The sequence below is a fragment of the Vigna unguiculata genome, chromosome 11 (assembly GCF_037176805.1).
Source record: "Vigna unguiculata cultivar grain cowpea cultivar isolate G323 ecotype 2 chromosome 11, ASM3717680v1, whole genome shotgun sequence".
NCBI lineage: Eukaryota > Viridiplantae > Streptophyta > Magnoliopsida > Fabales > Fabaceae > Vigna > Vigna unguiculata.
In genome coordinates this window covers 38012446-38084534 of record NC_140802.1, presented here as the reverse complement: position 1 = coordinate 38084534, position 72089 = coordinate 38012446, and the positions used below count along the sequence as shown (strand labels likewise).

At 29.8% G+C, this 72089-nt stretch overlaps 6 protein-coding genes across 7 annotated transcripts; 2 read left to right on the top strand and 4 right to left on the bottom strand.

Moving 5' to 3' along the window:
* The first annotated feature begins 19071 nt into the window (after nucleotides 1-19071).
* Nucleotides 19072-20304, top strand: LOC146881887 (uncharacterized). Its single transcript, XM_085669386.1, has 2 exons — nucleotides 19072-19443; nucleotides 19492-20304. The coding sequence occupies exons 1-2, from the start codon at nucleotides 19072-19074 to the stop codon at nucleotides 20302-20304; spliced, it is 1185 nt and encodes a 394-aa protein (XP_085525512.1).
* An 8754-nt stretch (nucleotides 20305-29058) lies between these two features.
* Nucleotides 29059-30147, bottom strand: LOC114169186 (uncharacterized). The gene has a single exon (XM_028054225.2). It carries the CDS (start codon nucleotides 29986-29988, stop codon nucleotides 29320-29322), a length of 669 nt encoding a protein of 222 aa, XP_027910026.1. The 5' UTR covers nucleotides 29989-30147; the 3' UTR covers nucleotides 29059-29319.
* A 14043-nt stretch (nucleotides 30148-44190) lies between these two features.
* LOC114170372 (uncharacterized) lies at nucleotides 44191-45084 on the top strand. The gene is made up of 3 exons (XM_028055847.2): nucleotides 44191-44321; nucleotides 44451-44739; nucleotides 44866-45084. The coding sequence occupies exons 1-3, from the start codon at nucleotides 44191-44193 to the stop codon at nucleotides 45082-45084; spliced, it is 639 nt and encodes a 212-aa protein (XP_027911648.1).
* Nucleotides 45085-51037: 5953 nt separating this feature from the next.
* Nucleotides 51038-53919, bottom strand: ICL (isocitrate lyase). Its single transcript, XM_028052937.2, has 3 exons — nucleotides 53772-53919; nucleotides 51682-53284; nucleotides 51038-51428 (listed from the first exon to the last, which is right to left on the bottom strand). Exons 1-3 carry the CDS (start codon nucleotides 53799-53801, stop codon nucleotides 51334-51336), a joined length of 1728 nt encoding a protein of 575 aa, XP_027908738.2. The 5' UTR covers nucleotides 53802-53919; the 3' UTR covers nucleotides 51038-51333.
* Nucleotides 53920-60769: 6850 nt separating this feature from the next.
* On the bottom strand, nucleotides 60770-62032 carry LOC114170444 (transcription factor CPC-like). Its single transcript, XM_085668403.1, has 3 exons — nucleotides 61859-62032; nucleotides 61233-61317; nucleotides 60770-61151 (listed from the first exon to the last, which is right to left on the bottom strand). Exons 1-3 carry the CDS (start codon nucleotides 61905-61907, stop codon nucleotides 61064-61066), a joined length of 222 nt encoding a protein of 73 aa, XP_085524529.1. The 5' UTR covers nucleotides 61908-62032; the 3' UTR covers nucleotides 60770-61063.
* A 4680-nt stretch (nucleotides 62033-66712) lies between these two features.
* On the bottom strand, nucleotides 66713-69401 carry LOC114168844 (protein translation factor SUI1 homolog). 2 transcript variants are annotated; one of them, XM_028053806.2, is made up of 5 exons: nucleotides 69244-69401; nucleotides 67909-68007; nucleotides 67553-67758; nucleotides 67388-67441; nucleotides 66713-67097 (listed from the first exon to the last, which is right to left on the bottom strand). In XM_028053806.2, the coding sequence occupies exons 2-5, from the start codon at nucleotides 67943-67945 to the stop codon at nucleotides 67053-67055; spliced, it is 342 nt and encodes a 113-aa protein (XP_027909607.1). In that variant the 5' UTR covers nucleotides 67946-68007; nucleotides 69244-69401; the 3' UTR covers nucleotides 66713-67052. The 2 variants fall into 2 exon arrangements, with proteins under 2 accessions (XP_027909607.1, XP_027909608.1); XM_028053807.2 differs by lacking the exon at nucleotides 69244-69401 and adding an exon at nucleotides 69101-69146.
* Nucleotides 69402-72089: the final 2688 nt, after the last annotated feature.

The following is a 72089-nucleotide window of genomic DNA, read 5'->3' as shown; positions in this document are numbered from 1 at the left end:
TTTCTTCTATGTTCATAAAATTAAAAAAATAATATAAAAGAGATTCATTAAATAAATTATTAAACTAATATTTTACCATCAAGTGAGACGATTCTTCTTTTCTTCCTTGAGAATGGAAGAGAATAAAGGAGAAATAAAAGCAAAAATAAAATATTTTTTTCTTTTCAAATACAAAAGAAAACGAGAACATATAAGAATGAAAGATGAGAACAATTTGTGAGAAACTCAAACTATAATAAAAATATCTTAATAAATCTTTTTATTCTTTACTATGTATGATTTTATATTTTATTATTTATTATCATTAATTATTATTTTTATAAAAGAAAAGAATATTTAATTTAATATTTATAATCAAAAAATCAAAAAACATAATATCTATGTAAAAAAAATTAAAATACCTATCATAAAAAAAAAATTCAAAATTTTTGGGGGGCCATGCCCTCCCCTGCCACCATTATGCTCCACCACTGCATTAGATGTGATCAATCTCCATAGTTTATCCTAGTAAAAAGAAATTCAACAATGATATCACACTTAATGGTTTGTGGTAAGACCCAATCGTAGTTAAGGTCAATGGAAGGCCAATGGAACTGTAGTATTGGTTTTTCTCTCTTTTTTGGGAGGTGGTTTGTTTGTGTAAGTCTTTATGTGTTATTCTACATTCATATGTGACAAATGTCTTTAGACTTGTCTTCTCCTTTTCTTCTTTTATCTTGTTTTGTCTTGACCTTTCTTAAGGTGTGTTTATGGGTCAAAGCATCTCAAGTGTCCTATTATTTTATTTAGAAAAAAATATGTTTTTAATCCCTGAAATTTTATCTAAAATTGAAAATAGTCTTTAGGCAAAACTTACCGTTTGGTCTCTATACTTTAAAAAATATTGGTTTTACTCCATATTTTTTCTAATAGTATCAAAGTTTATTTCATATGACAAACAATGTGTCACGTGTTTTTTTTATGAAACAAAACACTAACATTGGACTAACTCACGCTTTTTACAATTAATTTTAAAAAAATGTTATTATATATTAATTATAATGATTAATGTTCTGGTCAAGAAAAGTGCCAGATAATTCTTAACCAAAAACAAAAAGAAAGAAATATTTTTAACCACAACTTAAGACTTGCTTAGGTCAAAAAATCTCCCCCCAATGACCATGGGAGCAACCTTCTTATTTATATCATAATCAGTTACAAAAATATTAAATTCTAGATATACAAAATAAAAAATGAAATTATCTTCTGTTCCTAAAATATCTCTAAATATAATAACAACCTCATTAACTCCTAAAAACAACACCAAACACGAAACTTAATTCGGTTAATATTCTCCCTCGGTGCCTCCCCGACCCGATACCAAAATCCACTTGTCCTCTCGGTCCGCAACCGAATCACTCCTCTGGTCCAGTACATAGCTCTCCAAATTTGGCACGGTCTCGTCTTCAAAACGAGGATAGCAGAATTTGTCTTGTCAATAACTACTCCTCACCACTTTCCGTAAAATCATCATTACTCCCTATCTTCACGCCCCACAATTTCAACCTTTTAAATTAATTTAATCAATTTCTTATGTCACCCCAGTTTAACTAATCTGTATCAACTATCCCCTTCACACTACTACCTTCTTTGGTCTCGGTTATAAACCGAGTTCTCAATCCTGCACACATTAAAAGACTCCAAAGTAATTAATCACTCGTTCATAAACCGAGCTCTCAATCCTGCAAACATACAACTCCAAAGCAATTAATCACTCGTTCATAAACCGAACTCTCAATCCGGCAAACATTAAACTCTAAAGTAATTAATGAACCGAGCTCTCAATCCTGCAAACATATAAAACTCCAAAGTAATTAATCATTCGTTCATGAACCGAGCTCTCAGGCTCGGAATAGAACACATAAGTTCTTTTAACCTCGAGCACATAGGCTCGGAATATAACACATAGGTTCTTTTTAACCTCGAGCACATAGGCTCGAAATAGAACACATAGGTTCTTTTAACCTCGAGCACATAGGCTCGGAATAGAACACATAGGTTCTTTTTAACCTCGAGCACATAGGCTCGAAATAGAACACGTAGGTTCTTTTTAACCTCAAGCACATAGGCTCGGAATAGAACACGTAGGTTCTTTTAACCTCAAGCACATAGGCTCGGAATAGAACACATAGGTTCTTTTTAACCTCGAGCACATAGGCTCGGAATAGAACACATAGGTTCTTTTTAACCTCGAGCACATAGGCTCGGAATAGAACACATAGGTTCTTTTAACCTCGAGCACATAGGCTCGGAATAGAACACATAGGTTCTTTTTAACCTCGAGCACATAGGCTCGGAATAGAACACGTAGGTTCTTTTAACCTCAAGCACATAGGCTTGGAATAGAACACATAGGTTCTTTTTAACCTCGAGCACATAGGCTCGGAATAGAACACATAGGTTCTTTTTAACCTCAAGCACATAGGCTCGGAATAGAACACATAGGTTCTTTTAACCTCAAGCACATAGGCTCGGAATAAAACACATAGGTTCTTTACCTCAAGCACATAGGCTCGAAATAGAACACATAAGTTCTTTACCTTATTCCCAATGAAGCCAATCTTTATTGATTTAAACATGATGAATGAACTTTTAATATATCTACGAAATTCCCGTTACTAATTCACATAATCACATGTATATATATGACAATTGTAATATTTATATGTAAAACATTTTATAAATATCTTAATTTTAATTAAATAATTTTCACTTGTAAAAATCATACCAAATAAATAGTGAATTATAAGATATCATCAAAAAATTTAAGCCGATTAAAATAACATACTATTATAAAATGATTATGTTTGTTATTAAAATAAAGTAACACCAGAACACATTTATATCTAGTAACAATAAATATATTTTGAAGATAACTAGTAATATTTACTATAATACTCACATTTTAACATATGTATCGAAATCTTAGTTTATATATTTAAACAATCTTATTTTATAATTCTAGCACCATATAAAATAATTATATTGATATTTTAAAATAACTTTACGGCAGATTAAATCTTCCTAAATTGTTAAGAATATTTTCTTAAAACTTCTCTAAATATAAAATACTTCACACTAAAAGTTATTTATTTAATAATATTAAATAAAATATTAATGAGAAACATACATTTTAATATAAATAACACAACACATATTTTATTTAATATTTCAAAGGCAAACTTTAATGTAAAAGTCATTTAGTTTTATGCATTGAAAAGGACGACGAGTAATTAATTCATAAAACTTGTATTATTCATTAATTTCACTATTTTACTCTTTTTCTAATAAAATGGTTAAAAATAAAAGGAACAATCGATAATAATAATTCTTTTATATAAATATATTTTATTATCTTTTAGCAAATCAATTTATTATTCCTGTACACATAATTAAGATTACATTATCCGACAATATATTTAAGTTAAAACAACATAACAATGTATATTTTATAAATTACAAAAATAATATTTTTTTTAAATTAATCATTCTAGGTTTTTATTTTTAGTGCCTTAAAGAAATCATTTAATCAAATTTGTAAAACTATTAAATTTATACTTGTGACCCCTACATAATATAAGAAGAGTAGAATGATTTATGACTGTGATATGATTTATGACTGTGATCAGGAAATTGTTTAGATTTTCTGGTTTGTAATTTTTGTTCAATTTTTTTTTTTATATCAAAAAATAGCAACATACTTGGAACTTTGGGTTTTTTCGTACCTGTATCGAGAAAGAGCGTAAGCTTCAATCGCAATGATTAATTGTTAATCTGTAAGTAGAGATTGAGCATAGATCGATCATCTTCTCATGATTTGCATATGTCAAAAGTTTCTTGTGAGTATTGCAAAGGCGTAATCTGCTACTGCATGTTTTCATTGAGTTTTTTCAGTTGCTCTTGATGACGAAGGGCTTCCTCCAGCCGATGATGGGTATCCTCGGTCTCCTTCCGAAGTATCTCCCTTTCTTTGAGTGTTTCTTCCCTTAAGAGTCGTAGATCTTCTTCTGCCTTCTTGCGCGATTCATCTCTATTTTTTGTTGTAGCGTTTCTTATTGAAATTTGGTGGAGTTGGGATCGAGTTTTACCGGACCCCACGATGGGCGCCAATGTTCTGGTCAAGAAAAGTGCCAGATAATTCTTAACCAAAAACAAAAAGAAAGAAATATTTTTAACCATAGCTTAAGACTTGCTTAGGTCAAAAAATCTCCCCCCATGACCATGGGAGCAACCTTCTTATTTATATCATAATCAGTTACAAAAATATTAAATTCTAGATATTCAAAATAAAAAATGAAATTATCTTCTGCTCCTAAAATATCTCTAAATATAATAACAACCTCATTAACTCCTAAAAACAACACCAAATACGAAACTTAATTCGGTTAATATTCTCCCTTGGTGCCTCCCCGACTCGATACCAAAATCCACTTGTCCTCGGTCTGCAACCGAATCACTCCTCTGGTCCAGTACAATTAATAATAATAATAATATTATATATTATTAGTAATAATAATATTAATATTATTATTAATAGTAAAAATGATTGAATGTTTGTGTTAAAAATAAATTACCAATTTAAGGACTAAGAAAATTAATATAAATTCTTACATTTTCTATAAAATTAATGATGTTTCAATAATTTAAAAGAGAAATAAGTGTAATGAGGAAGAATAATATAAAGATAGAAACAGAAAAATATGTACTTACATGTCATCATACTTATCTAATTTAAAAAAAAAAAAATCAAATGTTATCCATATGTATATCCATACGTAAAAATTATCTTTCCAAATCCAAATATAAACAAGTTCATATAATACTATAAAAACAAGTTCATTTATCATTTACGTATAATATTTTCAAAAGAATGTGGAGAAGGAATGTATTGCAAGTGAATGATGACACGTCATGGCCGTTTTAGCATTCTCACGTGTTATAAATCAGATATGTTATGGAAATAATATTATGCATGGCTTTGGGTTAATACAATATATAAAAAATATTTGCAACATATTCATATAGAAAAATGATAAAAAGTTATTACAGCCACATTAATTATAAAAAATTAAATAGCAAAAATTCAATTGAAAAATATAAAAATTAGAGTACTCAAAAAATAATAATAAACACTAAATTGAAAATAATAAAATTTATAAAGGACATAAAACTTAATTAAAAAATATATACAAAATAATTATATTAATTTAATTTTTAAATATTAAATTACTTTAAATATTTTTTGAACTAAACAATATTACAAAATATATTATAAAATAATTCAAATATTTAAAGTAATTCAATTTATTTTAATTTACTCAAATTGTGATGGAATCAAGTTTTATTTATTTAAATTATTATAAAATTCAGTTTAGTTCTTTTAAAATAATTTTAAAATTTAGTTCAGAAAAAACCTATTCACGTATTGTTTTGGTTGGATGTAGCGGACAAAGTACAGAATATCCTATATGTTATGGAACCATAGCTAGTTGGAGTTGTTTAAGGATTTTTATCTTCCATCTTTTTATGATATTTTTTTCGTACTTATCTACTATTTATATATCTGTGTATAACCACTTGTAACTTTTGGTTATTTTATCATTTGAATGAGTTTTTTATCTATATATATTGTACTGTCAAGGAAAATGGTCGATATCTGCTCATTTGGATTTCGACTCGATAAATATTTATCATAAAATAATGAGTTTCAGTCACAGACCGAGGTGACGAGCATTTGGGTCGAGGTGGGCGAGGTGACGAGCATTTGGGTCGAGGTGGCCGAGGTGACGAGCATTTGGGCCGAGGTGGCCAAGGTTACGATCATTTAGGCCGATGTGGCCAAGGTGACAAGCATTTGGGTCGAGATGGCCGAGATGACAAGCATTTGGACCGAGGTGGCCGAGGTGACGAACAAATATCCCTGGATTTTAGGAATAACCACCCCCCATGCGAGATTTCAGGAGAGAATAGTGGAGAAGTGGGTAGGTTGGTTAGCTAAAGATCTAGCAGTAAGATAGTAGTTTTAAAACTGAAAGACCCTATATATACATGAGGGATTAAGGAAAGAGGAGAGTTTTTCAGACGAGTGAAAGAGAAGAAATTCTTACGGCAGAGTTGATTCTCAGTTCTGGTTCGGTTCCTAATTCCATACCAGAACATTGGCGCCCACCGTGGGGCTCAGTAAAACGAGGTCCCAACCAAAATAATGTGAAAAAATCACGATGATAAAGTACTCCACGAAAAAAGCATCTATGGCGGAGTTAGCAACATAGAAGAGACGACAAAGGTCTTTTGATTCTCAACGACGAGGGCTCGCGATGATCTCTGATGAGGTTTCAGCGGTGGCAATCTTGACGAAGCTGAATGGAGAGGTGAGCTCTAGGCCGACCTCGAAGCAAGAAGGGGTTCAACGACAGTCAGCTCTAGGTCTCTCCACAAGCACGATGCTGGACAGAGAGGTAGGCTCGGGACCGACCTCGTAGCAGGAAGTGGGCCGACGTCAGTCAGCCAAAAATATCCCCTCAAGCACGAAGCTTAATGAAGATGTATGCTCTTTGTCGATCTCAATTGTATCCTCTTTATAAACTTTTTATTTGTATTATTTTACGTAACATTAAGAGCTCATGAATTACCAATTTTACAAAGCACCAAAAGACACTCAAACTCGACTAAAAAGCAGGTCGACCTGTGCAAAACAAAAAATGTCTGACAACTCGGATTCGACCTCGTCACGTGCGAGAGAATACCTCAGTATGCTGAGGACTAAACTCGGATCCGACCTCGCTACGTGCGAGAGAATACAACATTATGCTGAGGAATAAACTTGAATCTGACCTCGCTACGTGCGAGAAAATACCTCAGTACGTGAGGACTAAACTCGAAGTTGACCTCGCTACGTGCGAGAGAATACCTCAGTATGCTGAGGACTAAACTCGAATCTGACCTCGCTACGTGTGAGAGAATACCTCAGTAGGATGAGAACTAAACTCGAATCTGACCTCGCTACGTGCGAGAGAATACCTCAGTATGTGAGGACTAAACTCGGAGCTGACCTCGCTACGTGCGAGAGAATACCTCAGTATGCTGAGGACTAAACTCGAATCCGACCTCGCTACGTGTGAGAGAATACCTCAGTACGATGAGGACTAAACTCGGTCCGACCTCGCTACATGCGAGAGAATACCTCAATACGTTGAGGACTAAACTTGAATCCGACCTCGCTACGTGCGAGAAAATACCTCTATACGCTAAGGAATAAACTCGAATCCGACCTCGCTACGTGCGAGAGAATACCTCAGTACGCTGAGGACTAAAACTCGCATCTGACCTCGCTACGTGCGAGAGAATACCCCAGTACGCTGAGGACTAAACTCGGATCCAACCTCGCTACGTGCGAGAGAATACCTTAGTACGCTGAGGACTCAACTCGGTTCTGACCTCGCTGCGTGTAAGAGAATACCTCAGTACACTGAGGACTAAACTCAGATCTGACCTCGCTACGTGCGAGAGAATACCTCAGTACGCTGAGGACTAAACTCGGATCCGACCTCGCTACAAGCGAGAGAATACCTTAGTACATTGAGGGCTAAACTTGAATCCGACCTCGCTACGAGCGAGAGAATACCACAGTACATTGAGAGCTTCAATCGACTAACCTCAACTTAATGAGTTTATCTTTTTTATGTCGAGGTCTTCCTCGGGCCGACCTTATATGTTGAGGTCTCCCTCAGGTCGACCTCAGCTTGATCATTTTACGTATCTTATGTCGAGGTCTCCCTCGGGCCGACCTCATATGTTGAGGTCTCCCTCGGGCCGACCTCAGCTGGATCGTTTTACTTATCTTTTGTCGAGGTCTCCCTCGGGCTGACCTCATATGTTGAGGTCTCCCTCAGGCCGACCTCAACTGGATCGTTTTACTTATCTTATGTCGAGGTCTCCCTCGGGCCGACCTCATACGTTGAGGTCTCCCTCAAGCCGACCTCAGCTTGATCATTTTACTTATCTTATGTCGAGGTCTCCCTCGGGCCGACCTCATATGTTGAGGTCTCCCTTAGGCCGACTTCAGCTTGATCGGTTTACTTATCTTATGTCGAGGACTCTGTCGGACTGACCTCAGCTTTATCATGTTATATATTTACTTGTCCTATACTAGAATATGTGGACGATTTATGACAACTATTCATCCCAGCAAGTTGAAGACTCAAGGTTGGAGGACTGTGTACCGTCCAGGGGAATGGTCGACCTCAACATGCTCATTTGGATTCCGACTCGATAAATATTTATCATAAAACAACGAGTTTCAGTCACAAGCCGAGGTGACGAGCATTTGTGTCGAGGTGGCCGAGGTGACGAGCATTTGGGCCGAGGTGGCCGAGGTGATGATCATTTAGGTCGAGGTGGCCAAGGTGACGATCATTTGGCCGATGTGGCCGAGGTGACGATCATTTGGGCCAATGTGGCCGAGGTAACGAGTAAATATCTCTGGATTTTAGGAATAACCACCCCCCATGCGAGATTTCAGGAGAGAATAGTGGAGAAGTGGGTAGGTTGGTTAGCTAAAGATCTGACAATAAGATAGCATCTTTAAAATTGAAATACCCTATATATACATGAGGGATTAAGGAAAGAGGAGAGTTTTTCGGACGAGTGAAAGAGAAGAAATTCTTATGGCAGAGTTGATTCTCAGTTCTGGTTCGGTTCCTAATTCCAAACCGAAATATATATATATATATATATATATATATATATATATATATATATATATATATATATTTGTTTGCTGATAAATTTTTTATTTGCTTCAAAGAAAATAAAAAAAGATATTATCATTCCAAAGAGCTAAAAAAATGAGAAACTTGTAGACTTTTCTTCCATAAATAAACTATCGGTAATTAATATTGGATAAGGAATCAACGTTTATGTTAAACAATTAGCGAATTTGGAGAACAATGTATATTTATTGTTTATTATCTGCGTGTGGCCGAAGATATTTCATAGGATATAATTAATCCAATGTTCAATGAAATCAGACATTAATTAAATAGAGTATAATAAAAGAATATATGTACACATAAAGCAAAATTTGTCAGTGGATTCTAACTATGATATTCGTTAACAAATTATTGAAATGCAAAGTTATATATTATATCATAAGAAAACGAGCAATGCAATGAAGTTAATTTACAGAGAAGTGTCTGATACTAAAGTTATTTAGCAGAGCTTTTTCTAATAATATAGTTTAATAAGTTTTATTGAATTTATATAATATTATCTTAACAATTTTACACACCAATTACAAAAAAAAATTAATTAACTTAGTTATAATTTGTGCTTATTACCATATACAAGTGGGCAGATTTTTACTAAAATTGTTTGGGAGCCAAAATAATATAATTAGAATTTATATATTTAACATTATTGTCTCTATAAAAAAACTACACTATCCAAATGATTGTCCATTATTTTTTCATATTCTTGCATTTATCAAATAATTCAATCATAACTAAATTTTTCAGCTATTTTTTTTCAATATAAATAATTATATTATTGGCTATTCATTTTCCATTTTACTATTGTGCACAGATCGATTCAAAAGTCATTACAAACATTTCATTTCATTGTTATACGATAAGTAACCATATCGTCATGTTTTGATCTTTACTCCTCTTTTATCAATTTTAAAAAAAATGAATTTATTCTTTTATTTTTCATCAATATACCTATTTTAAAAACAAGTTTAAGACTAAAAAGTAATTTATCATAATATAATTAAAAATTGAGAAACATAATTACAAAAAAATTATGATAATCAACTAACAATTAAAAACAGTCTATAAAAAATATCTTAATACATTACTTGCTATTCTATATTCATAAAAAAAATGAATATACAAAAGAGTCCTGACATAAAAATAGTGTTAAATATTAAACAAGTATTTCACTACTAAGTGAGATAAGAGAAAATTATCTTTTCTTAAAAGATATAAAATTTGAGGACAGAGATAATAAGTTTTTGTTTAATTTTTTTTTCTTTGATAATAAAAGAAATCAAGTAAGATTAAAAGATGAATACAACATGTGAAAAACTAAAAAGACAATGAAAATAAAAGATAAAAAATATCTTAATATTTTTTATATATTTAATTTTATATTTTATTATTTATTAATATTAAATGCGGCTTTGAAAGAAATTAAAAATACTAAATAAATTTTTATTAATTTTTTAATATATTACTATCTAATTTAAAAAGATACACATAATTTAAGAATTAAAAAATATACAGTTTAACAAAATTTAAACACAGATAATTAAAAGAAATAAAAATTAAAAACATTAAAAAAAAGGTGAAAAAGTTTGGAGAAACCATGGCCCAATGCTCCTTCAATGCTCCGCCACCGCCTTATTCAATGAAAGTGCATATTATGTTTAATATTCTAAAACAAAAATTTCAATAAAAAATTTAACAAATTCTAAAAATAAATTTTGATATGACATAATTAATTCACATAAAGTGAATTAATGACATAATTACTGCATTATTTTTCCATTTTCTTTCGCTGCATTATTTGAATTAAATTGTTGCACCATTATAACTCATTAATTAAGAAGCAACTAGACACGTTTATTTGTCTCCATTCAGTATCATTTACAACTTATTCTCTCTCCATGTCAATGATAAAAAAGTTACACAAGCTACAATATTATATTTATAAATAGATGTAATTATGATTTGAGTCTCGACAGAAGTAAGAACTTCTAGTATAGTATTTATTAAATTTTTGTGTTTTATTAATTTTTAATATAATACAACTTCTTACTCGAGACCTTTGATAGATTTTACTAATAATTATATCTTATATAGTCATCCTAATTAAATATCATCACATAATACTGACAGATTTTAATAATAAAATATGGTTACATAATATTAAAGACTTTAATGATGAGATCTCCCTAAGAAAATGTAGTTTATTTAACAAATGTTATTTTGAAATCAAAGATGTATTGTATTTAACTAATATTATTTTTAAAGTAAATAAAAATTATAAAATTAAAAATATAAAATTAAAAATATAAAATTAAAAGATAAAAAAATTTATAAATTTATAAAATATAAAATTACATAATTAGAAAATTATTAAATTATTAAATATAAAATTAAAAATATAATTTTGTAACTCTAATTTCATAACTTTTTTAATTATTTAATTTTACAATTCATATTTTCATATTCTACAATTTTGTAATTTTGTAATTTTAAAATTTATAATTTTTAATCGTAACTTTATTTTATTTTTGTAATTTTACAATTTCATTATTAAATAATTATACAATATTATAATTTTATAAATATATAATGGCTTAATTATATTAACCATAAAATTAAAAAAAAATATGAAAAAAAAATTGTTAAATTATATTTTTCATTTTTATTTAATAATTTAATAAGTTTATTATTATCTAATAATATAATTTTATAGTTTATAGTTTAATATATTTTTTATCTTTTAATTTTATATTTGTTAATTTTATAATTTTAATTTGCTTTAATAGTAATTTTAGTTAAATAAGTCAATCCTTGAAGAAGATTCTTGTCATTAAAATCTCTCAACATAGTATTAAGTTGAGATATGTAAGCAGAATGACAATATAAGATTTTAAATCATGTCATACACTTAATAGTCAAATCTAACAGTATGACTTAACTGAAAAGTTTTAAACTTTTGAGAACTCTGTCAACAAAAAAATTTAATAGGAACTTAATCAAAAATTTCCAAATTTATTAAAGTCTCAAAAACATGATTAAAACTTATAAATATTATATTTATATTTATCCTCACTAAGTTTAATTAAAGTAGAACATTATCTTGTTAATGTAAATCAAAGGGTTCTGCACCATTTTTTTAACCTTTCCATAAGTTATAGTATCACTTGAAGAATTTTTTTTTTCTACACTTTTGTCATAAAAACTAAACTTCGCTCCATAATAAAATATAATAACCATAATACATTTAATTCTTTATGATATATATATATATATATATATATATATATATATATATATATATATATATATATATTAATCAATTATTTCAAAGAATTAAGATGGTTGTTTTTTATGGATTCAATATAGAGACTTAATCTTATGAAATAAATATCTTCCTATTGTTACACTTTAATATTTATTAGGAATTTAATCCATTATGATTAAATTATTAACCCATTATATTTTCATTAAAAAAATATCTGATTTTTTAACTTTGAAGAGAAGTTATATTTTTATTTTCTGAAAGAACATATAAAACAGAAAACAGTGTAGTTGACCCAAAATTAGATGAGGAAATCAAAAGCCAGGGTATCAGAGATCGAATATTGCATATATAAAATAAGTGACTTATTTTGTTATTTAGGTTAATCAATAAGACATTATGTGTTTGCTGGGAACATTTTTAGTGTGAATTTGTTAATGGCCGGCAACTAACAACCTAAGCATAAACGGGGAACAATTTAGGAATATAATGCGAATATTATCCATCAACTTCTAATCACGAATCTTACGGGACGGCCAAAACGGGATTGGACCACACACTCTTCTTTCACTGCCTCCTTTTTTTTTTAACATCAATTTTCGTATCGCAATCTAATATATTTAGAGTTGTCAAAGTATATTGGAATCCCTGAATCAATCCGATATATTATAGATTTTGGATTGGGTTAAAACTATTTTACAAATTTCAATACAAGTTGATTTTTGATTCGGTTCACCTAGAACCTAGTTCACCCAGGTTGAATTCGTTGTGAGTTGGGTTAGCTCACTAATCCACAAAAAAAGATTTACAAAGTGTTCTTTGTTAAATTGGACTTTGTATTTGGATCAGGTTATGATGTTTTTTTTTAGCTAACACATAGATGATTTGTATTTAGATTGTATTAAAGTTTATTTAAATTTTAATTATAATTATAATTTAGTTTTGACTGAAAAAAAATAAAAAAATTGTATTTTTTTAATTAAGTGAGTCCATGAACCAACTCGTTTAATCTACCAATCCATGATAGGTTGGTAAGTTGAGCCCGATTCAAATTTTTTTGACTCGCTAATAAGTAAGCAAGACTAAATTAACTTACTAAGTGATCAACCAATAATTAGTCGAATGATTAGTCGAATCAGATCGAACCAGATTGTACGTTTTGATAGTTCTAAATATATTTGCATATTTTGACGCAAATCTCAAGTTACACCTATCAACTACTCACCCAATACATCTCGTAAACCTCGTTAAATATATATTATAAAGTTCATCAATTAAAAGAAAAGAAAAATAATAATATATTTAGATGCCTAAAATATAAAATGGATACAGCGTGAGAAAAAATAAGTCGGTTCAAATACATCATGCTTCCGGATTAATTCCTATACATAAAAATTACACCTCAATCCAATCAACAATGTATTTCATATCTCTAATTCAATAACAAATCCTAGAATGTAATGGTTCTTTTACAGGTACATAAAAATTCAACTATCACTTACATAAACAACGTTCCTCATTGATAAAAAAAAAAAAAAAAGTGTTGAACTAAGTATCGTAAATTGAAAACTTACCCAGTCATAATTTCAATTGATTTGTCTTAATTTATCAGAAGAATGAATGAGTTATCGGTTTAAACTTCTAGAGTGGATAAATAAACAAATTTTATAGAGATAAAAATTTATAATAAACTAAAAATAAAATTGCTATAATTAGTTTATAGATTTTTTTCATTCTTTATCCATTAAAAATTATATCTCAAAAAGAATAATCCAAATCTTACCATATCACTTAAAAAAGTATAAGATTTAAAGTTTTTTATTACTTTTATATTTATTATAATGATAAACTTAGTTAATAATTTGATTTCTATATTACTCATTCCTTATTATATTATTCTAAAAACTATAAACTTATTGTTTATAATAAATCATCAATTCTAAAATTATAATTTAATAACCTATTTATAAAAAAATATTTTAAAAACTGAATTCTTTTTATTGTTTTTATCTTTCGAGATAAAACATATCTATATAATATATACTAAAGGCTTAATAGCATTTGGTCCATACATTTATTTGTATTCAATGTAGTCTTTATATATTTTTCAATGCTATTAAGCCTATACTAAAATATTATTTTATAATGATTCAATGTTATAATATCAAAACTAAAATACATAAAATAAATTATATGCTCTAAGTAAAACGTTGTTAATAAAATTACCTAGTGTGCATTAAATAGTAAATATATCTTTAATCAAATTATATTTTTATAAAAATTGATTATCTTAATTTGAAATATTTTTGGATATCTTAATCATATGAATTAGTATTTTTTTTTCACTTTAATTTTGAAGAACAGAAAAAAATAAGTTATGAAAAAAATAAGATTAAGGAAAAAAAAAAGTGGAAAGTACCGGATGCAAAAAGAAAGAAACATAGGCGCAAGAAGAAAGGACAAGAAGTAAAGTTCGCTGAAGTCTATCAAATGTTCACGGTAGCCCAAAGCCCAAAGCCCAAATCAATATATCATAACTAAGAAGTAAGAGAAAAGTTAAAAAGAAAACAAAATTAGAAAAACATAAATATATATTGCAATTAGAGTGGAGTATGTAGTCTCATTGGTTTATCAAAATGAACATCCGTATAAACATGCAGTATAGAAAAAATCCATTGGTATATTTTTCAGCTTAAATAAACTTTTTACTAATAATAAATATCAATTTATATAATAATTAAAAAAAAGTTCGTATTAAAAAATTACTAAGAAATTCAGTTCGAATTCTGTGCTAACTGAATTATACTAGTAGCTCTGGAATTTATCCAGATACTCAACTTAATTAGAATTCAAAATTTACGAAAAAATTAAAATAGTCATAATAAATATTAGTGTGACTTTAATTCTTCATTTCTACTCCTATATGAATTTAATTTATAGACTCAATTGATTGAGAGTAAACAAGTTTTCAATTGAAGAGCTTCATACACTATATTAGCATTTTGTGAAATTTGATGTAGAAGTAAAAGTTATTGATGTAGAACATTTGACAAGAAAAAATATTAAAATTTGGGAAAATTTAAAGAAAATACAACGAAGAATTGGAGTGGACAAAAAAGAAGAAGAAAACTGAAAAAGAAAAAAAAAATAGAAACAAAATATTGATATTGACTTAGTTTAATAGTAAAAATCTGGATTAGTAAACCCGAAATTAACAATAGAATCGTGATTAAGTGGAGTGAAGAAAAGATAAATATGAGATTCATCTTGAATTCCAGAATCAAATAGAGATAACTTTTCTTGTTCCTTACCCATTATAAGAGACTCATTATGAGCATGAAGAACAAGTATGAAACGATCACCAGGTAGTTTTTGCTGAGTCTCAATTTCCTTCTTCAGATCTTCAATTGTTGCATCATTCTTCACTTCAATGTAGAAAAGTGTTCCTGTCAAATTCTCCACCACCACTTTCATGCTTTAACAATTTTTAGAACTTATAAAACAAACACAACGAAAATGATACAACTTGGGTAAAAAATTCGTTCAAGTTTATAATGTGTGGTTGTTTTCAGTTTCTTTTATAGTTAAAAAAACAGATCTAAAATTTTTATATCGTGATTACTATGTGGTGGTTTGTAACGTAATATTAGAATGTACAATTTCTGTTTACTTATCTTTTCTTTTTGAAAAATTTTAGAAAAAACTATGAGATTTTTTTTTCAAGTTTCGTATTTATCTTACATTAAAGCATTAAGCATTATACAATTTTGAAATTTTTTTAACATTTTCTTATAAAGTGGTATATATAATATATCGTATACCTACTGTATCAAGTTCAAAGTAATTGAGTCATACTATTAAACAAAAAGAAATCTAACTATAATATATATATATATATATATATATATATATATATATATATATTTATATTTATATAATAATCTTGAAGGTTATGAAGTAGAGATATTAAAATGGGTTGGAACCCACGAGTCAATCTGGCTTACCACGGGTTCGGATTGAGTTGGGTTGAAATATTTTTACAAATTTTAATATGGGTTGATTTTTGATTCGTTCACCTAGAACCCGGCTCACCCAGATTGAATTCGTTGTGAGTCGGGTTGGTGAGCCAACCCGGAGTCACTCAAGTGTTTTTTTGTTAAGTTAGACTTTGCAGTTGGGTTATGTTAGGTTGTTTTTTTTAGCCAACACATAGATAATTTGTATTTTTGTGATTTTGGTTTGTATTTGGATTGTATTAAAGTTTATTTAGATTTTAATTAGAATTATAATTTAGTTTTGACTAAAAATAAATAAATAAAATTGTATTTTTTTAATTAAGTGAACTTGTGAGCCAACCTGTTTAATGTAAGGTCCACTTTTCGTGCTGCCCTTCTTCTTAAGGCCGCCCCTCACCTTTGGGCCTTAGGGCTGGCCCAATAAGGGAAAAAATGACCTAAAGCTATCCAAAACCCTAATTCTGGCATTTTTGCGTAAAACAGATTTCCACACACCCTTGAGCTGCTGCTGCCGTCTCTGCTAGGGTTTGGTCCTCCATTCCGTTCAAGTTAGTTCAACCCCGTTGCTCCTGCACGTAAGTTTGTTCCATGACCTTAAACCTCCTCTAAGTTATTTTCGTGTTCTATGTTGGGGTTCACCGTAGTAAACCTAATCTCCCCTCTGTGCCACTATCTCCAGCTCTTCAATCTGCTCGTGGGGCTGCTGCAATGGTGGGCTTAGGTGTCAAAGTTTTTTTGCTAGCTCATTATAGGTAAGGGAAGCTAGGACCCTCGATTACTGGTGTTTTTCAGATGTTTTGTCGATTATTTCATGACTGTATTGGTTGGTGGTCGTTGTGCCCGATTGGGATTGATTTAAGCATGTTTTGGTTTGTGATTTTGGCTGTTGTACGCGAAAACAGTGGTGGGTGCTGGTTTTCTCGCCCAAGCGAGCTAGTCTCGCCTAAGCGAGACTATCAAAGGCTCGCCCAGAACTTTTCCTCTAGAATTGTCGCCTAGGCGACTTGTGTTCTTTTTGAGCGAGGGGTGCTCTCGCCTAGGCGAGAAGGGACCCGCCTGAGCGAGACCTCGCAGAGGCCTCTGGCCCCTTGTCGCGCCCTCGCCTAGGCGAGATGGGGTTCGCTTGAGCGAGAGGGTTCCCCTCGCTTGAGCGAGCTTTGTTAGCTTGAGCGACACAGAGGGCAGTTTTTGATGTTATGATTGAGTGGTTCACCGATGTTTGACTTGTTTATCTGCCCCAATTACTTTACTAGAAGGATTGCGTGATGATAGCATGATTAATATGTTACTTATGAAATGGAAATGGCATGATATTTGATTGGGTGTGAATTGGAAAGCATGACTGGTATGAATTGTGGATTACACATGATATTTATGTTATGGGAAATTATTGATTGGTGGGAGGAACATGTTTAAAGTATGAGTAGGGCATAATTCCATGACTCTTGTAATGAGGGATCTTGGTGGCGCCTCATCGGTTAGACGTAATTCCATGGACCCTCTTAAGGGAAGTCCCTAGTGGTGCCTCGACAAAAGGACGTAATTCCACGAGGGGTCGTGGTGGTGCCTCAAGGCCAGGGCGTAATTCCACGAAGGCCACGTGGTGGTGCCTCCTGAAGGGTATAATTCCGTGAAGGCCTCGCGGTGACGCCTCATTGCTAGGACATAATTCCACTGTCACGTGGTGGTGCCTCAGTTACGTATCCGGATAGTTAAATCTTAGGGTTCTATATGGATGGGTACTTCACATGTGAGTGTCTGCTATGTATGCTTGGATGTGAAAGGGTATGTTGAGTGCCTGATATGATGATTTATTCGCTAGCTTACCCTTTCGTTTGCTTGTGTGTTATGCGTGGTCTCTTCCTTTGCAATGATCATCAACCTTGTTGATGTGAGCAGATGTGAGAACCCTTGGCAGTGGTGAGGCTAATAGGGATGTTGCAGCTTGATGGATTGGATGGTATTGGGCCCACTGTGGGACCCATTGCTGGAGTACTTTTATTAGTTATGACTTTTCTCGTCTGAACAAGACCTAGTATGATTATTTGTCTTTCCAGCATTTTTCTGTTTGGGCCGTGTGGAGCCCTTTTTCTTGTAACCTGGGTATATTTGATGTATTGCATATCTTTATACCTTAAACCTCGTACTCTTTGAATATTCATGTATGTGATGTTTTATTAAATTGAGGTTATTCAGTTTTTGGGATGTTACATTTATGGTATCAGAGCAGTCGATCCTTAGGTCTGTGGACTTAGGTGTCCGCTTAGCTTTCTCTGTATCTTTTTGAGTATTCTTCGCTAATTCCTGTCTTATCAAGCCTAACCATATGATTTCCTGTGTGTTAGTGGACTATGGCACCATCTCGTAGGACTCTGCAATCTTCCCAGGGCGATGTGTCAGACATCGCAAGGGCGATTGAGGCAATGGTAGCTGCTATGACACAGCAAAGCACGGTAATGATGCAACAACATGAAGCATCTTCATGCAGCGATAGACGACAACGCTTGAACAACAATAATTGATGATGCAGCAGATGGAGGCTGCTAGGGCGATTGTTGAGGATGCTCACAGACAGCATATGGAGGCCCTCCGCCAGCTGGAGGAGAACAAGGTAGCTGCCCCTGCTTTTGGCTCGGAGCCACGACCTACAGTCAGGGAGTGGAGCCTGGAGGACTTTCTGAAACACCACCCGGTGAAGTTTGGAGGCAAGACCAGTCCGGACGCAGCAGACCAGTGGCTGAAGAACTTGGAGAGGATATTTGATGCCAAGATGTGCCCAGAGGAGAGTAGACTGACATTCGCGGTGTATATGCTCACAGGTGAGGCTGAGCACTGGTGGGTCTGTATGAAGTCCATGATGGAGGAGAGGCAAGAAGCAGTTACTTGGGAGGTCTTTAGGAGAAAATTTCTCTCTGAGTACTTCCCCGACAGCGTTAAGTATGCTAAAGAGGTGGAGTTTCTACAGCTAACATAGGGAAACAGATCTATGACTGAGTATGCGGAAAAGTTCAAGCATCTCTGTCGTTTCTACACCATGCCACTGGATGAAGAGTGGCGATGCAGGAAGTTCGAGAACGACCTTCGTAGAGACCTTCGTCTGATGGTGGTCCCGCTATCCATCAAAGACTTTGCCGCCTTGGTGGAGAAGGCAAGGGTCATAGAGAAGATGAAGGTAGAGGTGGAAACTCAGTGTCCATCCCCGCAGAGAGTGGTAGGACCATCTGGGTCCAGACATAGGCATGAACAGAGGAGTAAGCCCTATACTAGGCCCCATTTCCAGTCTCAGGGGTCTAGGGAGTCTTCCCCCCAGCAGAGCAGGATTCAGTGCTACCAGTGTGGGGGACCACACAAGAGGAATGTTTGTCCATAGCTTGCAGGCTTTAAGAAGTGCAACAACTGTGGTAAGGAAGGCCACTTTGGGAGGGATTGCCCCACCCTTGCTAGAGCAGTGACACGACCTCTAGTACAGGCTCCTATAAAGAACCAACAGAGGCACAAAGGCAACAGGCCTCAGGCGACCGACAAAGTGTACGTCATGACCGAAGCGGAGGCTGCAGGCTCAGGTAACCTTGTTATAGGCCATTGTTTGATAGCTGGGAAAGCTTGTTGTGTGCTATATGACTTTGGAGCGACACACTCATTTGTGTCAGATGCATGTGTGAAAAAATTGGGTCTGCCGGTGTTTGAACTACAGTGTGAACTTGTAGTGTCTACTCCGGCATCGGGTTTGGTCAGGACGTCGTCCTTGTGCGTTAGGTGTCTGGTGGAGGTAGAAGGACGGAGGTACAAAGTGAATCTGATTTTCCTACCTCTGCAAGAGTTAGAAGTGATCTTGGGGATGGATTGGCTCTTTGCCAATCGCATCCTTATCGACTGTCGAGAGAAGAGATTGTTATTCCCCGACTCAGAGGAGCCTAAGTTATTATCGTCCCAAGGGGTTTTGAAGGAACTGCGAGGTGGTGTGCAGTGCTTTGTGATCTTCACGCATCTAGAGGTGGAAGGAGGAAGGATAGAGTCCGCTATACCTGTGGTGCAGGAATTCGATGATGTATTCCCCGAGAAGGTGCCAGGGCTACCTCCCCACAAAGAGGTGGAGTTCTTTATCGATCTAATGCCAGGGACGGGTCCGGTGTCGATGGCTCCATACCGCATGGCTCCGGTAGAGTTGGTCAAACTTAAGAAACAGATTGAGGAGTTGATGGCGAAGCAGTTTATCTGACCCAACACTTCGCCTTGGGGAGCACCAGTTCTGTTGGTGAAAAAGAAGGATGGGAACTCGCACCTGTGTGTGGACTACAGGCAACTAAACAAGATGACAATCAAGAATAAGTATCCCCTCCCGAGAATCGACGACTTGATGGATCAATTGCATGGATCGTCGGTGTTCTCAAAGATAGATCTACGGTCAGGATACCACCAGATATTGGTGAAGGCTGACGATGTGCAGAAGACGGCCTTCAGGTCCCGGTATGGGCACTACGAGTACGTGGTTATGCCTTTCGGTGTGACTAATGCCCCGGCAGTGTTCATGGACTACATGAACATGATTTTCCGACCCTTCCTAGATAAGTTTGTCGTAAGTCTTCATAGACGACATCCTTATCTATTCCAGGACTCCAGTAGAGCATGCAGAACACCTGAGGTTGATGCTTGGTGTTTTGAGAGAGAAGCAGCTGTGTGTCAAGTTGTCCAAGTGCGAGTTCTGGATGGATGAGGTTCAGTTTTTGGGGCATGTGATATCCGCCCAGGGGATTGCAGTGGATCCAGCGAAGGTCGAGGTAGTGGTCAAGTGGGAAAGTCCTAAGTCGGCCATAGAGATCAGGAGTTTTGTGGGGTTAGCAGGCTACTATAGGAGATTCATTGAGGGATTCTCTAAGATAGTGACGCCCATGACCTTGCTTACTCGGAAGGACCAACCTTTTACTTGGACGGACAAGTGTGAGGAGAGCTTTAAGGAGCTAAAGAGAAGGTTGACGAGTGCTCCTATATTGGTAATTTCGGATGTGGGGAAATCGTTTGAAGTCTACTGTGACGCATCTCATCTTGGGCTCGGCTGCGTACTAATGCAAGAGAATAAGGTTATGGCGTATGCTTCGAGACAACTTAAGGTGCATGAGCACAACTATCCCACTCATGACTTGGATTTGGCGACTATAGTATTTGCCTTGAAGATCTAGAGGCACTATCTCTATGGTGCTCAGTTCCGTGTGTTCAGCGGTCATAAGAGCCTTAAGTATCTGTTTGACCAGAAAGAGCTCAACATGAGGCAAAGGATGTGGATGGAGTTCCTTAAAGACTATGATTTCGAACTATTGTATCACCCGGGGAAGGCAAACGTGGTAGTCGATGCCTTGAGTAGGAAGATTGTACATACGGCACATCTCATGATAAGGGAGGTGGAACTGCTAGAAAAGTTCAGGGATGAGACTACAGGTGGAGTTGGGGCCCGAGTCCATTAGGTGTAGTGCCCTTACTATATCTAGTAACTTTTTGGACTCAGTCAGAGAGGGCAATTGTTGGATGCCAGTCTAAACCGAGTCAGAGAATAACTTGGGTCGGATGAGGCTAGAGACTTTGCCTTGGGTAATGATGGTATACTGAGATTTCATGGTAGAATCTGTGTACCTAATGATGCAGATGTGAAGAAGTTGATCCTGGAGGAAGGACACAAAAGTCGTCTTCGCTTGCATCCTGGCATGACTAAGATGTATCAGGACCTCAAGGAGACTTTCTGGTGGCAAGGGATGAAGAAAGATGTGGCCCTATTTGTATCAGCCTGCCTGACCTGTCAGAAGGCGAAGGTGGAGCACCAGAGACCCGGTGGGATTCTACAGCCTTTAGAGATACCAGTGTGGAAATGAGACAACATCTCGATGGACTTTATGACCCATTTGCCACGGACTTTTAGAGGACATGACACCATCTGGGTGATAGTGGATCGGTTGACCAAGAGTGCCCACTTCTTGGCGATGAACTTGAGGATGTCCATGGCCAAGTTAGCCCAGTTGTACATTAAGGAGATCGTAAGGTTGCATGGAGTACCTTTGAGCATAGTTTCTGATAGAGACCCATGATTTACTTCCCGATTCTGGCAAACCTTACAGGAGGCTTTAGGGACTAAGTTGAATATGAGCTCGGCCTACCATCCCCAAACTGATGGCCAATCAGAGAGGACCATTCAGTCACTTGAGGACTTGTTACGGACGTGTATATTGGATCACCTGGGGACTTGGGATGAGGTGTTGCCCTTGATCGAGTTTACCTACAACAACAGCTTTCATGCGAGCATTGACATAGCGCCATACGAGGCTCTTTATGGCAGAAGGTGTAGGACTCCTCTCTGTTGGTACCAGGACGGAGAAGTGGTACTGGTTGGATCAGAATTGTTAGAGTAGACCATTGAGAAAGTGAGGATGGTGAGAAACAGAGTGCAAGCCTCTCAGAGTAGGCAGAAGGCCTATGCAGACCGTAGGAGGAGACCCTTGGAGTTCGCAGCTGGCGATCATGTGTTCTTGAGGGTGACTCGAACCACTGGTGTGGGAAGGGCTCTCCGCTTGAGGAAACTTTCTCCCAAATTCCTTGGCCCATATCAAAGCACGAGGAGGATTGGACCGGTGGCGTATGAGATAGCTTTGCCCCCTCAGTTGGCAAACCTTCATCCGGTGTTTCATGTGTCACAGCTGAGGAAATATGTGTTCGATCTGGCCCATGTATTGAAAGCTGAGGATATACAGATCAGAGAGGATCTTACGGTGGAAGTACCACTCATCGCTTTAGAGGATAGAAAGGTTGAGGAAAGCCGAGGAAAGGCCGTCAGTCTTGTTAAAGTCATTTGGGATCGAAGGATGGGTGACTCGACTTGGGAGTTAAAGGAGGACATGAGAAAATCGCATCCACATTTGTTTACCAGGTAAGTTTCATTTTCGAGGTCGAAAATTTTCTTGTTTGGGAGAATATAAGACCCATTTTTCGTGCTGCCCTTCTTCTTAAGGCTGTCCCTCACCTTTGGGCCTAAGGGTTGGCCTAATAAGAGAAAAACTGACCTAAAGCTATCCAAAACCCTAATTCTGGCATTTTTGCGTAAAACAAATTTCCACACACCCTTGAGCTGCTACTGTAGTCTCTGCTAGGGTTTGGTCCTCCATTCCGTTCAAGTTAGTTCAACCTCGTTGCTCCTGCACGTAAGTTTGTTCCATGACCTTAAACCTCCTCTAAGTTATTTTCGTGTTCTATGTTAGGGTTCACCGTAGTAAACCTAATCTCCCCTCTGTGCCACTATCTTCAGCTCTTCAATCTGCTCGTGGGGCTACTGCAGTGGTGGGCTTAGGTGTCAAAGTTATTTTGCTAGCTCATTATAGGTAAGGGAAGCTAGGACCCTCGATTACTGGTGTTTTTCAGATGTTTTGTCGATTATTTCATGACTGTATTGGTTGGTGGTCGTTGTGCCCGATTGGGATTGATTTAAGCATGTTTTGGTTTGTGATTTTGGCTGTTGTATGCGAAAACAGTGGTGGGTGCTGGTTTTCCCGCCCAAGCGAGCTAGTCTCGCCTAAGCGAGACTATCAGAGGCTCGTCCAGGACTTTTCCTCTCAAATTGTCGCCTAGGCGACTTGTGTTCTTTTTGAGCGAGGGGTGCTCTCGCCTAGGCGAGAAGGGACCCGCCTGAGCGAGACCTCGTAGAGCCCTCTGGCCCCTTGTCGCGCCCTCGCCTAGGCGAGATGGGGTTCGCCTGAGCGAGAGGGTTCCCCTCGCCTGAGCGAGCTCTGTTAGCTTAAGCGAGGCAGAGGGCAGTTTTTGATGTTATGATTAAGTGGTTCACCGATGTGTGACTTGTTTATCTGCCCCAATTACTTTACTAGAAGGATTGCGTGATGATAACATGATTAATATGTTACTTATGAAATGGAAATGGCATGATATTTGATTGGGTGTGAATTGGAAAGCATGACTGGTATGAATTGTGGATTACACATGATATTTATGTTATGGGAAATTATTGATTGGTGGGAGGAATATGTTTAAAGTATGAGTAGGGAATAATTCCATGACTCTTGTAATGAGGGATCTTGGTGGCGCCTCATCGATTGGACATAATTCCATGGACCCTCTTAAGGGAAGTCCCTGGTGGTGCCTCGACAAAAGGACATAATTCCACGGGGGGTCGTGGTGGTGCCTCAAGGCCAGAGCGTAATTCCACGAAGGCCACGTGGTGGTGCCTCCTGAAGGGTATAATTCCGTGAAGGCCTCGCGGTGACGCATCATTGGTAAGACATAATTCCATTGCCACATGGTGGTACCTCAGTTACGTATCCGGATAGTTAAATCTTAGGGTTCTATATGGATGGATACTTCACATGTGAGTGTCTGCTATGTGTGCTTGGATGTGAAATGGTATGTTGAGTGTCTGATATGATGATTTATTCGCTAGCTTACCCTTTCGTTTGCTTGTGTGTTATGTGTGGTCTCTTCCTTTGCAATGATCATCAACCTTGTTGATGTGAGCAGATGTGAGAACCCTTGGCAGTGGTGAGTGGTGAGGATATTAGGGATGCTGCAGCTTGATGGATTGGATGGTATTGGGCCCACTGTGGGACCCATTGCTGGAGTACTTTTATTAGTTATGACTTTTCTCGTCTGAACAAGACCTAGTATGATTATTTGTCTTTCCAACATCTTTCTGTTTGGGCCGTGTGGAGCCTTTTTTCTTGTAACCTGGGTATATTTGATGTATTGCATACCTTTATACCCTAAACCTCGTACTCTTTGAATATTCATGTATGTGATGTTTTATTAAATTGAGGTTATTCAGTTTTTGGATGTTACATTTAATCCACCAACTCGTGGTGGACCGGATCGAACTCGAAAGTAATATTTTTTCAATAAAAATTATAAAAAATTAAGATATTAACAATTTATATTTTCCATTAAAAATGTATTATTTATGCGATTAGGTGAACTACAGAGTTCTAAGATAGTTGAATGTGTCATCTCCAGGACCATTTGATTGCTTTAATACAATTTAATAAATATAGCATCGAATTAACAACTCATGTTGTAAGAATTAAATTGATTCTTCTAATACTTAATATTGTGCATCTTAATTAACAAATTTTTATATTAGTTTATTTCATTATTGAAAGAGTTTGTTATTTTACTTTAGAATGAAATATTCATTGAGCTTAGAACGAAGAAATCTAAGATAATTTAGGCCCCTTTATTTTCTATGACGTATACTATTATAAAATCAACCTAATTATAAATCAAATAGAAACTTAGAAAAAGGTTGAAATTAAAGAAAGATAGAATGTATCAAACAAAAAGAATTCAAATGACTTCACAAAGTTTGCAACAAAAAAATATATATATTAACTTGATAATTTAGTCCATTTTTTTCATCAAACGTGCTTGGAATTTTGCAAATTCCTATTAAAATAGAACTTAGATCCATGGTTAACTCAAACAACAAAGCTTTTGAATTCAATTACTTAAAAAAACAAAATGAAAAAATGAAAAATAATTATCTTATAAAAAGGTAATACATATACTACATATTCACATTCACTAATGTGTTTTTCAAATTCACTGAAAAATTCAATACCAATAAAATATAGGTCAAATCCATATAAAAAGACATCATCTCCTTTGCAAAATCTTAAAATACTCCATTTTCATATGTCAAATTCCTAATAAAACAACCAATTGATTAAGATTTTAAATATATGTAAACAAATCATAATAGTTTGGATAATTGGTATCAATTTTTTTTATGCAAAAAAAGTTTAAAAGGACAAAGAAATCTTGACAAAGAGAATAAGAAATTGGAAATTCTTTCTGCACCTCCAAGATTTATTCTCCACCTCTAATAATTTTTTAAAACTCAAAAATATTTTTTTAACCATTTGAGAAATACTACGCACATCACACCCCAAAATTACTTTCTGATATTGACTTTCCTTAAAAATATTTCATGTGAAATACTTCCAGATATCGATATCCAATGATAAATTTAGATTTTCAAATGTCAAAATATATATATATATATATATATATATATATATATTCATTTTTATTTTTTTTAAATTTCAAATTTATTTTTTAATTATATTTATTTTTTCTTTTATTAATTTTTTAATAAAATATATTAAAGTAAGTTTATTTTTTTAATTATACATAAAATTAAAAAATAATTTAAATTAATTTTTTATTTTATTTTTAAATATGTATTAAGAAATTTGAAAACATAAAAAATAAATAAGAAAAAATAAATTTAAAATTTAGAAAACATAAATTATAAATAAAATTAAACAAATTAATATATTTTTAATTTGAAGTTTAAGTATTTTTAATTTAATTTATATCTTAAGTATTTTTAATATATGTTTAAAAAATAAAATTAAACATTACTATAAATATAAAATTTTGTTTTTATATAATATATTAAAAAATAAATTAAACTAAAAATAATAAAATTTAAAAACTGTTAAACTTTAAATTAAAAAATATGAACGAGAATATATATATATATATATATATATATATATATATATATATATATTTTGGAAACAACGACAGACTTTAGAAGGTTCGAAGTACATGACCCTAGTTTTTATTTATTTTTAAATATTTAAAAAAATTGAATTGATTTCTATTTTGTTTTAAATATAATATTTAATATCTATATATATATATATATATATATATATATTTATTTATTGGAAACAACGACAGACTTTAGAAGGTCCGAAGATGCATGACCCAAGTTTTTATTTATTTTTAAATATTTAAAAAAGATTGAATTGATTTCTATTTTTTTTAAATATAATATTTAATATTAATAAATAAAATAAAAATTAAATATAATAAAAAATAATAAAGTTTATTAAGATATTTTGTTTATTTTTTCCCATTTTAAATTTCTCACGTATTATATTCATTTATTACTCTTACATCTCTTTTTTTATTTTTTGTTTTAATAAAAGAAATAGAAGATTGAATATAAATTCATTCTTTGCTCTTAGTTCTCATTCATTATCTTTTAAGATAAAAAAGGCAACTCTCTCTTATTGATAGGAAAATATTAATTTTATATTTAGTTTTTTTTTTATGAATATAAAAAGAAAAGTTGTGTACTATATGTTTTGTCATAACCATTTCTTAAATGTGACTTGATTATCATATTTCTTTTAGTAATTATGTCTCTTGATTTTTGATTAGATTTTGATAAATTATTTTTTAGTCTTAATTTTTTTTAAATAGGTATATTGATGAAAAATAGAATAATATATTCATTTTCTGTGAAGTGATAAAAGGAAATATATCTTTGAAGATAAAAATAATACAAGTTTACTTTTTTACTTATTTTTAAGCATGATACTAGGAATTTAATTGTTGAATTAGAGAACCATTACTTAAAATTCAAAGAATTAAAATGGAAAATTTCATATTAATTCATATTAATTTTTCAGAACTTATTAAAAAAAACGTGCTCAAAAATGGAAATATACAAGGAAAGAGATGAAATTAGAAAAATTAATTTAAAATGAGTTTCATATCAAATACAATTTCAAAATTATAATTTTTATAAGGAAAAATATACAAGAATTTTAATACTAAATTATATATACTTTTGTTATATTAATAATAATAATTAAACATATAAAATTTGAGATACTATTTTGGCTCCTTCAAACTTTTTGACCAAGATCAGCCATTGTTTGGAAGTCAATTTCCGATAATATATTTTGACATCAAAAAGTATTCTTCATCAAAAGTTTACATCCAGAATTAATTTTGAGGTTATGATTTGTGTAACTTTGCTTAAATAGTCAAAGAATCTTTTTGAGATTTGAAAAACAATTGGAGGTGCAGAGGAAATTTTTGAGATGCAGAAAAAAAAACCCCTTAGAAATAAAGAAAAATTTAAAATTGGGCCAGGCCCAAATTCTAACAAGCAAAATAACACTAGTTTTTCTTTAATTAAAAAAAGTTATTTTTAATTAAATAGAAAAAAAAATTAGTTTTTTCTTTATAAATAATTACAATTTTTTTCCTTTATTAAATAAACGATCTAAATGAATAAAAGAAAATGCAGAAATTATAGTAAAAATATTTTGAATTAATATCAGTATCGAAAGAGAAAACAGAAAAACAACTAAATAATATTAATTTAAATAATATATTTTATAGATGTAAATTAATAATAAAAAATATAAAATTGGGCCTTCACATGAATTTAAATAATATATTTAAAATATTAATTTATGTTGTATTTTTTGTGTCTAAAAAGATTGCAAAAAAGAGTTCAATCTAACATTTTCCAAAGAGAAAAAAATGTTACTACTTCCTTAACCATGAGTTTGGACAAGCCATTCTACCAAGAAAATTAAAATATATGACATTTGAATTATTTTTAACAGAATTTTTTAATTTTCCAAATACATTAATTGTTTAGATGAATACCTCTCTCATATTCGAATTTCCTTATTGAGACAAAATAATTGACTTTCTCACCTAATTTTCTTAAAACTCAAAAATTTAAAATTAAACTTTGCAAAAATAAATATTAGTGAACTCTTAAACATTTAATAATTGAGAGAAGAAAACATTAATACAGATATATTAAATAATTCCCTTACTAGTATTATATAATAGTTAATAATTAAAAATGCAAATATTTTTTTGTGTGTTTTCTTTTTCTGCAGAGGAAAGTTGTTTCACCAGAGATTGTGTGCATTGAATAAAGAAAGCATAATAAATAATAAAGATATGATCACTGTGTTGTCACTACTTGTGCTTATAGCTTTCTGCTCTATATTTTCTGTCACATTTAAAACGAGCATAATGAATAATAAAGATATCACCATCACCATCACTGTGATTGTCACTACTACTTCTGCTTCTGCTCTATTTTTCTCTGTCACATATATGAGCATCTCAAAAGAATCCCAGAATAATAATAATAAGAACACATCAATAACATAAATTAATTGGAATGCATTATTATTATTTATTATTTATATGAATGTGTTCACTCTATCAATCAACAATTTTCATGTGCTGCAAAGTGGAAGCACACCTAAAAATTACTATACATTCCTGAATTCCAAGAGTTTTTCACTTGATTGCAGCAGCTATATATATAATATATATATATAAAGCATCAGAATCAATCCATGTCGGTAACATAAACCAATCACAAACGATCTCAATGCAAAGTTCCTTTGGAAACTAAGAATCATAGCTTGAGTTTGGAGATGCAGGTGGAAGCGGTTTGAAAAGCAGAAATGTTCAAAGAGATGGTGCAAGAGAGATAAACCTTCGCCTTCAACCTTATAATCTTCGCCATCCTCACTTTCCCAGAAAGTTTTGCCTCTGATGTCATATTGAAGGCCCCACCTTCCACAGCTACCATAAAGTTTGGATCTTTTAGCAATTTTTCTGTCTGAATATTCGCAGTGGTGCTCACATTCGTGGTGCTTCTTGCAGGGAATAACCGTGATTCTAAGGGTATTTCTGCAATAATGGTGTCGCCGTATTTGAGATACCCACTGCCATTTCTGTTCTTGAAACTTGCATAGTTTGGGTTCTGAATTGTGATCACCAAGTTCAAAGGGGCACCGCTAGAATTTGGTGAGAGCACTTGAAAGTTTTCGAGGTCAACAGGGTTGACGAACACCGAAGGGTCCTTGGGCTTGAAGATGGTGAAGATCAAGATCAAGATCGCAGCAACGAGGATCACAAGTGAGGACACGCACAAACAGATTCTGAGACCTCTTTGTCTTTTTGAAAGGTGGATTTTGAGGTCCCTTGTAGTGGTGGCCATGGCTTCTGGGTAATAGGGTTTGAGAACTTGCTTTTGAGGTAAAAACAGTGTTTGTGAACGGAGAAGAAACTGTGATTTCATCGTGACTTTATAGAGCTGAAAATTTTGGGATTAAGTTGGCAAAAATCAAAATCAAGAATTGGATTTTGCCTAAAACTTAGGCGGTTGAATCCTGCGTAGAGAACAAAACCGCGTGTGAACAAATTAATGTCTCCAACGACTCAAAGCTACGCATGCATTGCGTTTTGCGATTAAGGTAATGGCACCATTTCTATAAATGTACGAGGATATATACGAGAAATTAATTAGCTAAATAACAATTTCTTCTGATTCTTATCAATTTAGTATTAATTAAAGGTAAACTAATATATGCTAAATAAATGGTGCATTTCAATTGATCTTATTTGTTAATGTGTTCATATTTTTTTAAACTTAAACCTTTATGAAAGGGCAATAGCATCCATCTTTTAGGTTATCGAAATGAGTGCTTCTTTAAAAATTATGCATTTGGCTCACTTACATTCACCAAAAATTACATTCTTTAATTTTAAGTGAAAATTAAAATTATTAATTTTTAAAAATTTAGACTAATTTAGTCTCCAAACTTTAGAAATATTTATATTTAGTTCTTTTAATCAAATTTTATTAAATTTATTTGACGTTTCAAACACAATTTCATAATAATATTTGAATTTTTTACATTATTTGACACATTTCCACTTCACTTTTAGATAAGAAATGCGTTTCAAACGTCTAATAAACTTCACAAGATTGGACTAAAATGACTAGATGACTAATAAACTTCACAAAATTGGATTAAAATGATTAAATTCACGCATTTCTAAAGATGAAGGACTAAATTGAACTAAAATTTTAAAGAATGATTAATTCTAATTTTCACTACAAGGTAAGGGATTAAAAACATATTTATTTATTTTTTACAGTTTTATTTAGATAGTATTCTATCCAATTTTAATTTAATTTTCAAGGATTAAGTAGTGTCATATTATTTCAGCCCATCATCTCTAATATTATTGATGATTATTCTGAGAAAATTCATACGAAAGATATTATTAAATACTATTAACAAATTAAATATTACATGGTAATAAATTAATATTATCAATAAATTATTACTATTAGTAAATCAATAATATTAATAATAAAGTATTATTGTCATTAATAAATCATTAATATTATTAACAAATTACTATTATTATTAATAAATTATTAATATCAGGAAATTCGCTGCAAATACTAACTTGGATCATTATTGGTAAAACAATAATCTACTTCTTTATATGCATCCAGCAATTATTGACATGCAAAAAAAAAAAAAAAAATCTGGTATGCACTTTATTAGCCAAAGCATTACGTTTTCTGATAATGAAAATCATATTCACTCTGCCGTAGTAAGTAAACTTAAAAGGAAAGATAAATCACTTTAAGTTTTGTTGTCCGTGATAATTTTGTTGAATTAAAATCATGATATTTATTGTGTGATAATTCCTAACTGGAATTTCATAAAACTTACATTTTCATTAATGTTTCTTTTAATTACTGATAAAAGTATATGTTTTTATGGTAAAAACTTTAAAATTTTAGATATAATTCTTTAATACCATATTAACATATTCAAATAAAAGAAATCTTATAAGATTCTGGTCTTAATTATATAACTCGTATACTATAATAAGATGGTGTAAAAAGATGGAAAAGTATATAAAACGTCATTTTAATTATTTTTTACGTAACATTCTAATTAATTTATTGAAGGACACGATTAGACCCCTTTGGCACGTAATGTCTCTTGGCTGAGTAAAGGGCTTATTGTAAGGCAAGGTCCTAATTTTCTATCATAAATTTAATATATTAATTAATATAACTAAATTATTGAATATGTATGGATGGAAAACCTAATCTTTCCCATCACCAAATTAATTTCTGAAAATGTAATAGTTTGTTAAAACTTTGGGTTTTGAAATCGACCAAATCATAATATAGTTCTTGGAATCGTACATTATGTCTCCTTGAATTTGTAAAAAGACAGTCATATTATTGGTCCATATGATACATAAAACAAAAATATGCTCCAAAAATGATAGTTATAAATCAATTTATTTTTTAAAATTGCGTATTCGTGTCTTTTAATTATCACTCCTCAATTTTCTTAAATTCGGAAATTTTGTCTTGAAACTAATTAAGTCGTGAGAATGTGGTAATTGTGTTAAATAAGAGAATTAGGTGTAATCAATCATTTATAATTAGAAACCGTTTTGTCTGGCTATTATAATTCCAATCACTAAACAGATTGCTAATTTATAATTTTAGAGATAATTTTTTTTACTTCAATTATTTTAGGACCAATTTATGATGCATTACGTTTTCAAAAATTCAATTGGTTGAAGATGTAGACATTGAAAAAAACAAGTTTTATTTATTTATTAATTTTTAGAATTAATTTGCCGGATTGTTAGAATGCATTATTGGTTTACTTTATCTAGTTAACTTTTGTAATCAAGAAGTTATTTAAGTACATATTTCAGGCATAGTTGATAATATAGTGACGATTAATTTCCAAAACAAAATTTCATATCTTTATATATAACATTGTTGTCTTTTACACTATTGAAGCATGTCTCACTTTTCCACATATGAAGACGTGATTATAGTTTTGAGATTTTCACATTACAAATGTAATTCTTTTTTCAAATTATATATATATATAAACATTTTTGTAAATTAAAGTTTAACGGATACGAGTTTTGATATACCACATGTATCCGTCCCGTTAACATGCAGATATCAAAAATACACATATTCACATGTATTTATTTTTAATATTTATTTTCTATCCAATACAAATTTTATATGTGAATACAGGTTTTTTTTTTATTTTGAAATTCCTTATCGTGATACTTGAAAATACTTTGAAATTCATGATATTTCTAATCGGATGGGACAACAGATGTCCAACTACATAAGTTAAATCACTTATATTAATTTTATACAAACAATTTAAAACAAAAAAAAATGTAAATGACCTTTCCCTCTCACATTAAAGCATTGCAATTAACATATCTCAAGCCATTTAAGAGGCCAAACCACGTGTTTCCAAAAAATGATTGCGACACTTCTAATTATTTAGGCTTTATTTATATTGTTAACATAGTTTTAATATTATTACGAAATTCTGCATTTCCTTTATGAAATTAGAGAGCTTTGACAAATAGTTGTGGTCATACTTCAAATGTTTCAATAAAATGAGAAAACGAAGACTTCTGTAAATCGTTATTTAAATCTAAATATTATAGAATAAGAAAATAAATCCCAAGTATCATGTATCTTTTCCGCCATTAATTATTTTTTTTGTTAAATATGTTTTGCTCCCTCAAGTTTCAGTGAATTTTGAAATTAGTCCCTTTTTGAAATTTTATACTAATTTAATCCTTTATTTTTAGAAATGCATAGATTTAATTTTTTTTAGTAAATTTTGTTAAATTTATTTGATATTTTAAACACATTTTATGATAATATTTGAGTTAACATTGAAACAAAAATATGTCAAACGGTGTAAATAATTTAAATACTTTTATGAAATGTGTTTGAAACGTCAGATAAACTTGACAAATTTTGGTTAAAATGATTAAATTCACGCATTTTGAAAGATAAAAGACTAAATTGGTCAAAAATTTTGAAAATTGACTAATTTCAAAATTCACTAAAACTTGAGGAATCAAAAACATATTTAACTATTTTCTTTTATCTCAGCAGTATACTATATTTCATTTGTTTGGACGGTTAAACTAAATTTTATTACGAGAGCATAATTATTTTAAAATAAATAAAAATTATTGCTGGAAAGTGTAAAAGTATTATCATTATAACGTAAATAGTGAAAAATAGGTTAATTGTTTCTTCAATATAATAAATATTGATATGTTTCAACTTTAATAATTAGAGAACTGCAGTGTGTTTCCTTCAAAATTAATTGTATAATAATATTAATAATAATTACATAATAATAATAATAATAATAATAATAGGAATAATATCAATAATAACAAACTAAGATAATAATAATATTTATGTCATAGATATTAATGTCAACGCTAATACTAAAACTAATGTTAACGAAAATAATCTATAATTATATATAAAAATATACATCAACACAACAAAACAAATAAAAATGAAAAGTAATTGAAATAAGAATCCGTAGTGAACAAAATTAAGATGTGTTAACTATAATAATAATAATAATAATAATAATAATAATAATAATAATAATACCACTATAATAACATAATAATAATAATAATACAACAACATATACAAATAGATACACATTTTTTTGTCGTCTTTTTTTTACAATTTTATCATCTTAATTATTATTTGTTAAATTTAAATAATTCTTTATAATAAAAATTATTTGTCATCCTTATCATTTTACTAATTTTAGTAACTATTTTTTTTAATTCAAATAATTACACATATATAGGGATAAAATGAACAACAAAACTAATAAAAGATGCAAATGATTGAGATATGATCCCTTAGTAAATAAAAGTAAAATGTGTGTCTAATTATAATAATGATAATAATAATACCACCGTAACAATATCGCGTAGTGATAAAAATATTAATAATAATAATAGTAATAACATACAACTACATATATAAAGAGAGATAAACATCTTTGGTGTATTTTTTTGTTTTTTCAATTTTATCCTTTGAATTGTTATATTTTAGATTTTTACAATTATTTAGAATAAAATAAATTAGTTTTATTATTTTACTAATTTCAATAACTATTTTTTTTAATTAAATAACTGTTCAAAAATAAAGATATACGAACAACAAAACAAATAAGTAGGAGAAAATAGAAACATGATGGTACATAAGAAGTAAAATTAAAATATGACCATAATAATAAAAAAATAATAATAATAATAATAATAATAATAATAATTAAAGTTCTTAATAATAATAATAATAATAATAATAATAATAATAATAATAATAGTAATAATAGTAATATAATAATAAAAATAACTATAGTTAATGATAATGATAATAATACTTATAGTTGACAATAATAATGATCATAATAATTATAGTTTATAACAATAATGATAATAATAATAATAATTATAATTATTATTATTATTATCAATTATCATTATTATTGTAGTTAGGGTTAAGGATGGGTTGAGTAAGGTATCGATAATACCTATCCACAAAAAAAAAATCACATGTTACCCAGTTGTTTATCTGTTGGGTACTCGTTTAAAAAATATTTGTGAATTTTTTTTAAAATCCGCGGGTACCCGTGAATACCTGCATACCCGCGAATATTTAAAAAATATATATATTTCATAAAATTTTTAAATAAAATTATAAAAAAATAAAATTAAATATAAATTAAATTTAATTTAAAATTTAATTAAATTTAAGCTAATAAAATATAAATTTAATTCTAATTTTAATTAAGTTTAAATTAATAATATACAAATTAAATTTTAATTTTAAATTTTTGTGAGTAATGAGTACCCGCGGTACAAATAATATGATACCCGCACCTGACTCGTTTATAAGCTGGTATTAAAATACCTGTTACCTTCTACCCACGGGTATTTATTACCCACAAATACTAACTACCCACAATGGATTTTATCCATGGATACCTGTGGGCGCCGCTATTTTTGTCATCCCTAGTTAAAAGTGATAATAATAATTATTATTATAGTTATAATTGATAATAATAAGGTATAATTACTGATTTGGTATCCTAAATTTTTGGTTTGGTTCAAATTGGTTCTCATATTTGTTTTGTTGGTTCAATTTAGTATCCCAATTATTTTAAAGGATTCAATTTGGTCCTCTCTATTAAGATAAAGTTAACACCGTGTCCAAGACACATGTCAAGGTGTGAAATTTTGTATTTTTAATTTTTTTTTTCTAAAAATTTATAATATGGCACGTGTCATGTTAATGTCGTGCCACATGGCTGTTTACAATCATGACACGTGACAATGTAAAACTTGTTTTCAATTTATTCTTCTATCTAAAATTTTTTTGTTCAATTTAGTACCCCTATTATTTAAAATGATCCAATTTTTTCCTTTTCGATTTGAAAGCAAATTAGTAAATAAACTTAATTACAACTTATATATACATGTTACAATATTTTTTTTTAATATATACATCAAATCACTTCAACTAAATACTCAAATTATTTTATTTTTTACATTTTTACCTTTATAAATTTTTACACTTGTAAAAAATAAAATAATTTAAATATTTAGGTGTAGTGATTTGATGTATAAATTCAAAACAATAATTTTAATCTGTATATATAAGTTATAATTAAACTTATTTACTAATTTGGTCTCAAATTTGAAAGGATAAAATTGGATCGTTTTAAAGAATTAGGGTACTTAATTGAACAAAATTTTTTAATAAAGGACTAGATTAAAAACAAGTTTTACCACTGTCACGTGTCATGACTGTAAACTGTCACGTGGCATGACAGTACCCTAACACTTGGCAGATTATAATTTAAAAAAAAAATTAAAAAAATTAAAAAATTTAACGGCTTGACACGTGTCCTGTATGAACACCGTGTTAGCTTCATCTTAGCAAAAAGGGCCAAATTGAACCAACTAAAAATATGAGTAACAAAATAAACTAAACCAAAAAATTAGGAGAACAAATAAGTAATTATACCTAATAATAATAATATAAAAATAAAATGATAGATATCATGAAAATTATGTTATATTATTGTAAATGTTATTATTAAAGTAATGGAATAGTAAATCTAAGTGATACGATAATAATTACAGTAGTAAATATAATAAATAAAATTGATATCACAGTATATATGATGTAGTTAATTGATGTTATGTTACGAAATAATTATAATAGTATTTTTATTATTTCAATTTTTTTTGAATAATAATATAATTGCTATTATATTTATTTAACCATTAAAATTACTAATAATAATATTAATATAAATTATAAATTATAAAAACTATAAAAGATTAAAAATGTTTTTTGCAAAATTATTTATATAATAACATTTTTTTATAATAAAAAAAACACTTCTAATAATAACTTCATTATGAATAGTAATAATAACGATACCAATAATAACAAACTAATGACATTAATATTGTTTATGCTATAAATATTAATGTCAATGTTAATACTAAAACTAATGTTAACAATAATAATCTATGGTTACATATAAATATATACATCAAGACAAAACAAATAAAAAAGACAAGTAATTGAAATAAGATCTAGTAAATAAAATTAATATGTGTGTCTAACTATAATAATAATAATAATAATACTATTATAATAATATTTTATAGTGATAAAAAATAATAATAATACAACAACTACATATATATATATATATATATATATATATATATATATATATATATAAAGAGATATACATTTTTTGTCCTCTTTTGTTTTTACAATTTTATCCTTTTAATTATTTTTTTAATTTAAATAATTGTTCATAATAAAAAAGTTATTTGTAAGTTTTATCACTTTACTAATTTTAGTATCAATTTTTTTTCATTCAAATAATTACATAGATATAAAGATAAAAGGAATAACAAAACAAATAAAAAGTGCAAGTAATTGAGATATGATTTCGTAGTAAACAAGTAAAATGTTTATCAACTATAATAATAATAATAATAATAATAATAATAATAATAATAATGATGATGATGATGATGATGATAATAATAATAATAATACCACTATAATAATATCGCAAAGTGATACAAAGAATAATATTATAACTGCATATATAAAGAGATAGATATCTTTGGTGTTCTTTTTTACTTTTTTCAATTTTTAGAATTAAAATAATTGTTCAAATATAAAAATAAATGAATAAAAAAACAAATAAAAAGGTCAAGTAGTTAAGTAAAAGTAAAATGTGCATCTAACCATAATAATAAAAACAACAACAATGATGATGATAATAATAATAATAATAATAATAATAATAATAATAATAATAATAATAATAATAATAATAATAATAATAATAATAATAATAATAATAATAATAATAATAATAATAATAATAATAATAATAACTATTATAATGATTATAATTCTTATTAATAATAATAGTTGATACTAATAATAATTATTAATAATATTATTATTATAAATATTATTTGTAGGGATAATGATAAAATTATAAGCAATATTAATATTATTAAAATAATAATAAATAACATTATTATTTATAATATTTTTATAACTATTATAATTTATAATAATTAATAATAATATTATTATAAATATTATTTGTAGTGACAGTACTTAAATTATTAATAATTATTATATTATTATTTTAATTATCATTTCATAATTATTATCATTTCAAAAATATTATATTATTAACAACTATAATTATTATTATTTTTATTATATTAATAATAATTATTATTATTATTATTATTATTATAAATATTATTGTTATTACTATTATCATTAATATTATAAACTATAATTATTTATTTTTATATTATTATTATTATTATCAAATATAACTATAATAATTTTATTATTATCAACATAATTATTATGATCATTAAGTATTAGCTATCATTACTCGTATAGTACCCAGTTTGGGGCTAGTGTGTCAAATAGGTAACCAGTTTAAAAAAAATGTCAATTGCAATGACATTTGATAGTAATACTGACACGTGACACTGACAATGTCACGTGTCACACACAGAGAATTGACAGGTGACGTTTTTTTTTTCAAATTTTTTTTTAAAAAATTTAAAAAATTTTAAAAAAATCAAAAAAACCACAGACTGACACGTGACATGTTGACTAACGACGTTAGTCAACTCTGTCTGAAAGGAAACACTTTTCCAAAAGTTGGGATGCAATTGACACATTTTTTAAACCGGATACCTATTTGACACACTAGCCCCAAATTGGGTACTATACGAGTAATTATCCTAAGTATTATTATCAATATTATTAACTACAATAATACTTATAAAATATTATAAATAATAATATTACTTATTATTATTATTATAACAATAACAATATAATAATTATTAATAATTTTACTACTATCGCTATAAATAACATTTATAATAATAACATTATTAATAATTACAAATAAAATATTACTTATGATTATTATTATAATAATAATATTGCTTATAACTTTACTACTATTACTACTAATAATATTCATAATAATAATAATATTATTAATAATTACAATTAAAAATACTTGTAAAAATATTTAAAATAATAATATTATTTATTATTATTATTATTATAATACTACTAATATTGCTTATAATTTTACAACTATTACTACTAATATAATTTATAATAAAAATATTAATAATAATTACAAATAATAACACTTACAAAAAAATTATAAATAATAATATTACTTGTAATTAATATTATAGTTGAAATCATAAATAAATAAAAAAATAAAATCAAATTGATTTTCGTAAAATTTGAAATCATAAAAATACTAATATTGCATATAATTTTACTACTATTACTACTAATAAAATTTATAATAATAATATTAATAATAACTACAGATAATAATACTTATAAAAATATTAAAAATAATAATATTACTTATTATTATTGTAATAATACTTGCTTATAATTTTACTACTATTACTACAAATAATATTTATAATTATAAAAAAATCACAACTAATAATATTACTTATTATATTGTAATAATACTAATATTACTTATAATTTTACTACTATTATTACTAATAGAATTTATAATAATAATATTATTAATAACTAAAAATAATAATACATATAAAAATATTAAAAATAATAATATTATTTATTATTATTATTATTGTAATAATACTAATATTGCTTATAATTTTACTACTATTACTACTACTAATATTTATAATTATAAAAATATTACAACTAATAATATTACTTATTATTATTGTAATAACACCAATCTTGCATATAATTTTACTACTATTACTACTACTAATATTTGTAATAATAATATTATTAATAATTAAAAATACTAACACTTATAAAAATATTACAAATAATAATATTACTTGAAATTAATATTAGTTGATCATAAATAAATGAAAAAATAAAATCAAATTGACTTTCGTAGGATTTGAGCTCGGTCCTTCTATACCAGAGTTTTAAAATGACGATAAAACTAATTTTTGTGCCACTTATCAATAAAAGAAAATGGATAATATAGTAATTTTGGTAGTATCTTCTTTTCTTAATATGTAATAGATAATAGCTTCTTTTCTTAATATATAATATACTTGGGGTGAAATTGTGGGTTTGGTCTAGTGGGCCGACCCACAGGTTAGCCAAAAATTCGTAGGCCGGGCTGAGATATTGAACTTACTTGTCCGCAAAGCTTGGCCCGCATAGTGCGCAGTCCGCGTAGATTATCCCATTGGCTCACATTAAAAAAAAAAACTTGCACTTGTGTATATCAGTTACTTACCTTTTGGACTTCTACATAACGTCGTTCCAAATTTTTGTATGATTGAAAAAGACAAGTATTATGTATTTTTGAATGTGCTAAAATTTGAAGAACACATCGTGTATGTCAAAGTACGAATATGAATATGATGAAAATATTGAATTATCAATTTATCATCTAACTCTTAAAAGTATTTGTTTAATTTTGTGAACATGTTAAAATTTATCAATTTGTTAAATATTGAAAGCTTTATCATATTTCTTTTTTACATAAAAGACAGGCTACCCCACTAGCCCGCACTTATGCCAGACTTTTCAACCCACATTGAAAATGCGGACCAAGTGCGAATCAGACCTAAACAAGCCAGGCTAATCCGCATTATCACCCTAGTAAAAACCATTTAAGAGCATTTTTTTTTTAAATTCTGCCCTACTGGAGTACAACAAATACATAAGATGAACAAAATTATAAAATTAGATTATATTTCATACAATATCAAATAAAAGAAATACTTGCTTAAAGTCATACATGGGGTGAGAAGGAGTTTTTTTTTTTATAATATTTTTATTTGATTAACTTTTGTATAATGTGATATTCAAGCATAATTTTCGAATTAAGTAATGACTATAGTTTTATTTTATCCATTTTATATAATTTGTTTTCTTAAAATATAGTTTAAGAACAATATAGTTATAAATTGACAACTAAGCAAGCATAATAATATTGAAACTTAAAGTTGAATTGAATTCTAACCGTGGGCTTTTAGTAAATTTAGTTATTTTACTAAAATATAATTCTCATCCAATACGTAAAATTGTAAAAGTAATTTTACAATCAAAATCTACAGTGTGAGTATATTCCAAAATACAAATTATATATATATATATATATATATATATATATATATATATATATATTTCTCACGTACATATATTAATCTTTTCAAAGACAATACAAAGACATAAGTATATAAATGTATAATAATAACTAAGGTTTCCTTCACTTTCATAACCATTGAAAGCATGTGTACTTAATTTCGATAGGTGTGAAAGGAGTTTGGCTCCACCAAATTTTTGTACGCGCGCGCGCGCACATATATATATATATATATATATATATATATATATATATATATATATAAATTAACATATACATAAAATATTTTTATTTTATTTTATTATATTCTTATATTTGATAAACATTTAGCTAGCCATTGTGAGCTAACCATTTAGCTAAACATATAATTAAAAAATATTTTCTTTTCTTTTTTATTATTTTGTATTTCCTTTTACTAATTTTTGTTTTGTTTACTTTCTTTCATCCAAGTCTACAATAATGAGGAATGAGATCCCCAATTTTGTGTAAGAAGAAATTAAATCCTTATTGAGGTATGAGAAAGGATGATATTCTAGAAGTCATTATCATATTTTTTATTAAATCATGTTAGGAAATTGTGTTGATTACAACTAAAATATGATGGTTGAATTTGTAGATATTATCACCATTGTTTTTAGTAGCCTACTCTTAGTTTGTTATTTATACGATAACATGTTTAATTTTACTTAGTATATAAACATGTCTTTATGCGTGTCAAGGAGTTGAACTTCAAATACACTAGAAATTTAACAAAGGAGTTAAACTTGAAATACAATAGAGATATATATTATTTAATTTTTATTTTTATTTTTTGCTTTTTAAGTGTTTTTTAATTATCTTTGTTAAACTTAAATAATATTTTTTCTTTCTTGAAAGTTCTCATGATTTTAAAAAGGGTTTAGGGTTGAGAAATATGTAACTCTATTATCCGAAAATAAGATAGTCGATTTAAATACATAAACATAAAACAAAATTAGTTAATAGAAATGAATTATGTCTCTAAATTAACAAATCAAGCATAACCAATGATTAAGGGTTTTAGATTATGTTAATCCATAACCAATCACATTCTACACGTCATAGTATTTTTGTGGATACACCACCATTCATTCCTTACTTGGGCATGTGAAACTACTAATTCTATATAGAAGATGAAGACATGTTTAATATTATTCTGAGATTCTTTTAAGTATGCATGGCACATGAAGTGTTTACGTAGTTCCCAGCATTATGTGGCCACCTCTAAGTTGCGTTTTCTCCATAATCAAGTAAGTGGTATCTGTCTGAATCACGTACAGGGTAGGCAAAAATTTAATATTGTTTCCTGCAGTGGGATATGGAAATAAAAGCTTCATTTTTAATAATAAAATAATAAAATTAAATTAATTACATAAAAGAGACGCTAATCCAATGGTTCGGGTTTATAAAACTCAGTTGTTAATCTTATGACTCACTAATATATCATCTTAGAAAAACTAAAACTAAAACTATTTACTTAAAATAAGCAAAATTATTAATGCATAGAAGAAACGATAATTGATGTTCCCTCATTAATATATGTATAGAAAGACATAATTAAGGCTGCATGGCTCAAATAAATGAATGGTTTTTCATTTATAGGCTATTGAGCTTTGGCATTCAACTCAAGGCTCCATTGTACTTGAAGGCTCTTGCCACCTTATATCATTTATGAATGACAACGAATCCGATAGGTACAGAAAACTTTACAAACATGCAAGAACCCGTTTTGACATTTTTAGAGTTATTTTTATTTTTAAGTGTTGATAATAGAATTTAAATTTAATAAATGTACATAAAGAGGTTGAGAATACCTTGACATAAGGAAGGATGAAGAAGTCTCACCTTACCTCAAAGACTCTATACAAATTTATTGATTTGTATTACAACAACAACATAATATTGAGGTTTACTATGATGCCTCTCATCAGGGATTGAGTTGTGTGTTGATGCAAGACCGGAAGGTGGTGGCTTATGCTTCGAGGCAACTTAAGGTTCATGAGAAGAATTATCTCACTCATGATCTAGAGTTGGTAGCGGTGGTGTTTGCCTTGAAAATCTGGAGGCACTATCTGTAGTATGGTGCACAATTTCGCGTGTTCAGTGATCACAATAGTCTCAAGTATCTGTTTGATTAGAAGAAGTTGAACATGAGACAAGGAAGATGAATAGAGTTCTTGAAGGATTATGACTTCAAACTTCTATATCACCCGGGAAAAGCAAATGTGGTAGCAGATGCTTTGAGTAGAAAGACAGTGCATGTGGCACACCTCATGATCAAGGAGTTGGAGTTGCTAGAAAGGTTCAAAGATATGAGGCTGCAAGTTGAGTTGGAACCAGAGTTCATTAGATGTAACACCCTAACTAGATCTAGTGACTTTTTGAGCTTAATCAAGGAAAGGTAGTCGGTGGATGCTAGTTTGCAAAAGGTGAAGGAGTTGTCTGGATCAAATCAAGTAAGGGAGTTTGTTTTGGGTGAAGATGGTGTTTTGAGGTTCAGAGGTAAAGTTTGTGTACCGGATGATACTAAGGTGAAAAGGTTGATCCTTGAGGAAGGGCATAAGAGTCGTCTTAACTTGCATCCTGACATGACTAAGATGTATCAAGACCTCAAGGAAACCTTCTGGTGGCAGGATATGAAGAAGGATGTTGCACAGTTTGTATCCACTTGTTTGACTTGTCAAAAAGTGATGGATGAACATCAGAGACCCGGTGGGACGCTACAGCCTTTGGATATACCAGTGTGGAAGTGGGATAACATAGCTATGGACTTTGTTACCCATTTGCCATGAACCTTGAGAGGTCATGATGCAATCTGGGTTGTAGTCGACCAGTTGACTAAGAGTGCTCACTTCTTAGCGATGAATCTGAGGATGTCTATGGCCAAGTTGGCTCAGTTGTATATTGAGGAGATAGTGAGATTGCATAGGATACCCGGTAACATTGTGTCTGACAGAGACTCGCGGTCCACTTCTAGGTTCTGGCAGACACTGTAGGATGCTTTGGGAAGCAAGTTGAGGATGAGTTCTGCCTATCATGCTCAAACAGATGGGCAGTCAAAAAGAGTGATCCAATCTCTAGAAGATTTGTTAAGAACTTGTGTCTTAGATCATCTTGGCAGTTGGAATGAAGTGCTACCGTTGGTAGAGTTTACCTACAACAATAGTTACCAGGCAAGTATTGGGATGACGCCTTATGAAGCTTTGTATGGGAGGAGATGTAGAACTCCCTTGTGTTGGTATCAAGATGGTGAATCAATGCTAGTTGGGCCGAAGTTGTTAAGACAGACCACAAAGAAGGTGCAATTCGTGAAAGATAGGTTGCAGGCATCTCAAAGTAGGCAGAAAGCATATGCAGATCGGAGGAGGAGGCCCTTGGAGTTCGTGACTGGGGATCATGTGTTCTTGAGGGTGACCCGAACCAGTGGTGTGTGAAGGGTCATCCGCTCAAGGAAGCTTTCTCCTAAGTTCCTTGGTCTGTACCAAATCTTGAAAAGAATTGGGCCTGTAACTTATGAGATTGCTTTACCTCCTCAGTTGGCTAATCTTCCTTCGGTGTTCCATGTCTCCCAGTTGAGGAAATATGTGTTTGACCCATCTCATGTGTTGGAAGCTGAGGATGTACATTTTAGGAAGGATCTCACAGTGGAGGTACAACTAGTGGGCTTAAAGGATCGTCGAGTTAAAGAGCTCAAGGGAAGGACCATCACTCTTGTCAAGGTCATTTGGGACCGGAGGACAGGTTACTCTACTTGAGAGCTAGAGGAGGATATGAGGAAGTCATATCCACATTTGTTTTCTAGTAAGTCTTAATTTTTGAGGTCAAAAATTTTTATTGTTGGAGAGATTCTCAGACCCATTTTCTTTTTATTTATGCTCTAATAAGGTTTGGGCCTTGCTTAGTTATTCTGTCTCATTTTCAAGAAACAACTCCCTTACTCCCTCTATTTTTCTCCAACAGAGCTCTGCTAGGGTTTGAGCAAGTTTTCCCTACGAACTAGTCACAAGTTCTCTCCAAGTAAGTAATCTCTCAGCCTCTATTCCTTTTCGTTTTTATCTCTAAGCTTTGGTTTCAACCTTAATCCCTTTCTTGGTCTCATTTTCGTTCCCCTATGCTCCTATTTTCCAGCTTCTTAAGTTGTTCTGGATACTGGTGCTCCTTCGCTAAGAGTCTCTCTCGTAGCTTTCAGTCTAAAAGGTAAGGGAAGCTATAACTCCTTTTTCTTTGAAATACAATGTACTTATTTTTGTTATGAAATGTGCTAAGTATGTTTGATTGATGTGGAGCTACTCTTTTTTTACACTACACACTTTTCGTAAAATGAAGGTTCCTACTTCGTTAACCGTTGGATCGAGCTGACATTTTAGCAGCTGATCCTTAACACATAGTTCTTGACTTTGATTTGTCGGATCTTGAATCAGAGCTCTATAGTAAGAGCAGTTTTTATTGCAAGGTCATTGTAGTTTGGTTGTTGACAACACTGCACACTTTTCATAAAATGAAGGTTCCTACTTCGTTAACCGTTGGATCGAGCTGAAAGTTTAACAGATGATCCATAACACATATTTATTGACTTTGACCGGTCGGATCTTAAATCATAGCTCTTTAGTGAGAGAAATTTTTATCGCAAGATCACTATAATTTGGTTGTTGACAACATTGACCTTTGTTGCTTGTTTGGTGCATAACTTTCTTTATAGTTATTCAATTAAGTTGATTCTTGTTCATTTGGTTCTTGATTCAATCATCTTTAATTTGAATATAAATACAAAATTTTTGGAGCTTTACATAAGCTGCAGTTTTATTTCTAAAATCCCAAATCGTTTGCATAATGTGTTGTTAAGTTGGATTGGATAAAAATTATAAGAATTAGTTATTTTCCAATAGAGAAATATGTTGTATGATTTTAATATGTGTCTTCAAATGCTTGTGTGAGAATATAGAAGATTCCATGGGGGAAATCCTATTTGATTTAATTAGTAGCGTGTTCATTGATGTAAGGAGTCAGTACTGGAGGTTTATCCTGATACTCTAATGCTCATTCAAGACTCATGTAGAGTGGAATGAGTCATCTGGTGAGAGGGGCATGAGGTCTTATCTTTAAGAACAACCTCAGGGTTCTTATGATGGTTAAATGGACTAACCTTGTGTGGTAAGGTGAAATTCATTGACAATGACTCTACAGGTAGTAGAGGCCACCAGTAGTGCAAAAACCACCAAGAATCATACATGTCTAGATCCGGATAATTGAGTCTAGAGTGTCATTTTGTGTGATAGGTTAGTTGATATTACTTAGCTTGGTGTTATTGATGCGTTGTTCTACAATTCTTTTGAGTGTTATATATATATATATATATATATATATATATATATATATATATATATATATATGTATATAAGTGTATTTCTTTTTCTTTTTGCAATTAGCTTATCCTTTCTCTCTGTGTTTGTGTTCTCTGTTTGACTTTTCCTTTTTGCAATGATCACCAAATATTTGGTGTGAGCATATGTGGGAGCTCGCGGTGATCGTAGTGATGATGAAGATGCTGCAATTTAGTTATGTTCGTTGGATTTTGCTCTATGATGGAGCCCCTTTTTAAGTATTGTTATCTTGTAGTTTCATGCTCTGTAAGCAAATTTTCAATTTAAACTAATCTGTGTTTAAATTATGTTTATGACATGTGTTTTGTGCTATAGTCTTCCTGTTCAGTATTTTTGGATGACTGTAAAAGATTAATTCTGATATGCTTCTGCCTTAGCTCTATTTTATTATGATTATGCGACTTTTTATTTATTAGATTTATCTATTAAATGGAATGTCACAACACCTCTACCTAATAAGAAGACCAATATACTTCGAGGTAATCTCGGTCTAACAAAAAATAATTGATGAGCATGTATTTAAATAAAATTATAAATAAATTTGTCTTTTTAAAATTTAGACTAATTAATTATCTTTTCATGATTATTTTTTATGGTTCAAAAGAAAGTCATGTATAAATTAAATTAGGTTGGTCATAATTTTGATTTGGATAAGTTTTTGTTTTAATAGTTGTATTTTTTTTTTCTCTGGGACTTTTGCTGCCTTTGTTGGCCTATATTAGTTAAAAAAGAGGATATTTGCATCGAGTAAGTTAATGTTTTGATTTGTTTGTATTTTGAAAGTTCATTGAAAGATTTTTATATAATCTTACAGCTAGAAGATAGTAATTAACTTTTCTTAGACACTAAATTATATTTAGATAAGGAAACTAATTGGAATTATTATTTGAAACTGTGAGATTGGTATAGCTATATGTATTTTTGTATTGCGTTGGTGAGAATATAATATTAGAGTTTTTCCAATACTGTAGAGCCAAAATTGAAAATAAATGGATATAGATATGTATAAGTTAAAATAGTAAGTTTAGACATGTAAAACTCATTGGATATACACACATTCAAAAGCTATGATAATTATTGTTTAGAAAAAAATTTGTTTTTAAAATATTACACCGATCGTTTGACAATATTTATTGTTTAAATTATTATTTGAAAGTAAGAAAGATGTATAAAAACAATTCTCTCTTCGTGGAACTTGTCAAGACCTTGTTGGTCTAATACTTGTCTATATCTAATAGACCATTTTTCAGTAAAATTTTATGTTAACAAATACTAATACAAGACCTGCATACGCACGGTCGTGTTTTTTGTTTTTGTTTTTATTTTTAAACTAGATTTTATTGTTGTTATATATGAATAATGCAAATTAATTTGAATATTTATTATTATTAATTTAATTATGTATAATGATTAATTTATTATTTTAGTATAGAATTGATTTAATTAATTATATAAATTTATTTTAGTGAAAATGATTAAAAAAAGAGTAGTAATAATAAGATTAAGTAATAAATATTTAAATATAATATTAACACAATTGTTAAACGGAGCATTTATTATATTAATAAAAATTTTAGTTATAATATTACATTTTATTCTTATATAATTAATATAATTATTGTTATATTAATAATAATAATAATAATAAATTATACTAATAATAGTATTAATCATAATAATATTAATAATAATAATAATAATATTAAAAAATAATAGATAGATATGGATTTGTTTGTTTTAAATTATGAAAATGACACTAATTGATTAGTATTTTGTAGTAAAATAATATTGTTACATATGATTAAAATTTGTAATTATACTTTTGAGTTATATATTATATTAAAATAATTTGTCTATGCACAATTGTGTGGTTGTTACTAAAGTAAAATCTAGATATATTGTATAATATAGTCCTATACAAAATAAATATAACATGAGATTGATGTTAAATTTTTTAAATAAAACATATGTTGATATAAATATATGTATATTATATTAAAATCAAATGCGTATATGCACAAGTAATTGTTAAGGTAAAATGTAAGTATATTATGTAATATGGTCTCTTATAAAATAAATAAATAAATAAATAAATATATATATATATATATATATAATATGAGATTGATGTTAAAATATTTAAATAGAAATACATGTTGATATAAACACATGTATATTATATTAAAATAAAATACATATCCACATATTATTGATAAAGAAAATGTAGACATACTGTATAATATAATATGATCTCCTATAAATTAAATATAATATAAAATTAATGTTAATTTTTTTAAACAGAAACACAGATAAATATAAACTGCATGTTATATTAAAATTCGGTTTTGAAGTCCAATTTAGTAACTTACTGGATTAAAAAATTCGAAATCCATATAAAGGACTCATAGGATTTCAAAATTCAATTAAGCAACCCACCAAATTTCCAAAATCCGGTTAAACACTTTCCAGATTTCAAAACCCAGTTAATATATTTATTTAAATAGTTTTCAAATTTAAAATTTAGTAAACATTTTAATTAGTTTAATTTTTTTAAAATATTTATTTAAATTAAAATTAAAAAATATATTTCATTTGTGTCTATTTTAATTTATAAAAACTTAAATAAATTTAACTAAATATTTTAATTAATATGATTTAATATTTTAATATAATTTAATGTATGTTAACAAATTTCAAAATACAGTGAACATATTTTTTTAAAATATTTTTAAATTAAAAACTTAATTAATATTTTAATTAATATAATTTTCTTTCAAACATTTGTTTAAATTAAGATAAAAATAAAATATATTTTAATTGTGTTAAATTTAATTCAATAAATATTTAAATAAGATTTATTAAATATTTTAATTTGTATAATTTAAAATTTTAATAAACTTAATAATCATTTTAATTAATATAGTTTTATTTTGATTATTTATTTGAATTAATATAAATTAAAATACATTTTATTTGTTTCAATTTTAATTTCATAAAAATTTAATTAATATAATTTTAAATTTTAATATATGTTAAAGGAATGTCTGGTTAACATAGTTTTTTTAAAATATATTTAAATTTAAAACTTAATAGTTTTTTTAATTAATATGTTAATTAAAAATAAATAAAAATGAAACAAGTAACTTCAAAAAACAAAACATTGAAAAAAAAACTAAAAGGAGGAACTATAAACAAAAATGAAAATACGTACATATATTGGATTTCAAAATTTAATAATTACTTAGATTTCGAAATCCAGGAAATATAATTAATTGGATTTCGAAATCTGATAAATTCTGTAATTGAATTTTGAAACCGATAAATTTTTTAATAAAATTTTGAAATTCAATGAATTTCTTAACTATATTCCGAAATTCGATAAATCTTTTACCTGGATTTCTAAATGTAGTACATTCAAAATAATCGCAATAATCACTTAGGCATATATTTAGCATCACAGTAAAATTTTGGATACAGAAGAAAAGTTGGAAAAGTTAGAGGTGTAGGAAGAAACCCACATATTTTTTTCATCTCTAATCTCATCCAATTGTCATTTCTTCTACCTTACTAGATCTTCATATATAATTAGGTTAAATATATTTTTTAAATATATTTAGGTGACTTAAGTTTTAGTAAATTTTGGAATTAGTTCTTTTTTAAAATTTTATATTAATTTAGTCCTTCATTTTTAGAAATGTGTAAATTTAGTTCTTCTTACCAAATTTTGTTAAATTTATTTGATATTTTAAACGTATTTTATGATAATATTTCAGTTAATATTAAAACGAAAATATGTAAAACAGTGTAAACAGTTCATATACTATTATGAGACGTGTTTGAAACGTCATATAAACTTAACAACTTTTTTTATTAAAATAACTAAATTCACACATTTTTAAAAAAAACTAATTTCAAATTTCACTGAGAGACAAAAATATATTTTACCTTATATAATTTCATCACTTAAAAACCGATGATAAAGGCTATATCATTTCTGTCATCTTTGGAAAAGTTAAACAAAGCTCTTAATTATTTCATTACACGTGCATTTCATTTTTTTTTTTAATCTTTTGTAACACTTGTAATTTTTTTTTTCACATTACTATTAATCTTAGCTGAAACTGAACATTTTTATTTACATCTTTTCTCTAAATCACATTGCTTTTATTTAGAATATTAAAATTCAAAACTTGATTTAAAAATCCGAAAACAAATTCCATTTAGACAAGATGTTGTGTTGATAATCTTTGATTGTAATAAATGGAGCATTCTTTTAATTAAAAGTATATCTTAAAATTTCATAAAAAATAATGGTAATGCAAACGTATTATCGATAGAAACAAATTTTCTTTGTGCTCCTTGTCCACAAATCCATTCCAAATACACACTAAATAAATCATGTTCAACCGCAAGAGTAAAACAAAATACAAAACCCAAACAAATTTTCCTTGTTCTCTCTGCTCACCCAAGAGTCCGAACAAGTAAGAAACAGAAAAAAGTTATTCATCGAAAAATAGCAAAATATTGATTCAATGTTAAGAACATGTGTTCCAGTCCAACAGAAGAATCAGTGAATTTGCCCCAAATTCACCCTCAAAGGATAGTTAAGCAGAAGTAGCACTTTCACATTCTGGCCTTAGCAACCACAATAGTGCCTCCACCAATATCAACAGCTCCTGGCCTAGTCCATGATTCCTTAAACTGTTCTTCAGTTACTCCTACACAAACATCAAAAAGGGAAACATTAAATGATTAAAAATCTTTCTAATGACAGTCAAAAAATCATCAGTTTGTGTTAGACATTTCAAAATATACAAGTGAGTACAAATTTCACCTTACAAACTGATTTTGTGGAGTTGAATTAAGTTTGAAGTCCGATTCTTTAAGGAATACTAACAACTAAGATTGCAGATATAAAAAAGAAGGAAAAAAACATGATGTATTGTAAGTGTGTGACAATGTATGACTTGCCTTTTCCCATTGCAGCAGTTGAAGCCACACCTCCTTGGACAGTCTTGAGGTATCTGTCATAGTAGTTAGCACCAGCCCATTTCTGATGAGCAAGTGTGTCAACTCCATTGTTCCTCTCCTCTCTCTGAATCTTCTCAACATAAGCCAGCATGCCCCTCTTGGCAAAGTCTCTTGCAAATGTTGAAGTGATGAGTGCATTAGAATGCAGACCCCCAACTGTGATGAACTGCCACACATACCCCAACTTTGCAATCTTGGGAATGAACTCTCTCATTTCCTCATCACTCATGCCAGAAGCATCCCAATTGAAAGATGGAGACAGATTATACCCAAGCATCATCTCAGGGTGCTTTGATCTAACCCCCTCAGAAAACTCTCTGCACTCCCCCACATCAGGCCTTGCAGTTTCCATCCATATCACATCAGCATGTGGAGCAAAAGCCCAACCTCTCACAACTGATGCTGTTACACACCCTTTGAACCTGTAAAACCCTTCTCTTGTCCTAGGTAAATCCCAATCCCAAAACAACTTCCTCACTCCTAACCTCTCTGCAATTTCCCTACCTTCCTCATTGGAAATGCACCTTTCATAGCTTGAAAGGTGCATCCACTCATTCAACTTCCTTCTCTTCTCTTCCTCTCCAATCTCCTGTTTCTCTATTGCTTCCATAACTGCTTCTGACAGAGTCTTCAACTCTGCCTTTGACAGCCACTCATCCTCCAAAGCCTGAAGCTCTGCCCCACTTCTCCCACCAGCCATGCCTTTTGCCATAAGACCTGCCAGGCTTCTTCCTCTGAGGCTTGGGTTGGTCACACCCAAGATAAATTGGTGGTCCCTTGTGTCAATGTTAGATTGAATCAAATTAGCAGCTTCTGCATCAGTTCTAGCCACCAGCACAGTTTCCACCCCCATCACATCAAACTGAAGCCTTGCTGCCACCAGCCTATTGATGTGTTCACTGATGGCAACCAGAACTTTCCCTGCCATGTGCCCACACTTTTTGGTCACGGAAGACTGGTCCTCAATGTGGATCCCTGCAGCACCTCTCTCCACAAAGAGCTTGCAGAGCTTCACAGTTGCAGTGGTGCCACCAAAACCTGTGTCACCATCTGCTATGATTGGTCTCATGTAATCAACATAAGGGGTCCTTGCCCTCTCTTCCCTGCTCATGTTCATTCTCTCCTCTTTTTGTTTCCTGTCATGGTACTGCTGAGCGAAGAAGAGGTGCTCCACCTTGTTGGGGACTGTGTCGTAAGGGTAATCGGCGAGGTCAGGGCCTGGCTCGTTGGTGGTGGTGTGAGTGGCTGAACACTGCCATCCTGAGACGTAGATTGTGTCCAAGTGCTTCGCCATCTGAGTGACCTGAACAGGGTCGAGTGCACCGAACGTCCTTGAGGCTGTGCCGTTGGCTTGGTGGTTCTTCAGAATGCGCCATAGCTTTTTGGCCATCTCGCCTGAGCCATAGCTTTGTCTCAGGTTGCCTCTCAGGGACACCACGTCTCTCGCTGAGTATGGCCTTTTGGTTAGCTTGAACCTCTCAGAGTTCCACCATGCTTGCACCTCTGCCACTTCTGCTTCGAACCTCGCTTCTTCTTCCACTATCTGTTCATGTATAATTTGCATCAGCATTTACTCAAGTCTGCTGAGATAGCGAAACATGTATTGTATAAATTTTTTCAATTCACAATAAGTTTTCATAAGAATTATGTTGAAGTTGGTTTTATGACTGTGTTAACCCGTAAACTTTTAAATCTAATTCAACTCTGATAAAGTTTATATCTATTTATATTTATTTTTTAAATTGTATTTATTTTTGATCAATGTCAAATTTTCGACACAAATCTAAAATTGGTTCAACTCATAGATTGGTACTGTAAAAATGAAAAAAAGTAAACTTTAAATCTGACTCAATTTTACAAAATCGACTTATAAGATGATGTTTGTATTCACTTCATTTATATTATGACTTCGAATATACTAAAATAAATGTTTTATTAGTTTGCATTAAACAAGATTTTGCACAGAAGTGAAGTTGAAGAAATGAGGAAAAACAAAACAGAGCAAAAGTGCAGGGAATTAACGAGCTTACGGATGAAGGCATAAAAAGTGATGAAGCCATGGTCAGAACTCTTTCTTTTCTTTTTTTGGTAAATGATATAACTTGAACAACTTTGAGAAGCTCGCGAAAAAGGTTCTCAATTTATACAGCAACAGGGTCACTATCTAGACGAAGTCCTTGAAAGAATGGTAACTTAGATGAGACTACGCAAAAGAGAAACAAACAAAAATCCAGAAATTTTATCTGATCATATCTAATGTCTTTTGTTATTCTCTTCCTTCGAAAATTCGAAAACGTAGCTCTTGAAAGCTGCATTTGCAAGCACTTATGGTGGTGCCACTTTGCTAACTCTCATATATGTCATCTTCCATTTAGTATGATGTCAATCACAACACTGATTTTGTTTCAAAGTGCATTCACATTATCTTGAAACACCAAAAATTTCATACAAAATGCCATTCATATCTTGTGGTAATTAGGAGTTATTCACGACTTTGATCTTACAAATTACTTTTTAATGAATAATCACTTGAAAGAGTGAGATTTGTGTTTTAATTATTAGTAAACGATTAATATATGATATATGAAAATCATTGAAAACAATTTTGACATTATGAACTCACCCTAATTATATAAGAGGTTCACATAAAAGCAACTATATATGTGAAGACAATAAAAGACATACGTTTCGTGCAACTTCAGCATTTATCATAGTCACAACCTGGTTTTGACTTCTACGCAATGTTGCTACAGTCACAATACCGTGATGAAAATCACACAAGAAAACATGACGACGCAGTTTTCTGAGGATGTCTTTATGTTTTTGTTTTCTCACGATTGTCCTTACACAATATTAACAGAAAAAGAATATCGTCCATAAAACCTTTGATTGAAAAAAACTAAATTAATTTCACTTTTAAGATTAAAAGGTTAAACTAATGTGAATTTTTTAACAAATTAAAGTGGTACATATTTGAAAGACTAAAATGACTTTTTTTTTTTCAAAAGAAGGGTATTAAAATAAAATATAGTTAAATATTATATAATATCTATAATATTTAACTACATTTTATTCTAATAAAGGAGAAGCGGAAGAATTGGGTAGAATCTCAAATAAATATTTAAAAATTTATAAATCATATATAGAATATGCGACTTTCAAGATAAAAGAAAAGTTTTTCAAAGCATCTGAAAATGTAAATACTTTGTTTCTCTATTTCTTTGGTGTTTCTATCAAAAAAAGTATGATATTCGAATGGAGGACAACACAACAGATACATCAATGTAAGTTAACTAAATTAATGAATGCACAACAATACATTTCATTCGAAACACAACGTCAATAATATTTATTTTATTGATACAATGCTATTTATATTTAATTAGACAACTTTCTTAATATTGCATTGAATATTAGCATAAAAAAAAACTAACATTTTGTCTTATCAGCATAACAAACGCATAAGTGTAAGCTAACTAAACTAAATTAAATGAAAGTACAACAATACATGTTCATTCAAAACATAATATCTACAAACAATACTCGTTTCATTAATACAATGTTCTTCATATTTAATTAGACAACTTCCTTGATATTGCACTCAATACTAACATAAAAAGGACTAACATTTGTCTTAATTATCATTAATAGTATGTTTGGTTTCTGGGTTATCAGGTCACATTTTACTTTGATCCAATTGATAACCTAAATTCTCACAGTTAAATTCCAAAACTTTAGGAGAAATCAGAACTTCTCTCAAACATACATAGTTAACAACATATTTTAACTATGAATTAAAATAAAATATAATACATAACAGTCATAAATTTCAAACAAAGTCTAAATAATCTATTTAAATAGTATTGAATGACAATTTACAAAAAAATATTTTTTTTTAAAATCAATTGATAAAAAATAACACATTTAAAATCAATGTGTTAATATTTCAATCATATTTTTTTAATTTAAATTAGAGTATATGAATATGAGTTTCTATGGGTATAAATACTATATATAATATTTGTACTCACCCATTTAACATGCGTGTATATAAAATATTCGTACCCATTATACGTGGATATCCATTTATAATATCTATTTTCTATCCATTACGGATTTTATCTACGAATACTTGCAGATACAAATATTTTTAACATCCCTAGCTGAAACGCATGTGTTTCGTAAAATAGGAATTATTATATCTAAAAATAATGGTGGTTGAGAAATGTGAATTTAATAAATGACTAAAATTTATTAGTTATTATAATAATTTTTATAACCAATATTTTCACTTTTAGTTTAATAAACATTTGAATTCGTATAATATTAAACTATTTAACAAGAGTAACGTGCATAGTCTTATGGAATAATTTTATTCTTTTGCAAGATTTTGTCCGGTGGAATTCTTCTCCTACCTTCACGGAAAGAGTTAGACTGTGTTTGGATAAGGTAATTTATAAGGGTAATTTATTTATTTTTTTTAAATTTAAAATTCTTTACACTAAAATGATTTGTTTAGACAAAGTAATTAGAAAGAAATTCAAATTTAAATAATTTTGGAAGGTATTTTGAAGAATAAAATAGAAGAATTTCAAATTCCATAAAAAATATAAGAAATTTGAAATTTTACTCTTTCTCACTCCACTATCACTCTACTCGTAAAGGTCGAGCCAAGTCGACTCGATTGATAGTTGATTTGAGTTAGTTTAGACTAGTGGTTAAGTTGAGTTGGTTGGCCTAATGGTCGAGTTTGTCGGGCTGAAGATCGAGTTGAGATGATCATGATCGGAGGTTGAGCTGAGTTTGTCTAACCTAGTGGTCGAGTCGAGTTGGCCTGAGACAAAGGTCAAGTTGAGTTGGCTTGGATCGAAGGTCGAGTCGACACGACTCAGGCTGATGGTCAACCTGAATCGACCTTGACCAATGGTCAAGCTGAGTCAGTGCGAGCCAAAGGTCGAGTCGAGTCAACCCCGGTGGAAGGTTGACCCAAGCTGGCCTTAGTCAAAGGTCCACTCAAGTTGGCTCCAACCAAAGTTCGAAAAAACTCAGTCCGAACCAAAGGTTGAGCCGAATCGTCCCAATCCAAAGGTTGAGATGAGTCAGCCCTGGCCGAAGGTCGAGCCGAGTCAACTCGAGTTGAAGGTCGAGCTGAGTCGGCCCGAGTGAAAGTCTAGTCGAGTTGGCCCAAGTCAAAGGTCGAGCTGAGTGGGTCCTGGCCGAAGGTCAAGATGAGTCGGCTCTGGCCGAAGATCTAGCCGTGTCGACTTAGCCAATGGTAGAGCCAAGTCGACCCAAACCAATGGCCGATCTAAGTTGGCCTGGGTCGAAAGTCGAACCGAATTAGTATGGGCCGAAAATTGAGTCGAGTTAGCCTATGTTGAATTTGATCTAAGTCGGTCTCGGTCGAAGGTCGAGTCAAGTAGGTTTTGGCCGAAGATCGAACTGTGTCGATGGTCGAACTGGATCGATGGTCGAACTGGATCGATGGTCGAACTGATTTATTCGAGACCGATGATCAATCTGAATCAGTTACAGCCAATAATCAAGTCAAATCGGTCTGGACCAAAGATTAAGCCGTGACAACCTAAACCAAAGTCTAACCTAGTGTTCTAGGACAGTTTGGATGGTAGAAAGCCGATCTTGGATGATAAGAATGAGAATTAGATTGAGGCTTGGGAGGCATAAAAAAAGCATAAAAACACAAAATGTTAGACTTTTGCTACAATTATATTAACACTATGGTGGGAGAATGAGAAAATATGCTAGCGTAAAATAAGAAAAACCTTATTTACTTTCAAAGAAACTCTAAATAGGTAAAATTATTGGGTCTAAAGTGCCTATAACAAACATAAAATAAAGACAATGTGTGGCTACTCATAACAATCCTGTTTATACAAAGTCTCCATCCATTTGAACTTTATGTGTTCACGCCTGAATCTGATGGAAGTGTTGGTCATACTGTATCAATTGAACACTTTAAAAATACTTATACAATTATATATATATATATATATATATATATATATATATATATATATATAATATTTCATCTTCAAACTTCTTAGACATTAAAATTTTCGAAATGGTTAGAGTTTGTGAAATGCCTTGTAAGAGGCTGTGATTTTGGATTTGTTGAATACAAAAGAGGCAAAAGAAGTATGGGATTGTCATAGTTGATATATATGCTTGGAACAAGCAACATAATAATATGATAATAATATGCTTAGTTGGTAGAAGAGAATGGAAACTATAATTGTGCAAATATAGCAATCAGAGTGGTCCTAGAGGACATTGATATTGATATCAGGGTTTTATCATTTTTTTTTTCTCAGGTTTCTTGTGAGTTTCAGTTACGACTTTTATTCCTTTCAAACATATCTAACTAGTAATAACCTGTTATCCAATCCCCTCACTGCATGAATCATAACATTTTCTATTCACTTGGATGAGGCCAATGATGATGCATTGCAATATTATTGACAAATAATTACATTCATTTTTCCTTTCCTTTTAAGGGGATGGAGATTGTGCATATGGCATTTCAAAATATAGAATGGGTTGGTGAAGATACCTAACAAGACTCACCCATAGCCGCATATATCTAAAATAATAAATTATTTGTTTAAAAAAATTTAAATGAATTAATAAACTTACTTTTGGCCAAATATATTTATAATGGTTTTTGTTTTTAAATTTTTAATTTTCAAGAATATCCACAAACATGTGTAAACAGTCATAAATAGTTTGTGGATATCTATACATGTATGAAGAAGGACAAAACAAAATTCCATCTAACAAGTGATGTGACAAGGGAATAATAGTCGTGTTTTACTATCCTGTCTATCATCAGCCTGATTTTGGGAGTATTAGAATATTAAAATTAACCAAAAATGATAATTGTATTTTTAGTCAATAATATTATGTAAAAATTAAATTAATTTTATTATTAGGATAAACAATTTCTTATTTGGCTTTCAAGTTCTATTTTTTTTTGTCGGTATTTGTCTACAGATTCACCACATGCGTAGCTGAGAAAAGATAAGTATTGATTTCTCAAATACGTACAGTTATGTGTTTGTTTATTAGATTTTGCTTCCTTAGAGGATTTCTAAATATCTTCATCATATTGTATTTGAAGGAGTAGAATTTATTAGGAAGTAAGACATTGCAGTTAAGAAAACTAATATTTATGTGAATTAGACCGTGAGAGTAGAGAAAAAAAAAACTATATAGGGTAATTAGAAATAGAATGTTTTTTTAGCATAATTTCTAAAAGAAAAAAATGATTTCACTTTTAAATGGTTTTGAAAAGATACTTTACATAGTAAAATTGTTTAAATGAGTTATACTCGTTTAGTCTATATTTGTTTCTAAAAATAAATTTTGAAAAATAAATTTGAGAAGAAAGAGAGATGAAAATAAACTAGTTTAGATTAAGAGAAAGATGATAGTAAATGAAAAAAAGATGAGAGAAAAGATTATGAAAGTTGATGAATGATGTGATCGATGAGTTTAATGGATTAAAAAATATTTTAATTGATAAGATTAGATTACCATTTTATCCTCAATCATAAAAGTAATTTAAAATAAAATATAATTAGTGTAAGTTATGTTAAAATAAAATGTGATATTTAAAATAAAATAAAAAAAGTTTAAATTGATAAAATTATATTGAAATAAAAGGGATTGGTAGAAATTAAATTGAAATAAATTAATTGTGAATGAGTGATTAGTTTAAAAAAATAATAATTATTATTATTATTTAATTTATACATTATTACTCTTGAAGATGAAATATAAATTATGTTAAAATGATTCTATTATGAGATATGATAAATTGAAATAAATTGTTGAGGTATGATGTAAAAAGTTAGAAGTTAAAGAGGAGTGATTCCCAGTAGACAGCAGACGATATGATTATTTAGTTAAGATATTTTATGTATATTCAGGTTTTACTAATAAATCAAAGTCATATAGATGAAGAAGTCATGCTTCCTTAGTGAATTGCGTGATTAGTCATTGGTACTCGATGACATATGTAGTAGATCATTGTATTATGTGAAAATGTTAGATGAAATTTATTAATTAATAATTTTTTTATTTTATAAATTGATATTTAAATTGATTATTATAGTAAATAATAATTTTTTGTCACCGTAACTAATTATTAATAGAAAATTTTCTTGTGACAACTTTTAAATTTTATAAATACTACATTTTTTAATTTAAAAATAAAATACATACTCTTTGCTTCTGAAAATCCAATTACCAAACACGTATTCTATATAGATTATAGAGTTACTCTTTCATATTAAAATAGTTGCACTTTAATTTATTTACGGATTAAGGATAATAATTATTGAAATGTTTGTTTAAAATAATTTCACTCCTTTATCCAGTACATTAAAAAAGCATTTATAAACATAATAATTATAATTAATTTCATTCTTTTAACAAATACATATATCAATTGCAAATGCAAACTTTCTTTATTAGTTTATTTAGACACCTTAAATAAAATAAAAACAATATTCATTGAAAATTGAAAACATCATATCATTTAAAATTTTGTAAAAATTAAAATTACAATCACTTGGAGGAATATATTACAATGTTCTATTTTAGATAATTCCTAAATGGGCAAAACCATGCCCATAACTAGAAGAGTTCATATGCAACTGCAGTCGAAATCTTTGTGGGACTGAAACCCATAAGTAAACAAGTTTTTGCCCCTGAATCGAAAGCTACAGTATTGTCTAAGTCTTTATATATATATATATATATATATATATATATATATATATATATATATATATATATATTGTCATTATGATAGTTAATTTTTGTTAAAAATTAGTGTGCTTAATGAGTTTCATAAGAAATTTTGTGAGAACTGCATGAAAGTAAGTAAGTGTAGAGTTCAAGTTGTTATGTGAAAGAAAGATACCAGTAACCAATCTGGTATGTGTACTGCAACTGTAGCATAATATCAATAGTACAGTTTTTTTTTATCCACCCCTTAAATAGCATGAGGAAAATAATTTTTTGTTTTCACCTTAAAGCATGAGAAATAAGAAAGATGAGATTGAGTATTTTTGGAAACTATTTTGGCATGAAAATATCTGAATCATAGATTGCCTAAAACAGATAGGAACATTACGTGAAGATAAAGTAACAACATTAAACATAAGGGCTTTTAGAATGGCATACCCCTTTTAGTTACAGCAAAATGCAAACACAATTAAGAACCAATAATATATAATTGGAACAACTTCCATTTCATATCCCACACAAAATTTTTCTTGCTTCATTCTCAGCCATTTCACTGGCTGCTCGAATATCTTGAAGTCCAATACTTCTCTATCTCTTCTGCAGTTCTTCCAGGAATTCTTCCAGCAATCAAAGACCACCTAGTTAAGGAAAAACTTAATGTCTCATAACCTTCATCAAAAGTGAAAGTGGTTCAACAAAACGAAAGCATTTATACTAACCTCTCCCCGACCAGATTATACACCATGGCAATAAGGATTTCCTCAGCCTCAGAAAATTCCACAGTCGAAGTTTGTAGGGATTTCACTGCATAGCACAAATCAACTCCTCAGATTTATAAAGAAAATCAGCATTAACGAGAAATAAGTCTAATTTACGTATAAAAAATTGACACCAGTTGTCTTAATCTAAAACTTTATAATGTTTATGGAACTTCATTCTTAAATGGTGCTTAACTTTTTATTTTTATCGAATGTAAAACTTAGACTCACGCATGACTTCTTAACACATATCATATAGCGTAAGATCATAGTTAAAGTTACCAGAGGTAATGCAATGTAAATGAAGAACTTTGTGTTTTCTAACATACCAAAATGTTATCACACATTAAGACTAAAAACTGGTAATTTCAGGTGGTAAAAAAAACGCAATGTAATGGCATACGAGGACTGGAGAATGATCCAAAACAAGCGTTGAGATAATACTGCAGAAGATTAGTTATCAGTACGTGTGTACCCTAAAATTTGTGAGTGCATGTTATAGTATATAGACACACAAGGAAACTAGTAATAATTATCTGAAAATAAACTTGTGTAGGTATGAGAAGAGTTGGATTTTTAAAGGGTACCTTTAGAATCAGGAGAAGAATTATTAGAGGAGCGATCTATGTCAGCCATTGCAACAGCAAGTTGAAAAGAGGTTTGAAAGCTTGGGTGTTGAATATTGAATATGTTTTGACAAAAAAGTGTGTGTATAGAATAAGGAAACGATTGAGTGGTATTAATATATAGGAGGGTGTAAATGAGAGTGAAAGGGTACATAGAAAAGAAGAAGAGGGAATGAAGCAAAAAAGAGAGTGGAAAGTGGTAGTTGAACACATGGTAGTTGGGTTGGACGTGTTAGTTGGCGTGGAATTTTGTAGATGACAAAGGTGTCGGTGTTAGATGCACACGAATATCTAAGAAAAGTAATCATAGTACCAAGATGTGTGTTACAGTATATCTTATGTTATGATCTGGTGCTACGTTCATTAAGGTAATACTCGTGCAGGAGTAGTTGTGTATTGTATTTTGGGTTCATAGATATATTTGACTATATTTGACTGCAACAAAATATTTTGGTACAAAAAATTGTTAATTATTATATTGATTAATTTAGAAATTAATTTATAAATAAAAAAGTATTAGTTATTAAAATAGTCATTATCATAAATAAAAATTATAATTAGTATTTACAAATTAATTATTAAAGTTTTGACTATTAAATTTTATAAATTAGTCGATCAATATTAACTACCAAGATTTTGACTATTAAAGAAATTAGTTTTTGAATTACAAAATAAAAAATATTGGTTATTAAAATAATCATTATAATGAATAAAAAATTATAATTAGTTACTAAGGTTTTGACTACCAAAAAAATTAATTTATAAATTGGTCACTCAACATTAGTTGTCAAAGTTTTAGCTATCAAAGAAATTAGTTTCTAAATTAGTCTCTAATTAATTAGTGATAAATTTAACGATCAATTATAATTTTTTATTCATAATAGTGACTATTTTGTAAATTTATGTCTAAATTTGTCACTATAGTAACTAACAATTTTTTATGACTAAAATTGATTATTATTTGAGAGTTTTTTTATAGTGTGTTACTTAAGTTAAACAAAAAGCAGTTTTTGTAACCATTATTTTTCCATGGTTAAGGAATCAAAAAGTGTTTTTTTTTTCAAAATAGGTTTTTAGTATTTAAAATTTGATGCAAAATTAAAATTTGTCTATGTCTAAAACTTTGATATATTTTGGTTTCCAAACATAAAAAATGAATGAATATAATCAATTAACCTAATTATATTAGATTTTTTTTGACGTATAAAACACATTTTCACATTGATATCGAAGTGGAGACATATTAAATGGTGTCAACAACTCAAATGTTCACATATAATGCATTTGTCACATAAAAAAAAATTAACATAATTGCATTAAAAGAATTATATTCATTATTTTTAAAGTTTTAAAATCAAAAGTTATCAAATTTCAAACATGAATAAATTTTAATTTGGCAACAAAATTTAGGAACTTTAAACACATTTTTTATATTTATCAGTTCTTAATGTACCTTAAGAACACTTGATAAAAAGAAACGAAAATGTATTTTGTTAATTCCTTTGAAATGTTGAAGCAAATTAGTAGTTGTTGGGAGGGTGGTAGCTGGTACACATTTTGCACTGATTCTGTCTGTTTCTTCAATAAGAGGGAAATGCCAAAATAAAGTAAACAAAGGACCTCGTAAAACACACTGATGCAAAAATTTTATGTCACCCCAAAACAAAAACAATATAATAATCAACCTTCTAGATTCTAAACATCGACTAATCAATCATCTAGAAACTCATATAACACCTGCACCAACATCGCTTTCGCCCCTTTGCTATACCCAAAGAAAAATTTCTTTGTTTCTTTTAGACGCAGAAAACTCAAATTGGAAAAAAAAAAAAGAAGAATGTTTTGCATGAAGATGGTTGAAAATAAAAACACCCTAATCAAAAAAGCAGATACCTTTTAAAAACTTTAAGTGTAAAAATAAAAAAAATAAAAAAAAAAAGTTGAGTTTTTGATGGTTGAAGTTGAAGATGGAAGCCATTATGTTGAAGGTTGAAAAAGGGAGAGAATTTGGTATGATTAGAAAGGACTTTGCGTTTACCAGAACATCTTGCACACGTTTTGTAAGAGAAACTTAATTTACTATATACAATGTTACGCAATTACAATCAAACAAAAACATGTTTTGTTTTGTAATGCAGTTTATAGATAGGGCTGAGTCATCTTGAAAAGGATAAGAACGTGGTGACAGTGTTAAACTGCTAAAGTTGTCACAACTTCTAATCAATGCTTCCAAATAAACCAATTTTTTTTTTTATTTTCTTACAATAAATATAATTTCTAAGATCGTATATTCCTATTATTCACTCTCCATCGTCTACAATAATATAATACTTAATTCAATAATATGCTACAAACTAACAAATTGTGTCATGGTTAAGAGATAATTTAATCTATTAAGTATTTGGCCAGATCTTTGAGTGAATCACTGTGTCTTCTAACTTCTTATAATGTTATTCTAACCTCTTAAATCAATTTTAGAATCCAATGTTTAAATTTCACAGAAGATGTTTTTCGATTTACAAAAGAAGGTAGAATCTTACAAATACTTGACAAAACTTTAAATAAACCAATTTTTTGTATAAAAAAAGTATACAGCCTTTAATATGATTAATATATTTCTGAAAATATTTTGAATATGATTTTTTATTTATTAATTGTTGAACCATTATTTATAAAATAGTATTTAAATTAATAAGCTGAAAGTTGTTATTTATGCGAGGTGAATTATCAAGTAATTAATGAAAGGTTATATTAATTATTCACTCCATACCCCTTGAAAACTGTTAAAGTATAATGTTTAATGCCATTAAAGTATTTCATATTATTTTAATAAAGAAATATGTTTTAATGCACTATTCATTATTTTTAGAAATATTAAAATCCAGATTCTGTTGCTGATGTTGTTATTATAATAATTATAATAATATATTCTTCGTTGAATATGATTGGCTAGTATAACTTCACTGTGGCCTGGTCATTAAAAATATCATTAACACTGATTATTTTATTTATTGGTTGATTAAATGATAATATATTAATCGAAGATAAGTAATTAACTTCTTTAGTTACATTATAAAAAATTAAATTAGTATTATTATTTGGCAATTAGTTTTGTCTAATTTATAATAAGTGTATAAAGTATTTAAGAATTAGGTAGAGATAAACAAATAAAAAAATATTCATATATGCCTCAATTTTTTTTTAAAAGATAGAAATTTAACGAATATAAAGGCAAATCAAATTAAGATTTAAGAAAATTATACGTTAAATTATTCATTTAGTTCCTCTGATAGAACAAACTTTATTTTTTTCTTCTATACAAAAATAAATAAATTATTTTGATTATTATATATATTATGTTTAATATCTATCAGTTTCAATGAATTTAAACTATAAGAAGTAAAAGAGGCTAAAACTGGAATGTATAGGAATTAATATATATATATATATATATATATATATATATATATATATTGAAATGAATTAATTTTATATATAAAAACTGGAAGATAAAATTTGTATAATTAAAGCCTAAAATATAACATTTTTGTATAGTGTAGTTCGTAGCATATAATTTGATTTAACTAGTTTTAAAATTTCATAAAACCTCTAAAATAATATATATGTCACTCAACTACACAAGCTTATTAAATAAAAATATTAGTATTCGTTATTAAATAAAAATATATCGATAATATATTACTAGAATTTTGATTTCAATGTTTAAGTAATGGTGGATTACTGAATAATGGATATTCAGTTCAAGTATACACGTAATTATTTTGAATATAGGATTTAGAATTTGATTATCCCAAAAACAATACATCATTAAAAATAATAATTTCAACATGTTGTAAATATTTTTACCTTAAAAGCTTACACATGATACTTGTGCTGTATATTAAAAAACAAAATGAAAGGCCATTGACGGCCATGGTGACATATACCTTCTGGAAGAGAGGAAATATTAAAATGATTGCCAAGGGCGTTCAAATCTATCTTACAATATTAGTATTTTTATTTTTATTTTTTTGATTTGGAAAGAAAAATATAAAAAAAAATAAGATAAAAAAACGAGGAAGCAGACGGAAAATGAATAAAATTTTCTTCTGCTTTTCTAATTGAAAAAAATTAGTAGAAAATGAAAACAAATTTCTCGGATATATATTATTAGTTCCCAGTTGTTACTGTTATAAAATAATAATCGTAATAATTAACAAATTAGATTATAAATCACTCAAAAAACTAATACTAGTTTAAAAAAAAATAAAGTATTCATATAAAGAAGTTTAGATGCTAACAAATTCAAAATGAAATTATATAAATACATTAAATACAGCTGTTTTTTTTATCCATTTATTCATCAAGAGAACCATGATATATAAAAACAAAAGAAAACTGTTATCATTTACTTAATTTTTTCTTTTTTTTTCAGCCTACATCAAACACGGTATGAAGCGAACTAAAGACAAATCAGATGCCAAAAAAGAAATCACTCCTGATAAATAAAAATAAATAAAAGCCCAAGTGTAAAAATTATTATTCTTAGTTTACAAAAATATATAGTACAAGTCATTATAATAACAAACTGTCAAAATAAAAAAATAAGTCTTCAAACTAAACAATTAATTTTTGCTTACATGAAAAGAAAAGAAAAATATTGGATAAAAGACATTTTGATTTAGTTTAAAAATATAAAAGAGGCTATGTTGTATAGATAAAGATTCAATTTTTATAATTACCTTCTACCGACTTTTCACTCTGCCCTCAGTTTCTTACAGTAGCAAGCAGGGTTAAGGTTGGTGTGTAACTCAGTTTCTATCAAGTTAACCCAATCAGTTAACAAAATTTGGCAGGTCAATGACCAAAAACAAAATGCAACCAAAAAGGTTGAGTCACTTGCAGAGGGAAGAATAATCACAAATTTATTCAGGACAATTGTCTCAGAAATAGACATTATCCTTACCATTTATCCCTCAGCAGTAACTTTCCAGAACAGAAGATTATATATGACTCTAGCTACAATATAACAGAATCTTGATGTCACTAATAATTGCTTCAATTCACATTTATAAGAAGCTGCTGCTGATATTCAATGTTGTCAGCAGACCATACGTATTTAGCAAGAACCCAAATTGCCACTGTTGCTTAGATCTTAGAAACCATGAAGCTTTATGTGTTCTTTCTTCACTATGCCAGCCTGTTTGTAACATCACACAGGAATTTAGATATCACAATCACAGTACTATTTTAGAAAATGCTTTTTTTTTGTAGTAAAGAACAAGAATTTGGATTCTCGGTTTTTAATGTATTATTTCTTTGCTGTCCCTTCAAAATAACTAATTTTAAAATATGTTAAAAAGATTTTTAAGATATCGATACAGTGTATTTTTAATGTTCAGTAAAGGACAACACAAAAAAAATCAAAAGAACCGGTAGAAAATCTAGACTCAGAGAACAACATGCACACTTTATCATATGTCTTACTACCTGCACAAGGAAAGTAGAAACATTCTTTCTTTGATCTCCCTGAAGTTGTATAACCTGCATATGATAAGAATGATGAGAGATGATGCACCCAATGGCATTTGTTGAAAATCACGTAACATATGAAGAATTTTTTTTTTTTGGTATGAAGAACAGAAACACACAAACCTGGCCCAACTCAGGGTCTTGAACAACAGTACCATTGCAGCAGAATTCTTTCTTGAGGTCTTTGAGTATTTTGCTATAGCTATACTCTTTCTTCAATCCTTGAACAGTTGTTAGGCTTTTCCTTCCGTTACGTTGTTGTACACGAACATGAACATACTCTTTCGTCCCAGCACCTGAGTCCTCAGCATTTGCCTCAGCAAAGGGATCTATTTTTCAATTGTCAAACCACATCAGAGAATAAAACCATTGATAAAGTACTGCATTCTAGTTTCAGACTAACAGAATATCTTTATGCCATAAAAAGTATATATAATATACATATATATATATATAGAACAGAGATATTCAACACCCACCAAAAGCACTTGGGATGTTTGTTTCGAATTCAGACATGAAAGTTGCCCTTGGTTACTTGTAACAAACAAAGTCCTTCTGAGGTAATTAATCAACAAGCACTGGAAGAGAGAAATTAAATATACTACAAGTCAGATATGAGATTTGATATTTGACATTTTCGATTATGCTACTCTTGTCTTTATGCTCACTGCTAATTCTCATCCCAGAAAATATGAACAAGAAAGACAGCAACTTTTATCACCTTACCACAGCACCTTAGAATTCTCAAATTTATATGGTCTCATGAGTACAACATTTGCATCCGAAAACACAATTTTCTTTATTTCACCATCATCAATAGTAAAAAGGCCAATAGAAAATAGCCCAGAAAGGGAGGGAAACTATGAGATCTGCATAATTCTATGCGTATAATCATTAATAAAAACACAACTAGCACTATGTATCAACTACCAAATTAAGATTAGTCTAATGAAAGATGTCAATGTATATACGCACAGAATGTATCAAATACCGTATATACGAAGAGAAGAACCATTTAACTTTGTAACTAAAATGTATCAAATACATATTCACAAGTTAAGTTCAATAATTACAATAATCTACTTCAATTGCACATAATCAGTAAAGACCAAAATATCAAAGAATAAGCATAATGAAAACCCCACAATTCACTACATCACGTTGTTACACTGCATTAAATCTCGAAACAGTGTCACTTAATACAATATTCTCAAATGGAATGATATATGTATTTGGGACAAGTCAATGATTCCATAAAACCAAAGGTTAAACCAACAATCTCTTACCCAGAAACTAAAGAATAATTATAGAAAGAAGGTAACAGTGGTCTAGCTTTTGCAGACCAAGAAAATGGACCACAAATAAAGCATGATTCACTAGCCATTTCTTTCACCAAAAGTCTAAAGAAACATAGAAAAAACAAAACCATGACAATAATGCCAAATAAATTGAACCCCAATTGAAAACAGGGGAAAATATTGACTATCTCAACAAAAAGAATGAAACTGCTATCATGATCATGCAAATCACAAATACAAAAGAAACCGTCTTCAAATCCCGTTAATGCACCGTCACGTTAACAAAGAACTAACATCAGAATCCAAATGAAAATTAATATCTGGTTATTAAAGAAACTCTTTTCGAAAAAAGCGAGGGGTTAAAGTTACGAACTTGCGTTGCGTACGTAAAACGCGGAATGAATGAAACAAACCCAGTAAGCAATGATCAAATAAATAGAGCGATCAGAACAATAAAATGAAAAAGAAGCAGGGAATAATGCAGAAAAAGTAAAAGAATGATGAAAAACGAAATACCTAACACTTGCGAAAAGGAGGAAAGAAGGAGCAAGGACGGAAGGAAGTAAATAACGAAAAACGTGAGAGAAATAGGAACAAAAGGTGGGTCAAGTTTATATATAGAACAATTTAAGGTACGAGAAAAGTGCTCCCAACCACCAAATTAGTTAGCCAATTTCATTGTCGAAATTCATATCATCTTTTCCCCTTATATAATATAATATATTATTATTTTTAATAATGTTTTAATATTACTTCACTTCAAACTATTACTAAAGTTATATTTTGTTCGTACTTTGAATATGTATTAATTTTGTTCCTAAAGCATGCAAAATGTTATCCGCATCAAACAATAGTTATCGACTTTAGAGTTTTCTTTTTCTCAATGTAATTCTCTCACATCACTACAACTCTCTTTTCTATGGTGACATGTTAGTCCTCACTGCAAATGATAATGTGTGTTTAGCTCGGCAGACTAGTCAAAAAGCCCGTCAAAAAAACGTGAGGCGGATTAAGTATTGAGTTTTTCAATCCCCAAAAATTTGGTATGTGTAACTTGTAGCTCGTGTGGGTTAGAGGTAGGGTGGGTTGGCCCACGGCATGCATGAAATAAAAAATAAAAAATAAAACTTGTACTTGTGTCTGTTGGTTACTTTTCTTTTGGACTTTTGCATGGACATTCTAAATTCTAGTGTGAGTGTAAAAGACAAATGTTATGTATTTTTGAATATGCTAAAATTTGAAAAATTCATCGTACATGTCAAAGTAAGAATATGAATATGATGAAAATGTTGAATTATCAATTTATCATTCAACTCCCCCACAATCTTTGCTACATTTTGTGAAAATGTTAGAGTTTTCCAATTTGTTGAACATTGAAAGCTTTATCATTAGAAATTAAATTAAAAAAAAAAAGTGGATCGGCCTGCAGGCTCGTAGGTTAGAACATATGTGGGCGGGCTAAGTGTGGGATGGGCCTAAACGGGTTGAGTCGACCCGCATTTTCATCCCTAGTCCTGACAATGGCTACGAAGGCTAATGGGGGTTGATGATTCAATAGTTGGAGGTGGCGCAATCGGACATGGAAAAGGGGTTTAGGGTTTAGGCCCTGCGTTTGTACCTATAACGACATAGTCAATGAAGTCGTCAATGACAATAAGTTATTTGATGGTCGGCCAAGAGGAGGAGGGATGCATGACGAGGGAGGCCTCGAGAGCCTTTACAACTGTAGGCGAAAGGCAAATTTGAGGTCAGATTCCATGGCCTTTGTGGTGGTGAATAAGTTTTTGCCAATGTTTAAGGAATGTCAAGGTACCAGAAGGATACTCTTCAAATATTGAAATCTTAGTGTCTATGTAGGATTTGAAGCATAAAGTCTCATGATTGTTATATCTTAATGCAACAAATTTTACCAGCTATTTACAGAATTTCACCCAAGAATGTCAGACAATTAGTGCTCATTTTAAATTTCAATTTGTTGTAAAATCATTAATGTTGTAAAGTTATATGAACTTCAAGATGAGATTTATCTAATGTTAGTTAGAGACATCCTTCATTTTTTGACATCATAGTACATTTATTTATTCATTTAGCGAGAGAAATTAAAGTTTGTTGATCAATTGTTGTATCGTGTTGAGAATTATATGAAAACTTTAGTTGTTCAATTATGGAAGATGTTAGTCTCTTTACCAATTTTTTAGTGTTAATTATTGTATCTAGTTAATTACTTATGTTTTAAATTAATTGATTTTAGGTATATGTTTCGATTATGTTAGAATGAAGGAATATGTGTGTATGGATTAATGGATCCCCAACTTATTCATCCATTGGGGAATAAGAAACCTAAAACCCAAACATACACCACCATCTCCTTGGTTCAAGGGGGAAGCAAATATATTTTGTACCTTATATTTGTGAGTAAGTGTAGTTTGTTGTTTTCAAATCATATTTAATCATTTTGAGATGTCAATGATAATTATTTTCAATGTAGTTGTGACTAGTAGCTACTTGTCATTTTTCTGATTGATTACATTGCTACCTAGTTTGGCTCATTGCACAAGAAATCCCTACACATCTTAAACAAATAGTTGATTTGTAAGAACACTAATTTATGTAGTTTTGTTTTACATAAGCAGACATTAACTAGTGTTTTTTCTTATAGGTGTATAATTTGAATATAACAAGTTAAAGGGCATATCAACTACAAGATAAAAAAAAATCTCACATTGTTGCCACTCAAGGGTATCATTTTTTTTCCAAATATAGATGTTTGGTTATTTTTCTTTCTTAATTAAAGATGTTAATTGTCTCAGTATTCAATTGTAGTATAACAAACAAAAAGGTATGAGTGTGGATATTATGTAATACAAAGAAAGACGATCATTGTTCAAATTAATATTGATATGGGTTGAGACCAAATAATAACCTAACTAATTCATAATTAAAGAACATTTCTCTATTTTATGTACTAATTGAAGTTATTATTTTTTTCAATATCTCACTATGCTCAATCTTTTGATTCTAAATCAATTAACTACATTAGGAATATTTGGTCAACTTATTTTATAGAGTTCTACAACACATTAGGATAGATGATTTGTTAACTTGTTTTTGTAATTTTAATTCCAACGATTTTAAATTTTTAAATATTGATAATTTGTGCAGCTTCTTTAAGTTCAAATGATAATATTTATTTGTCCGTGGTCTAGTTCTGGTTTTGTTATGTACATGTTACTTAATTAAGAGAAGAAACAAAATAAATATTAAAAAAACAAATAGGCAACGCTTAAGTACAAAAATGTTACATATATGTACTCAAACTACGATTTCACACAAACATAGCTTAATTGAGTACTTATAGGCGA

Bases quoted from the DNA above. Each gene is read 5' to 3' on its own strand.
- LOC146881887 (XM_085669386.1), top strand. From the start codon at position 19,072: ATGACTGAGTATGCGGAAAAGTTCAAGCATCTCTGTCGTTTCTACACC. The intron at 19,444-19,491 runs GTTTGTCCATAG...AACTGTGGTAAG, and splicing joins GGGGACCACACAAGAGGAAT to GAAGGCCACTTTGGGAGGGA.
- LOC114169186 (XM_028054225.2), bottom strand. From the start codon at position 29,988: ATGAAATCACAGTTTCTTCTCCGTTCACAAACACTGTTTTTACCTCAA.
- LOC114170372 (XM_028055847.2), top strand. From the start codon at position 44,191: ATGAATCTGAGGATGTCTATGGCCAAGTTGGCTCAGTTGTATATTGAG. The intron at 44,322-44,450 runs GTAGGATGCTTT...TCATCTTGGCAG, and splicing joins TCTAGGTTCTGGCAGACACT to TTGGAATGAAGTGCTACCGT. The intron at 44,740-44,865 runs GTGACCCGAACC...TTACCTCCTCAG, and splicing joins GGGATCATGTGTTCTTGAGG to TTGGCTAATCTTCCTTCGGT.
- ICL (XM_028052937.2), bottom strand. From the start codon at position 53,801: ATGGCTTCATCACTTTTTATGCCTTCATCC. The intron at 53,285-53,771 runs GTAAGCTCGTTA...ATACATGAACAG, and splicing joins CACTTTTTATGCCTTCATCC to ATAGTGGAAGAAGAAGCGAG. The intron at 51,429-51,681 runs GCAAGTCATACA...ATGTTTGTGTAG, and splicing joins AACTGCTGCAATGGGAAAAG to GAGTAACTGAAGAACAGTTT.
- LOC114170444 (XM_085668403.1), bottom strand. From the start codon at position 61,907: ATGGCTGACATAGATCGCTCCTCTAATAATTCTTCTCCTGATTCTAAA. The intron at 61,318-61,858 runs GTACCCTTTAAA...TGTGCTATGCAG, and splicing joins TTCTTCTCCTGATTCTAAAG to TGAAATCCCTACAAACTTCG. The intron at 61,152-61,232 runs GTTAGTATAAAT...TTCCTTAACTAG, and splicing joins TATAATCTGGTCGGGGAGAG to GTGGTCTTTGATTGCTGGAA.
- LOC114168844 (XM_028053806.2), bottom strand. From the start codon at position 67,945: ATGTCTGAATTCGAAACAAACATCCCAAGTGCTTTTG. The intron at 67,759-67,908 runs GTGGGTGTTGAA...ATTGAAAAATAG, and splicing joins AAACATCCCAAGTGCTTTTG to ATCCCTTTGCTGAGGCAAAT. The intron at 67,098-67,387 runs GTAGTAAGACAT...TGTTACAAACAG, and splicing joins TTTCTACTTTCCTTGTGCAG to GCTGGCATAGTGAAGAAAGA.